The sequence below is a fragment of the Tachyglossus aculeatus genome, unplaced genomic scaffold (genome assembly GCF_015852505.1).
Source record: "Tachyglossus aculeatus isolate mTacAcu1 unplaced genomic scaffold, mTacAcu1.pri scaffold_88_arrow_ctg1, whole genome shotgun sequence".
In the NCBI taxonomy this organism is placed as follows: Eukaryota; Metazoa; Chordata; class Mammalia; order Monotremata; family Tachyglossidae; genus Tachyglossus; species Tachyglossus aculeatus.
In genome coordinates, this window is record NW_024045096.1 from 1,292,486 (window position 1) to 1,364,574 (window position 72,089).

Below are 72,089 nucleotides of genomic sequence, written 5' to 3' on the forward strand. Positions count from 1 at the left end.
CCAGCCAGCCTCAGCCCCACACCCAGACCCTTCACCTGCCCCAGGCTCAGCACCAGCTTCAGCCTTAACCCCAGGCCAGCCTCAGAACCAGCTCCAGCTCAGCTCCAGCTCCAACCTCAGTCCCAGATCCAGGCTCTGAACCACACTCAGTTGCATCCCCACCCTCAGCTAGATTCCCAGTCTTAGTATCATCCCCAGTCTCAGTAACAGCCCCAGTCTTAGCACCAGCCCCAGTCTCAGCTGCAGCTGCAAATTGTACTCCAGCCCCAGCCTCAGGTTCAGGTCTAGCCTCAGCTTCATGTCCAGCCCCAGATCCATCCCCAGCATCAGCCCCAGCCTCAGCTCCAGATCCAGCCTCAGCCCCTGTTTCAGCTCCAGTTCCAGCCCCAGCTCCAGCCCCAGCACCAGTCCTGCCTTCAGCCCCAGCCCTATACTCTGCCCCAGACCTGTTCATAGAGCCCAGTCCAGTCCAAACAGCCAATCTAATTTAAGCCCAGCCCAGCCCAACCAAAACAGCCCAGGCAGCCGGCCCAACCCAGATAGCCCAACCCAGTGTAGCCTAACCCAGTCAAGACAGCCCAGAGCAGCTGTACCCAGTCCAGCCCAGCCAGAGAAGACAGCCCAGACATCTCATTCCAGCCAGCCAGTCCAGAAAAGACCAACCCAGCTGTCCACAGCCCATCCCAGCCAGCCCAACCCATCCAAAACCCTCCCAGTCCAGCACAGGTAGTCCATCCCAACCAGCACAGCCCAACCCAGCCAACCCAGTCCGGCCTTACCCGGCCCAGCCCAGATCACCCAGCCCCACCAACCCAGCCTGCCCGTTCAGCCCAGACAGCAGAGCTCAGGTCAGCAAGCCCAACCATCCCAACCCAGCCCATTCACCTGAGTCCAGTCCTACTTTGCCATTCCAGAACATCCCAGCCAGCCCAGCCAACTGAAGCCGTCCTAGATACCTCAGCCCAGCCCAGCCACTCCATCGCAGCCCAGGCAGCCTAGCCCAACCCAGTCCAGCCTAACCCAGCCAGTAAAGCCCAGGCCAGTAAGCCCAGTCCATCCCATTCCAGACTAATGCAGCCTAGCCCAGCCAGCCCAACCCACCCAGCTCAGACCAGCCAAGCTCAGACACCCCAGCCAGTCCAGCCCAGCCCAGCCCAGCCCAGACAGCCTAGGCCAGCCCGGTACAACTCAGTCCAGACCAGTCCAGCCCACTTCAACCTAGCCCAGCCAGTCCAGTCCGGATTCATTCATTCATTCATTCATTCAATAGTGTTTATTGAGCGCTTACTGTGCGCAGAGCACTGTACTAAACGCTTGGGAAGTACAAGTCGGCAACATATAGAGACGGTCCCTACCCATCAACGTGCTCAACAGTCTAGAAGGGAAGGATCACTGCAGCCTATCCCAGCCAGTCCAGCTAATCTAGGCCAGCCCAGCCCAGACCTTGGTTCTAATCCCAGCTCCTCCATATATCTGCTGTGTGACTTTGGACAAGTCACTTACTTCTCTGTGCCTCTGTTACCTCATCTGTGAATTAGAGATTAGGACTGTGAGCCCTATGCGGAACATGGACCGTGTCCAACATGATTTTCTCATATCTACTCCAGCGCTTAGTATAGTACCTGTCACCTAACAACTACAATTTAAAAAAAAGATGTATGGATTTCTTCCAACAGCGCTCTGTAGCTTGGGCACCTGAGTGGTGGAATCGTACTGTGGAGTACCTACAGGGATGCAGGTTATTGTTACGAGACCGACGGAGGGACAGGGGAGCAAGAGGGATCTGTTCAGTGGGGAGATGGTGTTTAGTGTGTCAAATTGTGCGTCAGGAGAAGATAGTTTGGGTATAGAGACCAAATGGGGTAGAATGGTTGTTAGAATTCATTGGAGGGTCAAAAGGATGAAAGTCTCTGTAAGAGAAAAGGACAGATTTGTAGGAGGTGAGTGTATGGGACAGAGAGCATATGTGTAGGCTGCGGTCAGACAGAGAAATTTCAGAATTGATGAAGTTAGAGATTGTACAGTTACTGGAGATTATAAAATCGCGTGCGTGTGCACGTTGGTGAGCATGTGCAAGTTGGTGAGGTGTGGCGGAGCATGAGTTCACTGGAGTACAGGAGTGAGAGCAGATGGACAGTAGAAGGATCATCGGGGACATCCACATGAATATTAAACTCCCCAAGAATCAATGTAAGGATGGAGACTGAGAGAAGTATGGTGAAAAAGGGATCACAATGATTCAGAAAGTGATCAAAATGATGGTCACGACTAGTAATTGGAGTGGATGGTAAAGGAAGATGATATGGGCTTCAAGGGAAGGGAAATAGAGAGATGGGGAAGGTGGGATGGTGCAAAAACAGCACTGGGGAGAGAAAAGGAAGCCGACTCTTTCTTCCTTCCCAGTGAATCACGGGTAGTCGGAGAAGACGAGGCCCACTCTAGAGAGAACAGCAGGGGAGACTGTCATCTGGAATGGCCCAGATTTCAGTGATGGCAAAGAGGAGCAGTGACTGTATCAGGAACGGGTCAATAATGAAGAAATGCTTCCCCATGATGGAGTGAAGTTTCCATAGGCCACAGACTAACAGATCCTTGCATCTTTGGAGGGGATGTTTAAGTGTTAGTAGGGCAGAGTGTTGCATACAGCTTAGGTGTGATTGCCTCTCTTTGTCTGTACATGTCACCTCTCCTGGAATTCATTGAATTCAATGAATTCAATGAATTCATTGTGGCTATAGACAGAAAGGCCGGTAAGCTGGAGGTTGTGGGGAGAGGCTCAGCACGGCCACATGGCCGTGCAAATTCGCCCTTTCTCCGGCTGAATATCGGCTACCCGACCTTCTGCGAGCCCCCCAAAACGGCCTCTAGACAGGCCGTGGGGCACGACGGGGATGGTAGTTCGGTAGGCGGAGACGATTGCTCTCCAGAGGGAGCATCAGACTATGACTCCCAGAGGTCTTTGGGTCTCGAGCCTGCACAGGAAGAAGGAGAATATAGTGTAACCCCCCAAAAAGAAAGTTATCTGCAAACCCCTACCCTTCTCCCTCCTGCTATGAGACCACTGATTCTCCTGGAGGCAATATTGTCTAGTGATTTAGAGGTGGGCTTCAGCTACTGACAGAGCACATTATTTTACATATCAACCTCTGCCAGTCTTCACACCATCCGAGCTCCTGTTTTGTCCTAAATGCTAGCCTCTTTGCTCTCAAGGACCCAAGGACCTGCACCTCTCTCCCACATTCTGCCTCTAGACTGAAACGCCCTCCCTACTCATATTTGATAATCTCTTGAAGCTTTGTAGAAATATATTACACTGGGCATTGCTTCCTGCATTCGCCCCAACGTGCAAATGTAGGCAGAGACCATGTCTAACAAGTTTGTCATATGGTACTTTCACAAGCATACAGTACAGAGCTTTGCACGCTGTTATTGCTCAATAAATACCGCTGACTGAAAGATGAAAATCGAACTTCTCCTGCTCATGAAAAGTCAGGGCTTTTGGAAAAAACACCATTATGTTTGTGTCATTTGTAAAGCAAAGGTTATGTCATGTTCAAACTCATGAGTAACCCCATACCTAGAGTGACTGCTAATACCAGTGTGAAAATGAATCTTTAAATTTCTTATCCATGGAAAATATTTTTCCTTGCCTTTTGGTAGTCTTTAGAAACTTCCGTGACTTTGAAGTGCTTTTTTGTCTTAGCTTTACAATTTTGTTGGGCTTAGTATAGTGCTCTGCACACACTAAGCGCTCAATAAATATGATTGAATGAATGACAGTTACTCCCCCTCGCTTCAAAGACTTACTGAAGGCACGTCACCTCCAAAAGGCCTTCCCTGAGTAAGCCTTCTTTTCCCTTTCTTCAACTTCCTTCTCCATCGCCCTGACTAGTTCCTTTCATTCATCCTTCTCCCAGCCCCACCGCACATATGTGCGTATCTGTAAGTTATTTATTTGTATTAATGTCTTTTTCCACCTCTGGACTGTAAGCTCGTTTTGGGCATGAAATGCGTCTGCTTATTTTTATATTGTACTCTCCCAAGCGATTAGTACAGTGCTGTACTAATACACACAGTAAAGCACTCAATAAAAAAGATCAATTAACTGACTGACTGCACACAATTGAACAAACCCCTCAGGGAATCACCAAATCAGTTATTGCTGTTGATTATCTCACCCCACCTCTTAAATTTCCTTGACCCCACCATGTTCCCTCTACCCCAGCCCTCCAGTCGGTCCATCCCAGATCTGCTCTCCCAAAGCATTTGACCTGCCCCCTCCTCCTCCTCCATCCAACCCCTCTCTACCCCTTTTGTAATCCCCACCTCCACCCCTCTCCCCCAACCCAAATTTGTAATCCTGTCCCAGCGCCACCCTTCGTGCCCCTCCCCTTGCGCCAGCCCATCAACTCACTGACACCCAACCCCTCCCTACCCCTCGCCCCGTCCCCTCCCCAGAACATCCGCCACAGCCTCAGCCAAGTGTGGCCTGTGGAACCCCTTCTCTATCATGTGGAAACTTCCCTTTACTATTGAACTGTTCCTGACCTAAGCAGTGCTCCTCCTAGCCATCACTGAAACCTCACTCTCTCCCGATGATATGGTCTCCCCTGCAGCCCACTCTAGAGGGAACCTCATCTTCACCCACTCCCCCGATTCACTGGGACAGGGGAAGATGCTTTCTCCCCAGTGCCTCGTTTGCATCATTCCACCGCCCCCATCCCTTTCTTTCCCTTCTTTCAGAGCCCATATCATCCGCCTCTACCACCCACTCCAGATTCTAGTAATGGTCATCTACCTACCCCCAGGCCCTACCTCCAACGTTTATAAACATTTTGATCCCTTTCTCACATCCTGCCGGTCTCAGCTCCGCAACATTGCCAAGATCCGCCCTTTCCTCTCCATCCAAACCGCTACCCAGCTCCTTCAAGCTCTCATCCTATCCCGTGTGCACTACTGCATCAACCTTCTCTCTGATCTCCCATCCTCGTGTCTCTCCCCACTTCATTCCATACTTCATGTTGCTGACCGGATTGTCTTTGTCCAGAAACGCTCTGGGCATGTTACTACCTGCCTCAAAAAATTCCAGTGGCTACCAATCAATCTGCGCATCAGGCAGAAACTCCTAACCCTCGCCTTCAAGGCTCTACATCACCTCGCACCCTCCTACCTCACCTCCCTTCTCTCCTTCTACAGCCCAGCCCGCACCCTCCACTCCTCTGCCGCTAATCTCCTCACCGTGCCCCTTTCTCGCCTGTCCCGCCGTCGACCCCCGGCCCACGTCATCCCCCTGGCCTGGAATGCCCTCCCTCCCAACATCTGCCAAGATAGCTCTCTTCCTCCGTTCAAGGCCCTACTGAGAGCTCATCTCCTCCAGGAGGCCTTCCCAGACTGATCCCCCTCCTTCCTCTCCCCCTCGCCCCCCCATCCCCCGTATTACCTCCTTCCCTTCCCCACAGCACCTGTATATATGTATATATGTTTGTACATATTCATTACTCCATTTATTTATTTATTTTACTTGTACATATCTATTCTATTTATTTCATTTTGTTAATATGTTTGGTTTTGTTTTCTGTCTCCCCCTTCTAGACTGCGAGCCCACTGTTGGGTAGGGACTGTCTCTATATGTTGCCAACTTGTACTTCCCAAGCGCTTAGTACAGTGCTCTGCACACAGTAAGCACTCAATAAATACGATTGATTGATTGATTGATACCAACCCACAGCACTGGATCACCTCCACACTCTGCCTCCTTCGCTCGTGTGCACCAGCCGCAAAGCAGTGCTAGTGGAAATCTAGATATCAGGCCGACCTCGTCCACTCCAAGTTTATCCTTGCATGCTTTAACTCTGCTCTCTCCTCTGCTTCGCAAAATTATTTCCCCATCATTATCGACATCCAAGCCCATTGCCCTTGCCAGTTGTTCCGGTCGATCAACTCCCTCCTCAAGTTCCCTATCCCACTGCCTCTTCCATCCCTTACCCTAATTCTCTGGGGACCTAGTTTATTGAGAAAATTGAAACCATCAAGCATGATTGTCCTAAAATCTCTCTTCCCCCTGCGTCTTCTTCAACTCTCCCATCTTTTCCAGGTGTAGCTCAAGAGGATTAGAGGAGTTAGGTGGGTGTTTGGTACTGACCCAGCATCTACTTCTGGAAATTGGGACTGGGGCTCTGTGCATGTCACTGGTTCTGTTTGACTTGATTGTGGGTCCAAAAGGACGCAGGAATTGAACTGTATAGAGGGGTATAAACTGTATAAACCTCACCCGTGCCAGTCCAACACGTTTTAAGATTTGGTCTGCCTCTGAAGTTTATAAGAATATGTTTCTTGTTCTAGGTCACTCTTTACTATAGAGGGATTACCAGGTGTATTGTCCCCTTCCATTGGCTTTCTAACCTTAGAACCTCAGACCTTTACTGTAAATGCTTTCCCCAGACTCAACTCCCATCATCAATGGTTTTGTTTCCTTATATTGCCTCTATAACGTATCTCTTATCGTCATAAAGAAATCATGATATTTGATGATGATGATGATAATAATACTTGGTATGTGTTCATTATGTGCCAGGCATCTTTCTAAGCGCTAAGGTAGATACAAAGTAATCAGGTTGGACACAATCCCTGTCCCATATTGGGCTCTCAGTCTTAATCCCTGTTTTACAGATGACGTAACTGAGGCAGAGAGAAGTGAAGTCACACAGCAGACACGTAGCAGAGCTAAGACTAGAGCTCACTGCCTTTCACTCCCAGGAGAGTGCTCTTTCCACTAGGCAACCCTGCTTCCCAGTTTAGAGAAAAAGACAAGCATTAAAATAAATTAGATAAGAACACGAGTTCTGTAGAGTTAAGTGTGGGGTTGAATAAAGGGTACAAATCCAAGAAAGCATGCGAAAGGAGAGGTAGTAGAGGAAATAAGGGCTTAGTCGAGAAAGGCCTCAGAGAGGAACTATGATTTTAATAAGGCTATGAAAGTGGGGAGGAGCGATCGTCTGTTGGATGTGGAGGCGGGAGATGTAGGCAAGAGGATAGGAGCAAGACCAAGATACATATCTACTTTATTTAACACCAGCCTCCCTCTCTAGTTGGTAAACTCTCACAAGCCCTTAGCACAAAGTAAATGCTCGAATTCTATTTGAAGCATTGACTACGTAGAACTGACCCATACGGGAGACAATATGAAATCAACATGAAGAACAATAAACTATCAAGGAAGGGGCTTGAGTCTTGCAAATGCATTTAGGATACAGTTATGAAGCTCTTGTACAGAAATCCATGGGGAAGGATGAGAGCAAATTTCCAAGAAAAACACAACTATGTAGGGCACCTCAGGCTGCTGTTATTCATTCAACCGTATTTATTGAGCGCTTACTGTGTGCAGAGCACTGTACTAAACGCTATTAGAGGAGAGAGGTGAAAGATCTGGGTTATAGTACGAAGTCAACGAAGTAAGATGGGGCGCAATTTGATAGAATGCTTTAAAGTCTGTGGTAAAGGATTTATGTTTGATGTGGAGGTGGATGGGCAACTACTGGAGATTCTTGGAATGGTAAACATGATGTGAAGTTTTTCAGAAAAAATGATTGGGGCATTGGATGAATTGTGGATTGGAGTGGGGACTCATACTCGTCCTGGTTCCGAGTGTTGTTTTTCATGTTCTGATTTTCTGGGAGGATCTTCCTGTGTTTAAATATTAAATTCCCTCTGTGAAACCTAGCAGAATCTTCTGAGTCCCTTCCCAAGTTCCAGAACCTTCCCAGAGGATGCGTTCATTCATTTATTCAATCGTATCGATTGAGTGCTTACTATGTACAGAGATTGTACTAAGCGTTTGGGAAAGTATAATACAGAAATAGAGACAATCCCTGCCCACAACGAGCTCACAGTCTAGAGGGGGAGACAGACATCAATATAAGTAAACAGACAAGATAAATAACTAAAATTACAGATAGAGGCATAAATACTGTGGGGCCGGGAGGGGGGAAAGAGTAAAAGGAGCAAGTCAGGTTGACGTGGAAGGGAGTGGGAGTTGAGGGAAAGGGGGGCTTAGTCTGGGAAGGCCTCTTGGAGGAGATGTGCCTTCAGTAAGGCATTGAAAAGGGAAAGTAACTGTCTGGAACATTTGAGGAGGGAGGGCGTTCCAGGCCAGAAGTAGAACGTGGGCCAAGGATCGACAGCAATACAGGAGAGATCAAAGGAAACCAGAGGAGCGAAGGATTCGGGCTGGGCTGTAGGAGAGAAGGGAGTTGTTAAGAGGGGGAAAGGTGAAGGAGAGCTTTAAAGCCAATGGTGAGGAGTTTTTGTTTGATACGGAGGTGTACAGGCAACCACTGCAGCTTCTGAGGAGAGGGGTGACATGCCCTGACAGTTTCCACAGAAAGATAATCCAGGAAACGGAGTGAAGTAAAGACTGGAGTGGGGAGAGGCAGGAGGTTGGGATGTTAGAAAGGAAGCTGATATAGTAATCTAGGCGGGATAGTATGAGTGATTGAACTAACGTGGTAGAAGTTTCGATGGAGAGGAAAGGGCGTATTTTAGAAACGTTGTGAAGGGGGGATCGACAGGATTTGGTGTTCGATTTGATATGTGGGTTGCATGAGATAGCGGAGTCAAGGATGAACGCTAACGTTGCCAGTATGTGAGACGGGAAGGATGGCTGTGCCATCTACAGTGACGGGAAAGTTCGGGAGAGGACAGGTTTGGGGGGAATATAAACAGCTCTGTTTTGGACATGTTAAATTTGAGCTGATGGGAGGGCATCCAAACAGAGCTCCTGGTTCATCTGAAGCTTAGAGAATGCTGTATCCACTACAATCTCTATTGATGCTTTTCTGAGTTGCTCCAAACACCTAGTTGAATAGGAAGAAAGAAAGAAAGAAAGAAAGAATAGGAAGAATAAGAAGAAAGCCCTGTACTAACTAGTGGTATTCTTGGCATTGAGTGACCCTTATAGCTTTCCTGGGTGTACTGAGAGGGCAACATTTTGCATGGTTTAGAGAGAGGAAAGGTTTAGAGACATTTTCCTTTACTGTTAATTAACTGCCTGCCTGTCTCTTCATTGCCTCCCCTTTCTCGCCTCCTTCACTCTCCCAGCCAAAGGATACGAGTCTACAGCAACCCAGGGGGGCAGGAAAGAGAAATATTCTGGAGAGATAACTTGCCAAATTCAGAATGTGTTCACAAGTTATTCCTGGGAAACAAATGGTAAAAAGAGCATCTAAAAAGACTTTGATCTGACACCATCTTATGAGTAGTTCAGATTCAGATCACTTGGTTTTTTTAGAAAAATCTTAATTTGCTTTCCTTTCTAAAAATTATTGAAAATGAGGGAAAAAAGGGAATAAGATTAACTTCTTGCAACCTCTTGTTGAATTAAGTAAAGAATTTTCTTTTTCAGAAATCTTCCGGCTAAATCAGTATAGGAAGCTTTACATCACCAGAAAGAGTATGAGTAAAAGTAAAGAGTAAAAACCAGAACAGAAAATTGGTGTATGATTAATTTGTGAAGTCACTGAACTTGAATAAATCAAGGCCAAATCACAAACACATTCAAATGCATTAATCTTCTCTACTTCACTCCTATGTGTGAGGGAGGCAAAAGAGGGTAGAAGCAGATGTTGAGACAGCTACCTGCCCTGCACCTGCCAAAAAAACCTACCTAAGCAGCCGACACTCAATTTTGAAGTGGATATCCAGTAGTCAAGTCAGAGAAGCAGATCTCTCTCTCTACCTGGCTGCCTGTGTACCCTTTCCCATTTCTCCAATTGGTACATTAGCAGGTTCCCTGCCTAGCCTACTTTCCTTCTTCTGGAACATGTCTGGAGTTGATGGGCTGGGAGAGAGGTGAAAGAGAAGAGCTTAATTTGTCCAAAGTTAATTTCCTTCTCTACACTACAAAATCACCTTCTTCACCTACCTTTCCTATCACAGTTGATGCCACCATCTTCCTTGGCTCCCAATCCTGTAACCTTGGCCTGTATCCTCAACTCCAACCTCATATAACCCCCACAGTCATTCTGTCACCAGATCAGTTGATCATATCTATTGAGTACATATTGTGTTTAGAGCCCTGTACTAAGCACTTGGAAAAGTACAATATAATCAAGTTGGTAGACATGTTCCCACAAGGAGTTTATAGTCTACAGGGAGAGACAGACATTTAATTATGGATATTTCGTACGTACTGTGGCCTGAGGGGGTGGTGATTAATTAACTGTACAAATCCAAATCCAAGAACGACCCAGAAAGAAGAGGGAGTAGGGGAGAGCTCAGTCGTGGAAGGCCTCTCAAAAGACACGTGATGTTTTTATTTTTGATACGGCTTTGATGGTCTGTTAGATATGAAAAAGTGGAGAGTTCCAGGCCAGAAGGAGGACATGGGAAAGGGTTCGATGGTATGATAAACTAGAGTGAGGTACAGTGAGCACGCTTATATATTTTATATAAGCTGACCCACGCTTCTATATTTTAATGTTTGCCTCCCCGAATGGAATGTAAGCTCCTTGAAGGCAGGGAGACTCTGAATACAGATTGGAGGGGATAAAGGAGAGAATTGGAAGAGTGGAACTGGAGACAGCAGGTGAAGGCAACTTGAGCAAAGAAGACAACTTGCTCAAAATGTTTGGAGAGGAATGGTAGGAGAGAGATGGGGTAATAACTAGAGGGAGCCATGGAGTCAAAGGAAAGTTTTTTAGGATAACAATAATAATAATATAATGATAATGATGGTATTTGTTTAGTGCCTACTACGTGTCAAGTACTATTCTAAGTGCTTGGGTAGATACAAGGTAATCACGTTGTCCCACCTGGGCTCACAATCTTAATCTCCATTTTACATATGAGATCACTGAGGCACAGAGAAGTTATATGACTTGCCCAAAGTCACACAGCTGACAAGAGGGGGTGCTGGGAATTATACCCACGACCTAATCCCATACTCTTTCCACTAAGCCACGCTGCATGTTGGAAAGAAATGGGGCTGTGAAAGTGAATGTTTGAGGGTGGTAGTCAGGGAGGGTAGAAAGTACTTGATAAGGTTTACATAAGGAAATGTTTTGATAAGGTGCAAAGCGATGTGGTTGAAGGCACAGGTTGGGGGGTAGACTTTGAGAGGAGACGGAGTATCTCCTCTGGAGATTCTGCTGGAAACCACGGGAGAGTTGAAGAGGGGGCAGAAGAAGGGAGGGGCTAGAGGGGAATAGGATAGATTTCAGGGAGATTCCTTCATTCCTTCTTGACCCCATCCATCTTTCTGAGCACCTCACTCCCCACCTCGCCGCCCTCTCCTCTCTACCCAGTCTTGATGATCAGATTACTGCTCTCAACTCTACCCTTTCTACTCAGCTAGAATCACTCGCTCCCCTTTCTCTTCGCCGCTCTCGTACCACTAACCCACAGCCCTGGATCACTGCCACTGTCCGCCTCCTTCGCTCTTATGCTCCAGCTGCCGAACGCTGCTGGCGAAAGTCTAAACACCATGCCAACCTCGTTCACTTCAGCTTTATCCTTTCCTGCCTTAACTCAGCCCTCTCCTCTGCCAGACAAATCTATTTCTCCTCCCTTCTTGACGCCCATGCCCATCACCCCCGCCAGCTCTTCCGTACATTCATCTACCTTCTCAGGCCCCCGGTTCCTCCCCCTCCTCCTTCCCTCACTCCCAACGATGTGGCCTCCGACTTCACTAACAAAATTAAATCCATCAGGTCCGACCTCCACAAAGTCACTTCCCCCCCTTCTCCAACCCCCCGGCTCTCAACACTCTCTGCTACTCTTCCATTCTTCCCAGCTGTATCCTCAGAGGAGCTCTCCTCCCTTCTCTCAAGTGCTACTCCGGCCACCTGTGCTTCTGACCCCATTCCCTCTCATCTCATGAAATCTCTCGCTCCATCCCTTCTCCGCTCCTTAACTTCCATCTTCAACCGCTCACTCTCCACTGGTTCCTTCCCTTCTGCCTTCAAACATGCCTATGTCTCTCCCATCCTAAAAATACCCTCTCTTGACCCCACCTCACCTTCTAGTTATAGCCCCATATCCCTCCAAACATTCCTTTCCAAACTCCTTGAACGAGGTGTCTACACGCGCTGCCTAGAATTCCTCAACACCAACTCTCTCCTCGACCCCCTCCAGTCTGGCTTCCGTCCCCTACATTCCACGGAAACTGCCCTCTCAAAGGTCACCAATGACCTCCTGCTTGCCAAATCCAACGGCTCATACTCTGTCCTAATCCTCCTCGACCTCTCAGCTGCCTTCGACACTGTGGACCATCCCCTTCTCCTCAACACGCTATCTGACCTTGGCTTCACAGACCACGTCCTCTCCTGGTTCTCCTCTTATCTCTCCGGTCACTCATTCTCAGTCTCTTTAGCAGGCTCCTCCTCCCCCTCCCATCCCCTTATTGTTGGGGTTCCCTAAGGTTCAGTGCTTGGTCCCCTTCTGTTCTCGATCTACACGCACTCCCTTGATGACCTCATTCGCTCCCACGGCTTCAACTATCATCTCTACGCTGATGACACCCAGATCTACATTTCTGCCCCTGCTCTCTCCCCCTCTCTCCAGGCTCGCATCTGCTCCTGCCTTCAGAACATCTCCATCTGGATGTCTGCCCGCCACCTAAAACTCAACATGTCCAAGACTGAGCTCCTTGTCTTTCCTCCCAAACCCTGCCCTCTCCCTGACTTTCCCATCTCTGTTGACGTCACTACCATCCTTCCCGTCTCACAAGCCCGCAACATTGGTGTCATCCTCGACTCCGCTCTCTCATTCACCTCTCACATCTAAGCCGTCACCAAAACCTGTCGGTCTCAGCTCCGCAACATTGCCAAGATCCGCCCTTTCCTCTCCATCCATACCGCTACCCTGCTCGTTCAAGCTCTCATCCTATCCCGTCTGGACTACTGCATCAGCCTTCTCTCTGATCTCCCATCCTCGTGTCTCTCCCCACTTCAATCCATACTTCATGCTGCTGCTCGGATTGTCTTTGTCCAGAAACGCTCCGGGCCGTCCCGCCATCGACCCCCGGCCCACGTCATCCCCAGGGCCTGGAATGCCCTCCCTCTGCCCATCCGCCAAGCTAGCTCTCTTCCTCCCTTCAAGGCCCTGCTGAGAGCTCACCTCCTCCAGGAGGCCTTCCCAGACTGAGCCCCTTCCTTCCTCTCCCCCTCGTCCCCCTCTCTATCCCCCCATCTTACCTCCTTCCCTTCCCCACAGCACCTGTATATATGTATATATGTTTGTACATATTTATTACTCTATTTATTTATTTATTTATTTTCCTTGTACATATCTATTCCATTTATTTTATTTTGTTAGTATGTTTGGTTTTGTTCTCTGTCTCCCCCTTTTATTCTGTGAGCCCACTGTTGGGTAGGGACTGTCTGTATATGTTGCCAACTTGTACTTCCCAAGCGCTTAGTACAGTGCTCTACACACAGTAAGCGCTCAATAAATATGATTGATTGATTGATTGATTGGACCCATACACCCCTCCCACCCTTTCTATCTTCGTGTGGGTGTTCGCAGCTCGGGATACCAGTGGGAATTGTGGCAGAAGGACCCGGGGGTACCTGGGGAACGCCCGATCCAATTCGGATCATGTAGCTGGCAAGGTGCACAGTCCCGATACACTCTTTATGATGAGACTCTCTTGGCCTTTTATTTTGCCCTGCTGGATACCCCGGGCACCCGCCCAGTGACCCCAAAGATCCCTCTCCAGGTTATTAAGCCTATATGGATTGGCAATCCTCTCCCACCGAGGGCCGCCCAAAGTGCTACCGTAAAGCAATTCATTCATTCATTCGATCGTATTTATTGAGCGATTACTGTATGCAGAACACTGTACTAAGGTCCTAGGAAGTACAAGTCGGCAACATGTAGAGATGGTCCCTATCCAACAACGGGCTCACAGTCTAGAAGGGAGAGACAAACAACAAAACAAAACATGTAGACAGGTGTCAAAATCGTCAGAACAAATAGAATTATAGCTATATGCACATCATTAACAAAAGAAATAGAATAGTAAATACATACAAATAAAATAGAGTAATAAATCTGAACAAATAGATACAGGTGCTGTGCGGAGGGGAAGGAGATAAGGCTGGAGGGTGGGGATGAGGAAAGAAAAAAGGAGGTTCAGTCTGGGAAGGCCTCCTGAAGGAAGTTAGCTCTCAGTAGAGCTGTGAAGGTAGGAAGAGAGCCAACTTGGCGGATGTGTGGAGGGAGGCATTCCAGGCCAGGGGAACGACGTGGGTCGGGGATCAACAGCGGGACAGGCGAGAAGGAGGCACAGTGAGGAGGTTAGCTACAGAGGAGCGGAGGGTGCGGGTTGGGCTGTAGAAGGGGAGAAGGGAGATGAGGTAGGAGGGGGCGAGGTGATGGAGAGCTTTGAAGCCGAGAGTGAGGGGTATTTGCTTGATTCGTAGGTTGACAGGCAACCACTGGAGATTTGTGAGGAGGGGAGTGACATTCCCAGAGCGTTTCTGTTGAAAGATAATCCGGCAGCAGAGTGAAGTATAGACTGAAGCAGGGAGACACAGGAAGATGGGAGATCAGAAAGGAGGCCGATGCAGTAATCCAGTCGGTATAGGATGAGAGCTTGAACCAGCAAGGTAGCGGTTTGGATGGAGAGGAAAGGACGGATCTTGGCGATGTTGTGGAGGTGAGACCGGACGCTTTTGGTGACGGATTGGATGTGTGGGCTGAATGAAAGAGTGGAGTCGAGGATTGCGGGCTTGTGAGACAGAAAGGATGGTAGTGTCGTCTACAGTGACGGGAAAGTCAGGGAGAGGACAGGTTTTGGGAGAGAAGATAAACAATGGATTCTCTATATTCACCATCCCGTGGAGGACGCTGGGACCACGAACCCGGGGCGCTTGACCGCGTTGGTGGAGGCCATGGACCCCGTTGTGGGAGATTAGGATTGGGACCCAGCCTCTCCTATCGTTGAGGCGCCTCCAATGTCTTCTCTGGGTACTGTGATAGAGGAATGGGAGGAAGACTAATCTACCGACGGATCTGCCCGTCAAACGGGAGGGACTATGACATTGGGAACTTCTGGGCGAGCGGGAGAAGGCAGGAGCCATTGAGCCCTGAACCGGTCGAACACTCCGGAAACTGATCCAAGGTTCCACCCAGGAGGCAGAACTGGAAGAGGTCTTCTTGGCAGAAGCCCAGACCATATACACAAACTCCTATGCAGTATGGGCCGGGGCCACTCAGTGGTTAGGGCACTGGAAGGCGGAGGGGTGGCTGGTCTGCAACCGCCCGTATGGGTACAGAATATTTGGGAAAACCTGTATGCCGTCGGTTCTGAAAAGTCCCTGGCCATAAGACACGTATCTGCACACCAAAGGGATGCATCTCTTGGAGCCCACTGGAACAATGAGGCTGACCAATCTGTCTTGGCCCCGGAGGTCGACTCCATGTCCGCCCAATGGGGCAAGGATTCCCTCTTCAGGCTAGCTTAGGCCCTTCACCAATGGGTGGGACATACTGGGGCAGATGATCTATTGCATCAGTGCTGTGCCCGCTGCTGGCCCTTACTGCAACAGCAGGCTCGGAAAGTTGTCTCCAACTGCGAAAACTGGCACCGTTTCCAGGGGGGGTCAGGCCTTCCGGAACATGAGGGAAGGCAAGGTTTTATGGGGACAGTGGCATACTGTTGTTGTTGGGACCCTCCCACCCTCCCCGCAAGGCTGAAGGTTTATCCTGACTAGAGTGGAAATGCTGGGTGGCCTGGGCCTTGTGCATATATGCTCTAGGGCCCACGTCTGGCAGGTTCTAGTAGGGCCTAGCCACTGGTTCTCCCACCTCCCAGTGCCCCAGGAAAGCCAATCTGACAATGGATCCCATTTTAAGACCCGACCCCTGCAGACTTGGGCCCGGGACCAGGCAGTACAGTCGACTTTTCACATGCCATATCGTCCGCAAGCCAATGGACCCCTGAAAGGACAGCTTAGTTTACAAACACGACATACGCCAGACGCAGCCCCCCCAACCTCTCCAGTGGTGGGTCCGTCACCTCTGGGAGGCGGTCTGCACGCTAAACAATAGGCAGATACCCACCGGCAGCCCCAAGGGCTGTGCCTTTGATGGCATGGAAAGTGCATATCCTGCCACCCTCCCATGAGAGGGACACTGGAGGAGCGTGTCATTATTCGGCATCCCAGAAAGGTCGCCTATAGGTTAACCTTACGAAGCCTCTAACTGGGCAAACCTGGGATGATGCCGATCTGGAATGCCCACTAACTCTGGTGAGGCTTGGTGATCCTTCAAGACCTAGACCCTTCTCTCTTGCAGACACCACGCTTCGGAGAGGGGGAATGATGACATCGCTCTATGAAGCTGCTCGGCCTATTCATCATCTTGGTCCTGAAGCGTGGAGGAACCCGCGGCAACACCTTCTTGAAGCCCTTGGCGGGACCTGAACATTTCGAACTGTTGGGTTTATGGGCGTGACCCATTGAATGGAGAAGTGGGATATCCCCTTATATCCTATCCTTATGGGAACTCTACCTGGTCCGATGCAATGGGAGCCCCTCATCCCTGCAGCCACAGCCCTGACTCTGAACCAGCAAATGCACCACGTACCTTAAGGTGAGTGGGTGGACTGACCATGCTGTCTTCCCGTTATGCTTCCACAATATTGACACCAAATTCTGGAAGGGCAACAGTTCCCACATATGTGATGCTGCTAAACTACGGGATGGGCGTCGAGTTGCAGCCGGCCACTGCAGCTGTCACCGAGAAGTGTGTGGACGTCTGCTTTTACGGCTTGCTCACTGCCAATAGGACCTTTGGCAATCGTGGCACTGCCTGCCTATTTTGTTGTGGCACCCATGCATATCGATGGCTCCTTACTGAGTGGGGAGGAGTGTGCTTCCTAGGTTTTGTGCTCCTGGCTGTCTGCCACACTCGGAGTCGCCCAGAGGGCTGACTCAAAAACCATCAGGGGGCCCCAGTCTCAGAGTCGGAGCGTTTTTTCGGGATAATGTTTCCTGCGTATGGGTTTGCCCGGGCTGCTCGCTAAATACTTATCCTAGATAAACTAGTTGAACAGATAAACAATGACACTGCTGTCAGCCTCATGGCCCTCAGGGACGAAAGAGAGCCATATGAACGACCGTCCTGCAGAACCGGATGGCCCCTGACTTCCTCCTCGCCAGCCAAGGGGGCTCTGCAAGCATAGTGGAAAAGGAATGTTGCTCCTTTATCTCGGACACCTCTAGATACGTGGACGCAATTGTTGCTGATATGTACCATGGAGTTGACCAGTACCATGATGATGACACCATTGGAGGAGTTTGGGACCGGTTCGAAAGACGCTAAGAACTGGGGGAGCTCGCAATTCTATGAGTTGCTGCTACTTTTGCTCCTGGCAGGAGGCTTAGTGGGAGGATGTTCGTTACTAAGTTGCTGTTGGTCGGCCCTATCCACACAGGTGCAACGAACACTACAGCCACCCCCGGCTCCCGCTTCTATGCGCAATCTTAAGATCGTTGTAGTCCACCAGTCATCCTCCATACTTCCGGTCTGCACACTTTGAGGGCTCCGCCTCCCGCACTTCTGGACAGGGTATGGGCCCTGTCCTCTGCCCCAAACCATGGATCCACTTTCCCGGTTTCCATGACCAGCCAGGGAAGGACCTTGGTCAAAATGCTATCTGTGATGTAACTTCTCTAGCCGGAGGGGGCGGGGCAGAAAGATAGGTGTCACTGATGGCGGTGGTTGTTCCGGATGGCCACCATGTCGCCGGGAGACTAAGGAATTAGTCTGACAGCATGTGACTGCCGAACGTTTTAATAAAGTCTTACTGGTAAGGCCGAAGACCGAATAGGGGGTAATGCACCTGGCGGGCTCATTTCCTTAAGGAAAAAGGTCCCGAGTGTCCGATACAACGGGCTTATATACTGCTGTTGCTGATCACAGTGATAGGTAGATTTGAAAACAGTGGGGACTGGATTGGTGAAGATTTGGTACAGAGCTGGGCGGAGTCCATCTCCTTATTTGGTTTGGTTCCTGGACCCATCCAGTGGGCTGCAGGGTCTAAGACCCATACCAAATATGGGAACAGGACCGTGTACATTCAAACAATATCTGCAACCTTTCCATGGTGCATGGGGGGCCCCCATCATTACGTCCGTGCAGACCAAATAAGGTATGGGAGATGAAAGGGGCAGAGATTGAGCAAGGAGAGTATGGAAGCCGGGACGGCCCAAGTCACACGTAATAAATACCTGTCGCTTCTGACCTTCTGGCCAGAAGACCGAGACGTGCAGCAACAGCAGGAGAAGCAGCAGCAGCAGCAGCAACAGCAGCAACAGCAGCAGGAGCAGCAGCAGCAGCAGCAGCAGCAGCAGCAGCAGCAGCAGCAGCAGGAGCAGCAGCCCACGTGTCTTTCTCTGCTCAGAAGGCAAGACGCCCGTTCTGCAACTAGGACCAAGACATTGAGGAAAGGTCCATGGGTCGGGTGAGTGTCTCGCCGAACGTTCGTGGGTGGGATCCAGGTGCTCTACTACGGACGGGTAACGTAAGTGGATTAATCCTGTGTAGGGAGAGTATGTGGCAAGAGCTAGCCGCCTCACCAAGTGCGGGAAACGTAAGTGAATTCTTCCCTTGTGGGAAAGCACGAGGATTCTTCCCGTGTAGGAAAGCACGCGGCGAGAGCTAGCCGCCTCACCCAGGTGCGAGTAACGTATAAGTGTGTTCCTCCCGTTAAGAAAGCTCTAGGATTACTAATTAATCACATTCCTTCCGAAAGGGAAGTTAAATTCATTACTCCTAAACAATCAAATAATTCAATTCGCCTCGCGGATTTGATTTTATATAATACTCAGACTTTCCGACCCCGGCCTCTCTCTCTTTTCTCTCGCTGCGCCGATTCGCGAACGAACCCGTCCCCTGGCGACGGGTAACAGGCACAGAGAAGTTAAATAACTTGTCCAAGGTCACATAACAAAGAAGTGGTGGAAACGGCATTGGACCCAGGTCCTTCTGGCTCCCAGTTCCGGACTCTACTCTAACTCTGCTTTACTCTCCCGAGAGCTTGGAATCGTGCTGTGCACCAATCAATTAGTCAATTCTATGGTTTGATTGACTGACTCTTTAAGAGTAGGTTCTGAATTACTGCTATTGATTAATTAATTTACTGTTTGGCCGATGAGTGCACCGACAGAACATTCGGATCTACTACCTGCAGAACGGTAGTCTTTCTTATATCAAGTATTGTCCACACAATTTTCCCACTCTCTATGATGGCTTTCTAGGGACTTGATTCGGCATGCAGAGACAGAAGAGAATTTTGTGTTTCAGTCTAGTTTCACCTCCTGGATATAGGGAAGCAGCCTCTACCTCACCCAACTAAAATCTCAACGTGGTCGTGGGCGAGTGGGCGAGGGGGAGTGGAGCGGGGGAAATTTATCTCAGGCTCTTCCAGGGGAGAACACTCTGATGGCTACCCCAGAACTCACCCAGAGCCCTGGGAAGCTCTGCTGGCTGTTGCTTTCGGGGCCGTAACCTCTCTGTCGGGATCATGGGGGTGGACCATGGTTTGTCTGGATGAAGGAGTCCTACTCACTGAGCAGGGAGGCAAGAGATTCTGATGCCCAAAGGTCAGGCTAGTTTTATCCGCTCTGTTCACTATGGGCTCTGGGGAAATGGAGGCCAGAAGTCACAGCTGAGCTGCGGGAAGCCTTGCTCAGGAGCACTAATGAATCTACGCTGCTAATATCATTGCTACTGTTTTATTGCTCCTGTATTTCAATTGTTAACCTCCCGCTCCTCCAGCATTTACCCTCCTGACCTCACCATGAACTATCAATTCCCTTGCTCCCAACTGCCATTCCCATTCCTCACCTTCCCCTTCCCTTCTCCCACTCAGCTTATTCCCTCCTTTTCCCTCACCAACACCGCTCCCACTCACCCCCTACCCAGGATCCATCTATACCAGCACCAACTCTCAACTCCTCCGTCCCAGACCTCTCCCTCCCCTCCTCGCCGCCCCCACCCCATCCCATTTCTCCTTTACGATCGCCACTCCTCTTCCCACTCTCCCCTCCTAGGCCCCCGCCAACTCATCCCAATCCAAACACTCCCCACCCCTCGCACCCTTCCCCCTCCCTCCCCTCCCTCCACAGCTGCCACCAAGTGTGGACTCGTGAACCCCCGCACCGTTATAGGTAAGTTCCCTTTCATCCTGGACCTATTCCTTTCCAGGTCTCTACTCCTCTTCGCCCTAACTGAAACATGGCTGTCTCCGGACGACAAGGTCTCTCCTGCTGCTCTCTCCAGTGGAGGCCTCTTCCTCTCCCACTCCGCCAGACTCAACGGAAAAGGAGGAGGTGTCGGTTTCCTTCTGGTGCCCCAATGTCGCTTTCACATTATCCCTCCTCCCCATTCCCTTTCCTTCCCTTCCTTTGAGGCCCACATTATTGGCCTCTACCACCCCCTCCAGATTCTCGTGGCCGTTAACTACAGAACCCCCCTGGCCCCACCTCCAACTTCATTAACGATTTCGACCCCTTCCTCATCTTGCTTCTCTTTTTCCATGCCCACTCTGATCCTCCAAGACTTCAACATCCACATGGATATCCCTGGTGACTCCTCTGCCTCCCGCCATCTATCTCTTCTTCAGGCTGCCAACCTCTTGCTCCACCGCACCTCGACCACTCACCAACTTGTTCACACCCTCGACCTCATCATCTCCTACCGCTACAATGTCTCCACCCTCACCAACTCTGAAATCCCTCTCTCTGATCATAACCTTCTCACCTGCCTCCTCACTCACACTCCTTTCCCCTGTAAATCCATATTACTCCCTCACAGAGATCTCTGCTCTCTTGACCCCATCCAACTTTCTGAGCGCCTCACACCCCACCTCGCCCCGCTTTCATCTCTACCCAACCGTGATGATCAGATTACGGCTCTCAACTATACCCTTTCTACTCAGCTAGACTCGCACACTCCCCTTTCTCTTCACCGCTCTCGTACCACAAACCCACAGCTCTGGATCACTGCCACTGTCCACCTCCTTCGCTCTTATGCTCGAGGTGCCGAACGCTGCTGGCGAAAGTCTAAACACCATGCCAACCTCGTTCACTTCAGGTTTATCCTTTCCTGCCTAGAATTCCTCAACAACAACTCTCTCCTCGACCCCCTCCAGTCTGGCTTCCGTCCCCTACATTCCACGGAAATTGCCCTCTCAAAGGTCACCAATGACCTCCTGCTTGCCAAATCCAACGGCTCATACTCTGTCCTAATCCTCCTCGACCTCTCAACTGCCTTCGACACTGTGGACCATCCCCTTCTCCTCAACACGCTATCTGACCTTGGCTTCACAGACTCCGGCCTCTCCTGGTTCTCCTCTTATCTCTCCGATCGCTCTTTCTCAGTCTCTTTAGCAGGGTCCTCCTCCCCCTCACATCCTCTTACTGTGGGGGTTCCCCAAGGTTCAGTACTTGGTCCCCTTCTGTTCTCAACCTACACGCACTCCCTTGGTGACCTCATTCGCTCCCACGGCTTCCACTATCATCTCTACGCCGATGACACCCAGATCTACATCTCTGCCCCTGCTCCCTCCCCCTCGCTCCAGGCTCGCATCTCCTCCTGCCTTCAGGACATCTCCATCTGGATGTCTGCCCGCCACCTAAAACTCAACATGTCGAAGACTGAACTCCTTGTCTTCCCTCCCAAACCTTGCCCTCTCCCTGACTTTCCCATCTCTGTTGACGGCACTACCATCCTTCCCGTCTCACAAGCCCGCAACCTTGGTGTCATCCTCGACTCCGCTCTCTCATTCACCCCTCACATCCAAGCCGTCACCAAAACCTGCCGGTCTCAGCTCCACAACATTGCCAAGATCCGCCCTTTCCTCTCCATCCATACCGCTACCCTGCTCGGTCAAACTCTCATCCTATCCCGTCTGGACTACTGCATCAGCCTTCTCTCTGATCTCCCATCCCCGTGTCTCTCTCCACTTCAATCCATACTTCATGTTGCTGCCCGGATTATCTTTGTCCAGAAACGCTCTGGGCATATTACTCCCCTCCTCAATAATCTCCAGTGGCTACCAATCAATCTGCGCATCAGGCAGAAATTCCTCACCCTGGGATTCAAGGCTCTCCATCACCTCGCCCCCTCCTACCTCACCTCCCTTCTCTCCTTCTACAGCCCAGCCCGCACCCTCCGCTCCTCCGCCGCTAATCTCCTCACCGTACCTCTTTCTCGCCTGTCCCGCCATCGACCCCCGGCCCACGTCATCCCCAGGGCCTGGAATGCCCTCCCTCTGCCCATCCGCCAAGCTAGCTCTCTTCCTCCCTTCAAGGCCCTGCTGAGAGCTCACCTCCTCCAGGAGGCCTTCCCAGACTGAGCCCCTTCCTTCCTCTCCCCCTCGTCCCCCTCTCCATCCCCCCATCTTACCTCCTTCTCTTCCCCACAGCACCTGTACATGTATATATGTTTGTACATATTTATTACTCTATTTATTTATTTATTTATTTTACTTGTACATATCTATTCTATTTATTTTATTTTGTTAGTATGCTTGGGTTTTTTTTCTCTGTCTCCCCCTTTTAGACTGTGAACTCAATGTTGGGTAGGGACTGTCTCTATATGTTGCAATTTGTACTTCCCAAGCTCTTTTTACAGTGCTCTGCACATAATAAGTGCTCAATAAATATGATTGATTGATTAACTCAGCCCTCTCCTCTGCAAGACAAAACTATTTCTCCTCCCTTATTGACACCCATGCCCATCATCCCCGTCAGCTCTTCCGTACATTCAACTCCCTTCTCAGGCCCCCGGTTCCTCCGCCTTCTCCTTCCCTCAGCCCCAAATATCTGGCCTCCTACTTCATTAACAAAATTACCTCCATCAGGCCTGACCTCCCCAAAGTCAATCCCCCAGCTTCTCCAACCACCCGGCCCTCAACGCACTCTGCTACTCTCCCATCCTTCCCAGCAGTATCCTCAGAAGAGCTCTCCTCCTCCTCACAAGTGCTACTCCGGCCACCTGTGCTTCTGACCCCATTCCCTCTCATCTCATGAAATCCCTCACTCCGTCCCTTCTCCCCTCCTTAACTTCCATCTTCAACAGCTCATTCTCCACCGGTTCCTTCCCGTCTGCCTTCAAACATGCCCATGTCTCTCCCATCCTAAAAAACCTTCTTCTGACCCCACCTCACCTTCTAGTTATCGCCCACTCTCCCTCATACTATTCCTTAGCAAACTCTTTGAACGAATCGTTTACCCGTGCTGCCTAGAATTCCTCAACACCAACTCTCCCCTCGACCCCCTCCAATCTGGGTTCCGTCCCCTACATTCGATGGAAACCCGCCATCTCAAAGGTCACCAATGACGTCCTGCTTGCCAAATCCAACGGCCCATACTCTATCCTAATCCTCCTCGACCTCCCAGCTGCCTTCGACACTGCGGACCACCCCATTCTCCTCAATACGCTATCCAACCTTGGCTTCACAGACTCTGTCCTCTCCTGGTTCGCCTCATCTCTCTGGCCGTTCATACAAGTCTCTTTTACGGGCCCCTCCTCCCCCCATTCCCTTACTGTAGGGGTTCCTCAAGGATCCGTTCTTGGTCCCCTTCTGTTCTCGATCTGCACTTACTCCCTTGGTGAACTCATTCGCTCCCACGGCTTCAACTATCATCTCTACGCTGATGACACCCAAATTTATATCTCTGTCCCTGCTCTCTCTCCCTCCCTCCAGGCTCATGTCTCCTTCTGCCTTCAGGACATCTCCATCTGGATGTCTGCCCGCCATCTAACACAACATGTCCAAGACTGAACCCCTTATCTTCCCTCCCAAACCCTGCCCTATCCCTGACATTCCCATCACTGTTGACGGCAGTACCATCCTTCCCGTCTCACAAGCCCGCAACCTTGGTGTCATCCTCGACTCTGCTCTCTCGTTCACCCCTCACATCCAATTCGTCACCAAATCCTGCCGGTCTCACCTCCGCAACATCGCCAAAATCCGCCCTTTCCTCTCCATCCAAACTGCTACTCTGCTCATTCAATCTCTCATCCTATCCCGACTGGATTACTGCATCAGCCTCCTGTCCGATCTCCTATCCTCCTGTCTCTCCCCACTTCGATCCATACTTCACGCCGCTGCCCGGATCGTCTTGGTACGGAAACGCTCTGGGCATGTTACTCCCCTCCTCACAAATCTCCAGTGGCTACCAATCAATCTATGCATCAGGCAAAAACTCCTCACCCTCGGCTTAAAGGCTCCCCATCACCTTGCCACCTCCTAACTCACTTCCCTTCTCTCTTTCTACAGCCCAACAGCCCAGCCCGCAACCTCTGCTCCTCTGCCGCTAACATCCTCACTGTGCTTCGTTCTTGCCTGTCCCGCCGTCGACCCCGGGCCCACGTCCTCCCCCTGGCCTGGAATGCCCTCCCTCCGCACATCCGCCAAGCTAGCTCTCTTCCTTCTTTCAAAGCCCTACTGAGAGCTCACCTCCTCCAGGCGGCCTTCCCAGACTGAGCCCCCTCCTTTCTCTCCTCCTCCTCCCCATCCCCTTCCCCCCGCTTTACCTCCTTCCCCTCCCCACAGCACCTGTATATATGTATATGTTTGTACATATTTATTACTTTATTTATTTATTTTACTTGTACATATCTATTCATTTTATTTGATTGATATGTATTGTTTTGTTGTCTGTCACCCCGTTCTAGACCATGAGCCCGCTGTTGGGTAGGGACCGTCCCTATATGTTGCAAACATTTGCTTCCCAAGAGCTTAGTGCAGTGCTTTGCACACAGTAAGCCCTCAATAAATACAATTGAGTGAATCAATGAATGAATGTGGACCCGGTTCAGCTCCCTAGCTTCAAGGTGGATTTTCCTGGGACCTACTTCAGCACAGTGACTCCTGTGAAGTGAGCTCTGGGACCTGGGTTAGCAGCTTGGCATAACTGAGGACGCCTTGGTCTTTGGAACCTATGATATGGGTTATGGCTCTGCCCCATGGTACCTTGGAGTGTTCTAGGAAGTGGGTCAGAGCCTCACTGTCACCTTAGGACCACTGGGGAGGAGCTGGATACCTGGGCAAGTGGCCCAGCACCTGTACAGAAGGCCCTGGGACTTGGTTCAGAATCCCAGCAACCTTAGGGATTGTTCTGGATTTACACAGCACTGCAATTCCATAAGGGGAGGAACTTGGAACCTGAGACTACACACCTATGTGTTAACCCTTGGGATCTGGAGAGTACTCCAGGACCCATGAGTAGGGTCCTGGCCTTGTGTCAGCATCCGAGCACCTATACCAAAAGTTCTGGGCCTCGGGCCAGCAAGCCATAAGTGGTAGGCTGGGCCCAAAGACCAGGTTTAGCACCATAGTTCTAACAGGGAGGGACATGAAGCAGTATGAGTTGGTGGTTTGGGCATGGGCCTGGGAGTCAGAAGGTCATGGATTCTAATCCTAGCTTTGTCACCTGGCTGCTGTGTGAGCTTGGACAAGTCTATTAACTTCTCTGTGCCTCAGTTCCCTCATCTGTAAAATAGGGATTAAGACTGCCAACGCTATGTGGGGCAGGGACTGTGTCCAACCCCATTCTCTTGTACATACCCCAATGTTTAGAAGAGTTCCTGGCACATAGTAAGTGCTTAATAAACACCATTATCGTTATCATTATTATTATTATTATTAGACCTTGTTCAGAACTTTGACATATACGTGTTGAGCTTTCTGACTTGGTCCAACACCCCAGCACCTGTGGGGAAGGCCTGGCCCACGTATCTTGGGTTTTGGTTCTGCACCCAAGCACCTCCGGGGAGGGTCTTATGTTCTGGACCAGCATCCCAACAGCAACGGTAGTGAGGGTCCTCTGGCTGCTTGGAAGAAATCTCTGGTGTTAAGACAACTTCGGTTCCTTGTGACCCTATCAATCAGTCAATCATATTTATTGACAGTAACTGCTTAGAAATTGCTAGGGAGAATGACCACAATGAACTTACAGACTAAAGGGGAGACAGACATTAATAGAAAATTGGTTAATTAATAAGTGGTATGTACATAAGTGCTGTGGGGTTGAGTTGTGGGGTAAATAAAGGGGGTAAATCCCTTGTGGTGTCAAGCACTCTACTAAGCACTCTACTAAATACAAGGAAGAAGGAGAACAGTTATTGAATCCCCACTTTGCAGATGAGGGAACTGAGGCACTTGTCCAAATTCACACAGCAGGAAAGTCGCAGAACCAGGATTAGAATCCAAGTCCTCTGACCTCCAAAGCTATGCACTTTCCACTAGTCCACACTGCTTCTCAAAATTCAATGCAATAACCAGGTTCAGGTTCTTGTGGAAGCACCTTCAGGAGAGACAAGGCCATCTGCATTGGACATCGCGAAGAGGGCACATTCAAACGTAAGGATGTGTTATAATCCAGACCGGATAAGATTCCCGAATAGAGTATGTGGAACCTCTCAGTGCCTTGACACTTGGTTGAGTGGTAAACTCTTTCGGGAGGGAATGGGATTAAAGGAACCTGATTTGGAGCGAGGTTGGGATCTCCGTGTTCTCTACACGACACCTCACGGGGAGCGGTTACAGGTACATAACAAATACCATAATTACTACCATTAGGAGTGAGAAAACGCCCTGAACATCCGCCTCCCGCGTCCTCCGCGTTCCGCAAACTGGCCGTGGCTCCCCCACGGGGCATGTTGTGAGTGGTAGTTCGGTAGGCGGAATTGAACGCGCAATAGTACGATATTTGTTCCCAACTTGTACTTCCCAAGCGCTTAGTATAGTGCTTTGCACGCAGTAAGCTCTCAATAAATACAATTGATTGAATGAATGAATGAAGCATCGCACTACAAATCCCAAAATTATTTGTTCCCTTTAGCCGCCATGACACTCCCCCTCTCCTTCCGATAGGGCGTTACCTGGTGGCGAGCCCCGCTGCGGGCTATGATGGGAGTTGTAGTTCGGTATGCGGAGGTGAACGCTGTCTAGAACGAGCATCACCCTACCACTCACAGAAGTCTTTTGGCCCGAGCCAGAAGGCCACTCTCCCACACCTCGCGACAGGGCCTAAAATGGCCTTGATTCTCCCGAGGGCTGACGGGAGTGGAGGTTCAGTAGATGGACGTGAAAGCCGTCTAGAGCGAGCATCATACTACAGCTCCCAGAGGTCGCCGCCAGGCCATTCACCTTCTCCTCGGGAACTAATTTGGGTACGCTCCCGTGGGAACATTTTGACAAGGGCCAAGGGCAGCTGCCTGGACCAGCAGGAAGCGGGCTCAAGCCAATGAAAGGATGTATAAAAAAACCCTCCCCATTTAAGGGGCCAGACTGCAGTACATGACGCCGCTCAGGTACCTGAATTTTTTTGTGTGGTAAACACTTCCGAGAGTGAATGGTATGAAAGGAGCCCAATCTGGACCGAGTTTGGGATCTCTGTGTTATCTGCGCTACACCTCACAGGGAGTGGTAGCAAGTACTTAAAACATGCCATAACCCTATCAATACCAACGGGAAAATGTTCTAACCAGTGGCCACCCGCGCCTTCCGCTCTCGGGGCACGTTGGGACTGGTAGTTCGGGAGGCGGAGGTGAACGGCAGTCAAGAGCGACCGTCAGACTACGACTCCCCAGAGGTCTTTGTGCTCCGATCCGCCACGCCACGCTCCCTCCCACCGCGAAACGACCTCATTGTTTGGGTGGGTCCCTGGGCTGGCTTCTGTCTCTTTTGCTTTCTCACAGTGTTGTTGATTCAACGATTACTCTTGGCCAATTGCGGGTGTGGGGGCCATATGACCAGAGCAGACACAGACTTCGTCCCACATTGGGGGTTCCCTGACTGTGGAAGAGGGCTGAAACATAGTTCATCCTCAGGTTTTCAGGTGTGGCGGCTGAGTCGCACAGATTCCAGAGTGCCTTGGCTAAGGTCTCACAGCACAAAAGTGTCAAGAGCGGGACTTGGTCCCAGGTCTGCCACATCCCACTCGCGTCGCTGCTTCTCGAGAGTGGTGCTAGGTTGTCTCAATGGCGGCAGGACTCTGGGAATCTAGAGGAGCCGGCCGAGGCCAGATGAATCCGGGCAACTGCTTTCTAATGGCAACTTGGGAGGATTACATCAGAGCTCAACCTATGCTTCCATCCTTTGATTCTTTGTCTTTCTTTATGACGTCTTCTTACTGGGAAAACATAATTTTTGTCCCTCCTCCCGTCTCCATTGTCCAATTCCTTGGGCCAGGAACCATGTGTACTAGTGTACACCTCCAACTACAAATGTCCTAAACCGTCCCCCTTCCCTTCCAATTTAAATCCTGTCCCGGAACCTGCATTTTAATTGGTCTCTTTGTTTTTTCTTCTACTAGTCTTTCTTCATAAGCTCTTGCTATGTGCCAGGTGCTGTCGTCGGCGATGGGGTTGTTTCAAGCTAATCTGGTTGGACACATTCCTGTCCCACATGGGACTCAGTCTTCACCTTCCCTTTTACAGATAAGGTAACTGAGGCCCCAGGAATTCATTCACTTATTCCTTCATTCATTCATTCAATCACATTAATTGAGCGCTTACTGTATTCCAAGTACTGTCAGAGCTTGGGAGAGTACACTATAAAGATAAACTAGCAAGATCCCTGTCCACAGTGAGCTCATAGTACAGAGGGGGAGACAGATGTTAATATACCGAAATAGATAAAGAAGGAAAGAACAAAAATTGAATCAGTCAGTCATTTACAGAGAGTGGACTTGTCCACAGGGTGACATAGTCAAGAGCCAGAAGTAGAACTCTCGCCAAGAGATCCAGCTGCTTTCCTTTCGCATCACCATAAATCGTACGACTTTTCTTCCTGTCTCACAAGTGCGAAATTTGGTGTTGTGTAAACTCAGTCGATTGATTGATCGTTCGAGTAATCGTGCTGATTAAGAGCATTCTGTGCACCAAACACTGTACTCAGCTTTTGCAGGAGTACAAACCAACAATAAAAGAGAGATATTCCATACTCTCATGGAACGAGCTTTCAGCCTCCGGGTGGAGACAGACACAAATAGGAATCAATCCACTGCGGCTCTAGACGGAAGGGCTGGGGACCTAGGGTTGCGGGGAGAGGCTCAGCGCGGCCGCATAGCTGCGTAAAGCTGTTCTTTGCCTGGATGAGTGTCGGCTACTCGAGCCTTCTGCGAGCCCCCCAACAGCCTCGAGACAAGCCGTGGGGCATAAAGCTGGTGGTACTTCAGTAGGCGTAGGGGATGGCCGTCCAGAGCGAACATCGTATTACGACTCCTAGATGTCTTTGGGCTTCGTGCCTCCACAGAGCCCTCCCGGCAAGATATGATTGACAGGGTCAATCAGACCCTGAGCTCCATGGGGATCCTATGGACAGCGCAGGGTAATAATGAGGGTTCGCTCATTCATTCATTCATTCATTCATTCATTAATTCAATCGTATTTATTGTGCGCTTATTGTGTGCAGAGCACTATACTAACCAATTTGGAAGTAGAGGTTGGCAACATATACAGACGGTCCCTACCCAACAGCAGGCAAACAGTCTAGAAGGGAGAGACAGACAACAAAACAAAACATTAACAAAATCAAATAAATAGAATAGTAAATATGTACAAGTAAAATAAATAGAGTAATAAATCTGTACAAAAATATATACAGGTGCTGTGGGGAGGGGAAGGATGTAGAGCGGGGGGATGTGGGGGAGAGGAATGGGGGCGCTCAGTCTGGGAAGGCCTCCAGGAGGAGGTGAGCTCTCAGTAGAGCTTTGAAGGGAGGAAGAGAGCTATCTTGGTGGATGTGTGGAGGGAGGGCATTCCAGGCCAGGGGAAGGACGTGGGCCGGGCGTTGACGGCGGGACAGACGAGAACGAGGCACAGTGACGAGGCTAGCGGAAGAGGAGCTGAGGGTGCGGGCTGGGCTGTAGAAGGAAAAAAGGGAGATGAGGTAGGAGGGGGCGAGGTGATGGAGAGCCTTGAAGCTGAGAGTGAGAATTTTTTGCTTGATGCGTAGGTTAATTGGTAGCCACTGGAGATTTTTGAGTAGGGGAGTAACATGCCCAGAGCAGTTCTGCACAAAGATGATCCAGGCAGCAGCATGAAATATAGACTGAAGAGAGGAGAGACAGGAGGATGAGAGATCAGAGAGGAGGTTGATGCAGCAATCCAGTCAGGATAGGATGAGAGATTGAACCAGTACGGTAGCGGTTTGGATGGAGAGGAAAGTGAGCATCTTGGCGATGCTGCGGAGGTAAGACAGGCAGGCTTTGGTGACGGATTGGATGTGAGGGGTAAACGAGAGAGCAGAGTCGAGGATGACACTAAGGTTGCGGGCTAGTGAGACGGGAAGGATGGTAGTGTCGTCAACAGTGATGGGAAACTCAGGGAGAGGGCAGGGTTTGGGAGGGAAGATAAGGAGTTCAGTCTTGGACATACTGAGTTTTAGATGACGGACATACATCCAGATGGAGATGTCTTGAAGGCAGGAGGAGACACGAGCCTGAAGCGTTGGAGAGAGAGCAGGGGCAGAGATGTAGATTTGGGTGTCATCAGCATAGAGATGATAGTTGAAGCCGTGGGAGCGAATGAGGTTACCAAGGGAGTGAGTGTAGATAGAGAACAGAAGAGGACCAGGAACTGACCCTTCAGGAACCCCTACAGTAAGGGGATGGGAGGGAGTGGAGGAGCCCGCAAAAGAGACTGAGAATGAACGGCCGGAGAGATAAGAGGCGAACCAGGAGAGGACAGAGTCTGTGAAGCCAAGGTTGGATAGCGTGTTGAGGAGAATGGGGTGGTCCACAGTGTCGAAGGCAGCTGAGAGGTCAAGGAGGATTAGGATAGAGTAGGAGCCATTGTTTCTGGCAAGCAAGATGTCATTGGCGACCTTTGTGAGGGCGGTTTCGGTGCAAGGTACAGAAGCCAGATTGGAGGGGGTCGAGGAAAAAGTTGGTGTTGAGAAATCCGAGGCAGCGGGTGTAGACGACTCGTTTAAGGAGTTTGGAAAGGAATGGTAGGAAGGAGAAAGGGCGATAAACTAGAAGGGGAGGTGGGGTCAAGAGAGGTTTTTTTGTTTAGGATGGGGGAGACGTAGGCATGTTTGAAGGCAGAGGGGAAGGAACCAGTGGCGGTTGAAAATGGACGTTAAGGAGAGGAGGAGGGACGGGGCGAGAGATTTTATAATATGAGAGGGAATGGGGTCAGAAGTACAGGTGGCCGGAGTAGCACTTGAGAGGATGGAGGAGATCTCATCTGAGGATACTGCTGGGAAGGATGGGAGAGTAGTGGAGAGGGTTGAGAGCCGGGGGTTGGAAAAGTGGGAGGAGTGACTTTGGGGAGCTCAGAGCTGATGGAGCTAATTTTACTAATGAAGTAGGAGGCCAGGTCTTTGGGGGTAAGGCAAGGAGGAGGGGGAGGAACAGGGAGCCTGAGAAGGGAGTTGAATGTATGGAAGAGCTGACTGGGATAATGGGCATGGGTGTCAATACGGGAGGAGAAATACTTTGTCTGGAAGAGGAGAGGGCAGAGTTAAGGCAGGAGAGGATAAATCTGAAGTGAACGAGGTTGGCTTGGTGTTTAGACTTACGCCAGCATCGTTCAGCAGCTCGAGCATTACAGCGAATTAGGCGAACAGTGGCAGTGATCCAGGGCTGTGGGTTAGTGGTACGAGAATGGAGAAGGGAAAAGGGAGCAAGGGAGCCGAGCTGAGTAGAGAGGGTAGAGTTGAGAGCAGTAATCTGATCATCAAGATTGGGTAGAGCGGAAAGAGTGGTGAGGTGTGGTGTGAGGTGCTGAGAAAGATGGATGGGGTCGAGAGAGCGGAGGTCTCTGTGAGGTAGTAATATAGATTTACAGGGGAGAGGAGTGTGAGTGAGGAGGCAGGTGAGAAGGTTATGATCAGAGAGAGGGATTTCAGAGTTGGTGAGGGTGGAGATAGTGCAGCGTTATGAGATGATGAGGTCGAGGGTCTGACCAGGTTGGTGAGTGGGAGAGGTGGAGTGGAGTAGGAGATTGGCAGCGTCATGGGCAGATAGAAGGCGGGAAGCAGAGGAGTCACCAGTGATAGCCATGTGGATGTTGGTGTCTCCAAGGATCAGAGTGGGCATGGAAAAGGAGAGAAGGGAGATGAGGAAGGGGTCAAAATCGTTAAAGAAGTTGGAGGTGGGGCCGGGGGCTGTAGATGAAGGCTACAAGAATCTGGAGGGAGTGGCAGAGGGGAATAATATGGGCTTCAAAGGAGGGGAAGGAAAGGGAAGGGCAGGAGGGAAAGTGCGAAAGCGACGGTGGGGTCCGAGAAGGAAGCCGACACCTCCTCCTTTCCCGGTGAATCTGAGGGAGTGGGAGAAGAGGAGGCCTCGGCTGCAGAGAGCAGCAGAAGAGACCGTGTCATCTGGGTGAGCCCAGATTCGGAAAAGGCTAGAAGGAGCAAAGAGCGTGACAAGAACAGGTCAAGGATGAAAGGGAGCTTATCTATAATGGAGCGGGGGTTCCATGGACCACACTTGGCAGCAGCTACGGTGGGAGGGGAGGGAGGGTGAAGGTTGCGAGGGGTTGGGAGGGTTTGGATTGGGATGAGTTGGCGGGGGCTTGGGCAGGGAGTGGGGGAAGAGGGGTGGTGGCGAGGAGAACTGGGATGGGGTGGGGCCGGGGAGGACGGGAGGGAGGGGTCTGGGAGGGAGATGTTGCGGGTTGACGCTGGTACAGAGGGATCCTGGGAAGGGTGTAAGGGGAAGGGGTCGGGGTGGGGGAAAGGGAGGGAAAGAGCTGGGTGGGAGAGGCAAAAACTCCTCACCCTCGGCTTCAAGGCTCTCCATCACCTCTTCCCCTCCTACCTCACCTCCATTCTCTCATTCTACAGCCCAGCACGCACCCTCCGCTCCTCTGTCGCTAATCTCCTCCCCGTGCCTCGTTTTCGCCTGTCCCGCCGTCGACCCCCAGCCCACGTCATCCCCCTGGCCTGGAATGCCCTCCCTCCGCACATCCGCCCGCTTCTCTTCCTCCCTTCAAGGCCCTACTGAGAGCTCACCTTCTCCAGGAGGCCTTCCCAGACTGTGCCCCTCCTTCCTCTCCCCCTCCCTATCCCGCCCTTACCTCCTTACCCTCCCCACAGCACCTGTATATATGTATATATGTTTGTACGTACGTATTACTCTATTTATTTATTTATTTTATTTGTACATATTTATTCTATTTATTTTATTTTGTTAATATCTTTTGTTTTGTTCTCTGTCTCCCCCTTCTAGACTGTGAGCCCACGTTGGGTAGGGACCGTCTCTATATGTTGCCAACTTGTACTTCCCAAGCGCTTATTACAGTGCTCTGCACACAGTAAGCGCTCAATAAATACGATAGAATGAATGCATGAAAGAGGGGAAGGGGGAGGTGAGGAATGGGAATGGCAGTTGGGAGCAGGAGAATTGATAGTTCATGGTGAGGTCAGAAAGGTAAATAACAGCACAGCGGGAGGCTAACAGTTGAAATGCAGAAGCAATAACACAGTAGCAATGATCTAAGTAGGTGATGACAACACAGAGGGTAGTTAATAATTGTGGCCCCTTCCTCACCTTCCTTCTTTCCTTTTCCATGCCCACTCTGATTCTCGGAGACTTCAACATCCATATGGACATCCCTGGTGACTGCTCTGCCGCCCGCCTTCTATCTCTCCTTGACGCTGCCAACATCTTGCTCCACCCCACCTCGCCCACTCACCAACATGGTCATATCCTCGACCTCATCATTTCCTACCGTTGCACTGTGTCCACCCTCACCAACTCTGAAATCCCTCTCTCTGATCATAATCTTCTCACCTGCCTCCTCACTCATACTCCTTTCCCCTGTAAATCCATACTATTCCCTCACAGAGATCCCCGCTCTCTTGACCCCATCCATCTTTCTGAACGCCTCACACCCCACCTCGCCTCTCTCTCCTTTCTACCCAATCTTGATGATCAGATTACTGCTCTCAACTCTACCCTTTATTCTCAGCTAGACTCACTCGCTCCCTTTTCCCTTCGCCGCTCTCGTACCACTAACCCACAGCCCTGCATCACTGCCACGGTCTGCCTCCTTCGCTCTTATGCTCGAGCTGCCGAACGCTGCTGGAGAAAGTTTAAACACCATGCCAACCTCGTTCACTTCAAGTTTATCCTTTCCTGCCTTAACTCAGCCCTCTCCTCTGCCAGACAAAACTCTTTCTCCTCCCCTATTGACACCCATGCCCATGATCCCCGTCAGCTCTTCCATACATTCAGCTCAATAAATCAATCAATCGTATTTGTTGAGCGCTTACTGTGTGCAGAGCACGGTACTAAGCGCTTGGGAAGTACAACTTGGCAACATATAGAGACAGCCCCTACCCAACAGTGGGCTCACATTCTAGAAGGGGGAGACAAAGAACAAAACCAAACATAGTAACAAAATTAAATAAATAGAATAGATATGTACAAGTAAAATAAATAAATAAATAAATAGAGTAATAAATATGTACAAACATATATACATATATACAGGTGCTGTGGAGAAGGGAAGGAGGTAATAAGGGGGGATGGAGAGGGGGACGAGGGGGAGAGGAAGGAAGGGGCTCAGTCTGTGAAGGCCTCCTGGAGGAGGTAAGCTCTCAGTAGGGCCTTAAAGGGAGGAAGAGAGCTAGCTTGGCGGATGGGCAGAGGGAGGGCATTCCAGGCCAGGGGGATGAAGTGGGCCGGGGGTCGACGGCGGGACAGGCGAGAACGAGACACGGTGAGGAGATTAGCGGCAGAGGAGCGGAGGGTGCTGGGTGGGCTGTAGAAGGAGAGAAGGGAGGTGAGGTAGGAGGGGGCGAGGTGATGGAGAGCCTTGAAGCCGAGGGTGAGGAGTTTCTGCCTGATGCGCAGATTGATTGGTAGCCACTGGAGATTTTTGAGGAGGGGAGTAACATGCCCAGAGCGTTTCTGGACAAAGACAATCCGGGCAGCAGGATGAAGTATGGATTGAAGTGGGGAGAGACAAGAGGATGGGAGATCAGAGAGAAGTATGATGCAGTAGTCCAGACGGGATAGGATGAGAGCTTGAAGAAACAGGGTAGCGGTTTGGATGGAGATGAAATGGCGGATCTTGGCAATGTTGCGGAGCTGAGACCGGCAGGTTTTGGTGACAGCTTGGATGTGAGGGGTGAATGAGAGAGCGGAGTCGAGGATGACACCACGGTTGCGGGCTTGCGAGACGGGAAGAATTGTAGTGCCGTCAACATTGATGGAAAAGTCAGGGAGAGGGCAGGGTTTGGGAGGGAAGACAAGGAGTTCAGTCATGGACATGTTGAGTTTTAGATGGCAGGCAGACATCCAGATGGAGATGTCCTGAAGGCAGGAGGAAATGCGAGCCTGGAGGGTGGGGGGAGAGAGCAGGGGCAGAGATGTAGATTTTGGTGTCATCAGCGTAGAGATGATAGTTGAGGCCGTGGGAGCAAATGAGGTCACCAAGGGAGTGAGTGCAGATCGAGAACAGAAGGGGACCAAGAACTGAACCTTGGGCAACCCCCACAGTAAGGGGATGGGGGGGGGAGGGGGAGCCTGCAAAAGAGACTGAGAATGAACGACCGGAGAGATAAGAGGAGAAGCAGAAGAGGACGGAGTCTGTGAAGCCAAGGTTGGATAGCGTGTTGAGGAGAACGGGGTGGTCCACAGTGTCGAAGGCAACTGAGAGATCGAGGAGGATTAGGATGGTTCCTCCCCCTCCTCCTTCCCTCACCCCCAACGACCTGGCCTCCGACTTCATTAATAAAATTAAATCCATCAGGTCTGACCTCCCCAAAGTCACTCCACCCCCCCTTCTCAAACCCCCCGGCTCTCAGCATTCTCTGCTATTCTCCCATCCTTCCCAGCAGTATCCTCAGAGGAGCTCTCCTCCCTCCTCTCAAGTGCTGCTCCAGCTACCTGTGCTTCTCACCCCATTCCGTCTCATCTCATGAAATCTCTCGCTCCGTCCCTCCTATGGCAATAATAAAATAGGCAGATGATGATATCACAGAGAGCAGATAACAGCTAATAATAATGATGATGGCATTTATTAAGTGCTTATAATGTGCAAAGCACTGTTTTAAGAGCTGGGGGGATACATGGTGATTAGGTTGTCCCACGGGGGCCTCACAGTCTTCATCCCCATTTTACAGTTGAGGTAACTGAGGTACAGAGAAATTAAGTGACTTGCCCAAAGTCACACAGCTGACAATTGGCAGAGCCGGGATTTGAACCTATGACCACTGACTCCAAAGCCCGTGCTCTTTGCACTGAGCCACGCTGCTTCTCTACTATGTGATGGCAAAATATAAGCAGATGATGACATCGCAGACAGCAGTTAACAATTAATATGCGATGGCAGTTAAATGAGAAGTTGATGACTTCACCGAGCCATTAGCCATTAACATTCGATGGGAATAATAAAATAAAATAAAATAAAATAAAGTAAGCAGACGATGACATCACAGACAGTAGTTAACGATTAACAAATAACAATCTTGGGGAGGGCCAAGGGCAGCTGCCTGGACCAGCGGGGAGCGTGGTGATGCCAATGAAATGATGTTTCAAAACCCCTCCCGATTTAAGGGGGCGGCCTTCAGTAAATGGTGGGGTTGCTCAGTGCTTTGGCGTTTGCTTGTGTGGTAAGCTCTCCCGAGAGCGAATGTGATGAAAGAAGTCCGATTTGGACCGAGTTAGGGGTCTCTATATTCTCTGCACTACACCTCACAGGGAATGGTAGCAAGTTCATAAAAACTACCAAAATTACTCTCAATCTCAATCGGACAACGTTCTAAATAACCGCCGCCCGCGCCTTCCACTCTCTGGCCCTTGGCCTCAGGCCCTGCCGCTGTAGTAGTTCGAGAGGCAGAGGTGAACGCCAGTCTTTGCACCTTGTATCTACCCCCACGCTTAGAACAGTGCTTGGCATATAGTAAGCACTTAACAAATATTATTATTATCATTATTATTATTTGTTTTGCTATTCTTTTATGTACCCTCCCCAGCACTTAATACAATGCCCACCACTCATTAGGTCTGTGATAGAATGTAAAGAACAAAATTGATTGCAAGCTATCGCCTTTGGCCTGTAAACTTCTTGAGGGCGTGGGACAAGTGTCTTGTACTCTTCCAAGAATTTAGTACAGTATCTACCACTGAGTAGGTGCTCAATAACTGCCAGTGACAGACTGAAGGCATGGATCTCCATTATACTGTAAACTCCTCGAGGGAAGGAAACGTATGACTTATTATGCATTTAATCGTATTTGTTGAGCTCTTTCTCTGTGCAGAGCATTGTACTGAGAGCTATTGTCGTATGTCCTTCAAGAATTTGAAGCAGCACGGTCTAGTGGAAAGAGGACCTGGGTTCTAATTCCGGCTCCTTCCCTTGTCTGCTGCGTGACCTCGGGCTTGTCGCTTCATTTTTCTCTGCCTCAGTCTCCTCCTTGTCAAATGGGGATTCCATCCTGTTCTCGCTCTCTTCTAGACAGAGAAGTCAGTTAACTCCTCTATGCCTCAGTTAACTTGTCTGTAAAATGGGGATTAAGACTGTGAGTTCCATGTGGGGCACGGACTGTTTCCTATCCGATTGTCTTGCACCTGACCCAGAGTTTAGTACCGTGCCTGGCACGTGGTAGTTGTTTAACAAATACCATAAAATAAGTAGAAAATGAAATAGACTGTGAGGCCAGTGTGGGACAGGGAATGTGTCCGACCTGATTTAATAATAATGGCATTTATTAAACACTTACTATGTTCAAAGCACTGTTCTAAGCGCTGGGGAAGTTACAAGGTGATCAGGTTGTCCCACGGGGGGCTCACAGTCTTAATCCCCATTTTACAGATGAGGTCACTGAGGCCCAGAGAAGTTAAGTGACTTACCCAAAGTCACACAGCTGACAAGTGGCGGAGCCGCGATTTAAACCCATGACCTCTGACTCCAAAGCCCGTGCTCTTTCCACTGAGCCATACTTCTAGATTTAGTTGTATCTACCCCTCTGTTTAGTACTAATACCATAATGATAATAATAATAATAAAGTCCTTAGTTTAGGGTTAGCACTCAGTAGGTGCTCAGTAAATGTCATCAAGTGATCGATTGTGTGTTGTGGTAGCTCCAGATAGCATAAAAATGGCTAACATAGAGAGCTTATTTTCCTGGAGGATTGCGGGGAATATTTACCATACTTAGGGAAAGTTGAAATACTGATTCCATGCTTTTTTTTTCCTAAATGGCATTTGCTGAGTGCTTCCTAGGTGCCAGGCACTGTACTAAGCGCTGGGGTAGACATACGTTAATCATGTTGGAACAGTCCAAGTCCCACATAGGGTCCACAGTAAATTTAACAGTCTCGAGGGGCAGACTGATACTCCCTCAAGCCTTTAGTTACAGTGCCCTTTACAGAGAACAAACTCAATAAATGCTATCAATTGATTGATTCATTTGTATGTATATGTTTATTAATTGTTATATTTATCTTTATATGTACTTACACTTTCAATTTTGTATTAAACTATTTCATTCCCACACATTTCCTGTTAAATTCTCATTTTTTCCTTCTGCTTTCATTCTTTTAAGCACCTTTAATCTCTCCCCCCCATTAAATTGTAAGCTCCCTGAGGGCAAGGAAATGTGTCTTTTGCTTCTCTTGAACTCTTCGCAGTGCTTAGTACTTAGTGCTGTATTCTTAGTAAAGGACAGACCTGGGTAAACATTGTCAATTGATTGATTTGGACAGGGGAAAACCCACCTGGGAAACGACCTTGTCCTGTATAAAGTTTGGTGAATGGCCACCCTAGTGTACGTATATACTTGTATATATGGATATGTATGTGTGAGAGTGTAGGTCATAATGATAATAATGATGGTATATGTTAAGCACTTATCATGTGCCGAGCACTGTTCTAAACGCTGGGGGGGGGGGGCGGTGCGATGAAAATATGTAATCAGGTTGTCCCATGTGTGGCTCACAGTCTCCATCTACATTTTACAGATAAGGAAACTGCGGCATGGAGAATTGAAGTGACTTGCACAAGGTCACACAGATGGCAAGTGGCAGAGCTGGGATTAGAACCTATGACCTCCGATTCCCATGTTCGGGCTCTTGCCACTAAGCCAGGGCTGTTTTGCCCACACAGGTATGTGCTTAAAAGTATGCATATGTGTTCATGTATATGTGTGAGTGTAGTCACATGGTACATGCATATATAGGTACATATGCACATACATGCATGCCCGTATACGTGTGGGTGTATGTTTGCACACATGCACATGTATGCTTATATATCTGTGCACATGTATATACGCACAAATTCAACCAATCATATTACATTCAATTACCTTTCGATCAATCGTATTTATTGAGCACTTACTGTGTGGAGAGCACTGTACTAAGCGCTTGGGGGAGAGCAATTCGGCAACAGAGACAATCCCTACCCAACAACAGGCTCACAGTCTAGAAGGAGGGTGACAGACATCAAAACAAGTAAACAGACATCAATAGCATCAGCACAAATAAATGGAATCATAGATCTATACACATCATGTATATAATGCATATATACTGTAAATAATGTATACAAATGTGGATGTGTGTATGTCACTTCACTTCTCTGTGCCTCAAGTAAAATGGGGATGAAGACTGTGAGCCCCACGTGGGACAACCTGATTACCTGGTATCTACCCAAGTGCTTAGAACAGTTCTTGGCACATAGTAAGTGCTTAACAGGTGTTATTATTATTATTATTATTATTATTATTATTATTATTTGCACATATGTATGGCTGCATACATGCATACGCATATATGTACACCACATATGTACACGATGTATGTGTGTGAGCGTGTTTCTGTGTGTGTGTGTATAAGCATGGGACTATGCACGTATGAATATAAATGTCAGTGTATGTATACGTGTGCATATGTGTGTGTTTTCAATAACCTCATCCATCGCATTTTAACGGAGCCCCGAGGCCTAGAAGAGAATCCAACTCGTCAGCCAAGAAAAACTGACCGAAGACGCTTTATCTGGGAGCTGAAAGCCGGGAAGACATTGCTCCAAACAGGAGTGAAGCCGGCTGATTTCCACGGCCGACTCGCTCCTCGGACTCCTCTCTACTGGGACCATGCCCGGGGTCACTCCAGGACACAGCAGAGACGGTGGTGGAGGGTGTCAGCGTCTGCCGCCCCCCGCCTCGGCCTTCCCGGGGACACTTCTCCCTTCCCCCATCCCAGCAGCCTAAGAGCCACCAGAAGCATCTCTGTTGCTCTGACACTTGACTCTCCCCAGGCTAAAACGAGCTCGGTGGAAATTAGCAATCAAGCGTTGTCTATTGCAGGGAGGCTCTTGGGGACTCGTTAAAAGTGCAACACGTTTAGCGTTTCAGAAAGGTATTAATAAGACGCAAGGGAGGCGATTAGGCAGTTGGCAGTCTCATCCTTCCAGCGGGTGGACTTCCCAATGAGGTCTCAGTGGCCTACCAGCTCAGTGGAGCAATCGGCAAAGGCTGCCCGGAGCTGAGGAAAATGAAAAAAGGAGACGGCAGCTGCTGGAAAAGTTTAGTCCCTCTTCTTCTTCTTCAACGTCTTCCTGTGCGTCTACCTGGTGGCCGTGCTGGGCAACGGTCTCCTCGTGGCCACGGTCTCTCTCAGCGCGGCCCTGCACATGCCCATATACGTCCTGCTGCTGACCCTGATGGACGTCGTGTGCACCTCCTCCATCGTCCCCAAGATTCTGGAGACCTCGCCGAGGCCGCGGAAGACCATCTCCAAGATCATCTTCTTCTTCACCTGGTCCCTGGGGCCGAGATGGTCCATATGAGATGTCAAACGATGTGAAAATTTGCATATTTTACATCCTATGTGACAGCCTCATCACATTTGCACCCACGTTCTCCCATAGTCCTTTTGAACACCATTTCCTTAAGTGACTATTTTAGCCATCTCTTCCTCCCGTCTGTAAATTAATGAATTCCTGTATTCCTTCACAGTTAAGCGCTTACTTTGGGTCGAGCACCGCTTTAAGTGCTGGGGTGGATACAAGCTCATCAGGTTGGACACAGTCCCTGTCCCCCAATAATAATAATAATCGTATTTGTTAAGCAGTTACTAAGTTCCAAGAGAGCCCGTTATTGGTTAGGGACCGTCTCTTTATGTTGCAAACTTGTACTTCCCAAGCGCTTAGTACAGTGCTCTGCACACAGTAAGCCCTCGATAAATATGATTTAATGAATGAATGAATGAATTGTTCTAATCGCTGAGGTAGATATGAGGTAACTGGGACCCAAAGAAGCGAAGCGACTTGCCCAAGGTCACAAGGCAGACCAATGGCAGAGCTGGGATTAGAACCCAGATCCTCTGACTCTCAAGCCCGGGCTTTTTCCACTAGACTACACTGCTTCACACTGCTCACTGCATGTCTGCCATCCCCTTTAGAGTGGAAGCTCCTTGAAAGCAATGATCAAGTTTTCTACCTGTATTCTGCTTTCCCAAATGCTCAGTATAGTGCTCTTTACCCACTAGGTGTTCAAAACAGTGCTTGGCACATAGTAAGCACTTAACAAAAACTAAGCCATCTTCTCCTCCTCCTCCTCCTCCTCCTCTCATATGTGTGTGAGTGAGCAGATATGTGGAAGTGAGGGTGTGCAAGTGTGAACATATATGTGTGCAGGGAGTATGAGTGTGTATGTGCATGTGTGTGTCCCACACCAGCCCCCAGACCGAGATTCCCAAATCTTTCCACAATAGCGGCAAGCATTCATTCAGTCAGTCATATTTATAGAGCGCTTAATGTGTGCGGAGCACAGTACAGTTCAGCAACAAACAGAAAAAATCCCTGCCCACGACGGGCTCACAGAACCCATCAATAAGTACGATGGATTTATTGATGGCTGGATGGCCGGATGGATGGCTCTCACAGGGCTCTTTTGAAGAGCTGAAAGGTGAGTTTCCGGCCTACAATGCCAGAGTCTGGGATCCACGTTAAGTCCCCGCCCCAGCATCCTGATTCCCCCTCTCAGCAAGGTCAGACTCTGGGACCTTCCTACTCAACCCGGACTTCATACATTCATTCATTCATTCATTCAATCGTATTTATTGAGCGCTTACTGTGTGCAGAGCACTTTTTTAAGCGCTTGGGAAGTACAAGTTGGCAACATATAGAGACGGTCCCTACCCAGCAGCGGGTTCACAGTATAGAAGGGGGATACAGACAACAAAACAAAACATATTAACAAAATCAAATAAATAGAATAGTAAATATGTACAAGTAAAATAAATAGAATAATAAATCTGTACAAACATATATGCAGGTGCTGTGGAGAGGGGAAGGAGGTAGGTCGGCGGGGATGGGGAGGAGGAGAAGAAGGAGGCGGCTCAGTCTGGGAAGGCCTCCTGGAGGAGGTGAGCTCTCAGTAGGGCTTTGAAGGGAGGGAAGAGAGCTCGCTTGGTGAATGTGCGGAGGGAGGGCATTCCAGGCCAGGGGGAGGACGTGGGCCAGAGGTCGATGGCGGGACAGGCGAGAAGGAGGCACAGTGAAGAGGTTAGCGGCAGAGGAGCGGAGGGTGTGGGCTGGGCTATAGAAGGAAAGAAGGGAGGTGAGGTAGGAAGGGGCGAGGTGATCTAGATCCTTGAAACCGAGAGTGAGGAGTTTTTGCCTGATGCGTAGGTTGACTGGTAGCCACTGGAGATTTTTGAGGAGGGAAGTAACATGCCCAGAGAGTTTCTGCACAAAGATGATCCGGGCAGTAGCGTGAAATATAGACTAAAGTGGGGAGAGACAGGTGAATGGGAAATCAGAGAGGAGGCTGATCAGCCTCCTCGCTGACATCCCTGCCTCCTGTCTCTCCCCATTCCAATCCTCACTCCACTCTGCTGCCCGGATCATTTTTCTACAAAAACGTTCAGGCCAGGTTTCCCCACTCTTCAAGAACCTCCGGTGGTTGTCCACTCACCTCGACATCAAACAGAAACTCATCATCATTGGCTTTAAAGCTTGTAGTCAACTCGCCCCACCCTACCTGACCTAATGGGTCTTCTACTGCAGCCCAGCCCACACACTCAGCTCCTCTAGTGCCCGTCCACTCACTTTGCCCTGATCTCACCTATCTCGCCACCGACCCCTTTCCCACATATTCCCCCTCATCTGGAACTCTCTCCCCCTCCAGGCCCCCACTCCCCACCTTTAAAGCCTTACTGAAGGCACAACTCGTCTAAGAGCCCTTCCTTGAGTAAGCCCTCTTCTCCCCACCTCCCTCTCCCTTCTTCATTCTCTAAGCCCTCGGATCTGTGACCTCTGGGTAACACTTACCACTTACGTACACATCTATAAATTATGCATTGTAGATTATTTATTTATACTCATGTCTGTCTTGCACTCTAGACTGTAAACACGTCCTGGGCAGGGAATATGTCTACCACCTCTGTTATATTATACTCTCCCAGGAGCTTATTACAGTGATGCGCCCACAGTAAGTGTTCAATAAATACCTGTTGATGTTGATGATGTTAGAGTAATTATGGTATTTGTTAAGCTTTACTTTGTGCTAAAAACTGTACTGAGCACCTGGGAAGATAGAAGACCGGCAAAGATATGGCCCCAGATTACCTTTATAGTAAGAATAATTGTGGTACTTCTTAAACATTCACTATTTCCCAAGCAGCCTGAGAGTCAGAAAGATTAGGGTTCCAGTCCTCGTTCCGTCACTTGTCTGCTGTGTGACCTTGGGCAAATCACTTCATTTCTCTGCACCTCAGTTGCCTCATCTGGAAAAGAAGCCCAATGTGGTACATGGACATTGTCCAACCTGTTTACCTTCTATCTACCCCAGCACCTAGAACAGTGCCTGGCACATAGTAAGCACTTAACAAATAACACTTCTAGACTGTGAGCCAACTCTTCTAGACTGTGAGCCCACTGTTGGGTAGGGACTGTCTCTATATGTTGCCAACTTGTACTTCCCAAGCGCTTAGTACAGTGCTCTGCACACAGTAAGCGCTCAATAAATACGACTGATTGATTACTACAGTACTCTGCGCACAGTAAGCGCTCAATAAATACGATTGATTGATTGATTGATTGATTGATTGATTGCAATACAAGGAACTCAGGTCAGACACAGTCCCCGTCCCACACTGGGCTCAGAAGATAGAGGGAGAGCATTGGGTTTTTTCTGCTTTTTTCCCCATTTTACAGGTGACAAAACCGAGGCGCAGAGAAGATAAGTGACTTGCCCGAGGTCACATAGAGCTAGAGGAGCCGAGATTAGAGGCCAGGCTTCGTGACTTCATGCCTTGTCTTCTTTCCATTAGGAAACATTTTATTTTAAGCCCTCCAACCTCTTCGCACATGACCATGACTCCAGCTGTCAAGTTTTCTCATTTGTGAAATGGGCATTAAATATCCCTGATTAACTTGTTTCTAACCCAGGATTTAGCACAGTGCTTGGCATATAGTAATTACTTAACAAACAAATACCTTAAAAAAGCCCCCAAATATTTTCTCTCCCTTCCCTTTAGACTGGTGAGCCCCATGTAGATCAGGGGTTGTGTCTGGCCTGATTATGTTGCTTCTACCCCACTGCGTAATACAGTGCTTCGCACATAAGAAGTGCTTCAACAAATACCAAAATTTTAATAATTATACCAAAATAATAATAAAAATAACAATACTAAAAGTCGGTAATTCTAGGAACAGGATAATTCTCTAAACACCAACAAATTTCATACAGATAGAGTCATTCTTCTCATGGTATTTGTTAAGCACTTACTATGTGCTAGGTACTGAAATAAATTCTGCGGCAGAAACGAGCTAATCAGATTGGACACAGTTCCCCTTCCACATGGAGCTCACACTCTTAATCTCCCCATTTTACAGGTGGGGTAACTGAGGCCTAAGTGACCTGCCCAAAGTCAGGCAGTATACAAGTGGCAGATGTGGGATTAGAACCCAGGTCCTTCTGATTCTTGCTACACGTTCCCAAATCCTCTGATTACTCGATCAATTTACGGTGCACATTGAGAATTTACTGGGTGCAGAGCACTGTGGGAAAAGGAGCTATAGAGGTAATTATTCACTTGGCTGTAACTCTCCTAGGTGTGTGAGTGGGGTGACGAATGTGGGTGTTTGTATCTTCTAACTCTTTCGTGTTCTCCCCAAGCACACAATGCTCTGTCCGTGATAAATGCTATTAGTTGTTTACAGGGTGGCCCGGTGGAAAGAGCCTGGCCTGGGGAGTCAGAGGATTAGGGTTCTCACCCTAATCCTACCTGTGTCACTTACCTGCTGTGTCACTTTAGGCAACTTACTTCAATTCTTTGTGTCTCAGTTCCCTCATCTGCAAAATAAGGAGTAAGACTGTGAGCCCCACGTGGGACAGGGACTGTGTCCGAACTGATCAGCTTGAACCTACCCCAGCGCTTAGTACTATGCCTGGCACACAGTAAGTGTTTTGCAAGTACCACACAAACACACACACAAAAGATTAGACCACCCTCATGCCTTGTTCTAAGATTGCGTTTTACCTTGCATCTATTTCAGCACTTAACCCCTAGTAAGTGCTTCATAAATTAATTTTTCTACATAGCAGTTACTGTTCTATTGTTATATAAATTGTATAGCAGGTATTATGGGTATTATGTAGCACTTTTCTTTTCCAAAGCTTTTTCAGGTTGTTGATCCCATCTTTGACCTTACAACATCCCTGTGAGTTGGGAGAGGGAGGAATTATCATTCCTAACATAGTCTAATGGGAAAACCCCGGTCCTGGGAGTCAGAGGACTGGGTTCTAATTCCAGCTCTACCTCTTGCCTGCTCTGTGACCTTGAACAAATCAATTTACTTCTTCGAGCACTTGTTTCTTCTTCTTCCCTAAAATGGTGATTAAGTGACTGTCCCCCATCTTTGAGTTCCATGTGAGACAGGGGCTGTGCCCAATTTGATTATCTTGCATCTACCCCAGCGCTTAGTGCAGTGCCTGGTGCATAGTAAGCGCTTAAGAAATACCATTAAAAACAACAATAAAGCAGCTATTTACGTGCGTTCCTCAGGGGTGGCTATTTGGGGTAGGTGGTCCTGCCGCGAGAGAATAACAGAGAATAAATCAGAGTCTCGGTTTCCTCTGGAATCGACCACAGAGCCCACCTGTCAGGAAGATGGCTTCTCACTCATGCTTAACTAACCGACTGATGTGTTTGTTGTGGATGAGAAGTTTCCGGAGTAGAGAGGGAAGGCTTGGGGATGCTAATAATAATAATAATAATAATAATAATAATAATGACATTTTTGTTAAGCACTTACTATGTGCAAAGCACTGTTCTAAGCGCTGGTGGGATACACGGTGATCAAGTTGTCCCACGTGGGGCTCACAGTCTTCCTTCCAATTTTACAGATGAGATAACTGAGGCCCAGAGAAGTTAAGTGACTTTCCCAAAGTTACACATCTGACAATTGGCGGAGCCTGGATTTGAACCCATGACCCCTGACTCCAAAGCCCGTGTTCTTCCCACTGAGGCACGCTGCTTCTAGATGGATCTGTTGCTTTCACGTTTGGCCTCAGGGGGCAATTAGGAGGCGGGATTATCAGATTCCGCCTTGGAATTTCCTCAGTTTCTTGGTTGGCTGTTGACTTCCTCTCGTTCCCAGTTCCCTGAGCAGAGGACTCTGGGAGAGCCTGAGGGGAGACTGGACAGGAGCGGGACGATGTGGCTGTCAGAGCCATTAATAATAATAACGATGGTATTTGGTAAGCGCTTACTATGTGTCAGGCACTGTACTTAACTCTGAGGTGGACAGGAGCAAATTGAGTTGGACACAGTCCCTCTCCCATGTGGGGCTCACAGTCTCATGACAAGTGGAATAGGGTTCAACTCTCACCTGGATGTGATGAAGGTCTTGTTTCTTACTCTTACCTCTTAAAGTGGTCGGTCAGTTAGTCAGTCAATTGCATTTATTGAGCACTTGCTGTGTGCAGAGCACTGCACCAAGTGCTTGGGAGAGTACAATATAACAACAAACAGTCACATTTCCTGCCCACAACTAGTTTACAGTCAAGAAGGGAAGACAATGAAAGAAATATATAAATGACAGCTATAGACATCAGTGGTGTGGGGCCGGGAGCGGGGGATGACTAAAGGGAGCAAATCCGTGAGAAGCAGAAGAGAGTGGGAAAAGAAGAAAGGAGGGGTTAGTCAGGGAAGACCTCTTGGAGGAGATGGGCCTTCAGTAAGCCTTTTAAGGAGGAGACAGTCATTATCTGTTGGATATGAAGAGAAGCAGCATGGCCTAGTGACAAGAGCCCAGGTTTGGGAGTCAGAGGATGTGGGTTCTAATCCCGGTTCCCCCACTTGTCTGCTGTGTGACCTTGGGCAAGTCACCTAACTTCTCTGTGCCTCAGTTAACCTCATCTGTAGAATGGGGATTAAGACTGTGAGTCCCCTGTGGGACAATGTGATTACCTTGTATCCACCTCAGTGCTTAGAACAGTGCTAGGCACATAGTAAGCACTTAACAAACACCATTATCATTATTATTGAGTGCTTACTATGTGCAGAGTACTCTACTAAGCACTTAACTGTATTCATTCATTCAAGTGTATTTATTGAGCGCTTACTGTGTGCAAATCACTGTGCTAAGGGCTTGGGATAGTATGACATAAGTTAAACGGACACATTCTCTGCCAACAATGAGCTTACGGTCTAGAAGGGGTGACAGGCATCAATACGAATACATAAAGAAGTTACAGATATGGGCATAAGTGCTGTGGGACTGGGAGGGGATGTGAATAAAGTAAGACCTGGCAGCACTGTGCCAGCACAGCTATCATCACGGGGATAATAATGATAAAGATAACTGTGGTATTTGTTAAGCGGTTACTTTGCGATATGTGCAGCGCTTAGAACAGTGCTTTGCACATAGTAAGCGTTTAATAAAAACCATTATTATTATTGTTATTCTATGCACTGTTCTAAGCCTTGGGGTAAATACAAGATAATCAGGGCAGACTCAGTCTCTGTCCCAACGTGGGGCTATAGTCTTAATCCATGTTTTTGCAGATGAAATGACTAAGGCACAGAGAAGTCAAGCACCAGGATACATTGCAGACATTTGGCAGCGTCAGGATTAAAACTCGGGTCCTTCTGGATCCCAGGCCCAATCTCTATCAACTAGGCCATGCTGTTTCTCAGTATGGCCTAGTGGATAATTCTTGAGCACTTACTGTTTGCAGTGACCTATACTAAGTGGTTTGGAAAGTAGAATTGATGTGGTAGACACTATTCCTAACCTTGAGGTTCTTATAATCAGCAGTGGACTGTGTGAAGTGCGTGGAAACTTAAATCCGATCTATGGCCACACTCTACAAAACTGCGGTATTTATTAAGTACTTACTACATACCAAGCACTGTTCTTAGTGCTGGGGAAAATACAAGATAATCAGGTCAGACACGATCACTGTCCCAGGTAGAGCTCAAAATTTGAAGAAGAATAGATATTTAATCCCCATTTCATAGATGAGGGAACTGATGCACAGAGAAGTGAAGTTACTTGCCCAAAATCACCAGCAGATAAGTGGTGGAGCCGGGATCAGAACCCAAGCCTTCTGATCTGTGCTTTTTCCACTGGGCCTCGCTGTTTCAGTCTAATAGCTGCAATGGGTATAATGAGTAATAAAACTCATTACATTTGATAATTTTTTTTCACAAATAGTTCAGAGGATCGGCGAAATGACACCAAGAAGGGACAGTGACCGCTGGTCAACAGTACTGTGGGAGGGCCAGTTTCTCCATTCTGCACGTCCAAACACTGGGAAAACCCTTCTACCCACCCTCTGCTTTTAAAATTTTTTCTGCTGTTTGTTAGGTGCTGACTCTGTGTCAGGCACTGTACTAAGAGCCGGGGTACATACAAGCTACATCAGGTTGGACACAATACCTATCCAAAATGGGGATCACAGGCTTAATCCCCATTTTATAGACGAGGTAACTGAGGAAGACAGAAATTAAGTGACTTGTCCCAGGTCACAGAGCAGACAGGTGGCAGGGCTGGGATTAGAATCCAGGGCCTTCCAACTCCCAGGCCCGAGCTCTCTCCACTAGGCACCCTGCTTCTGATCGTGGAGGGGGGGAATGGAGATAGAGAAGACGGAGGAAGATGAAGAGAATCAAGGTCGGCATATGGAAAGGAAGGGGATAATGAGGTCAGAGAGAGTCGGCTAGGATGTGCTATCACCTTAACTTTATTCTTCTCCTTCTACCACTTTGCTCTCGTGCCCCTGACCCGACCAGACGGAAGTCATTTGGAGTCGTGTGGGGAGTAGGGGGAGATGGAGCCAGGAGGTCAATGATAATGATGATGATGATGATGATGATAATAATAATAATAATAATAATAATAATAATAATAATAATAATAATAATAATAATAATAACAATAATAACAATGATAAGGTATTTTTAAGCGCTTACTATGTACCAAGCATTGTTCTAAGCGCTAGGGGAGACAAAAGGTGATGAGGTTGTCCCATGTGGGGCTCACAGTCTTCATCTCCATTTTACAGATAAGATAACTGAGGCACAGAGAAGTGAAGTGACTTGCCAAAAGTCACACAGCTGATACGTGGCAGAGCCGGGATTAGAACCCACATCCTCTGACTCCCCAACCCGTGCTCTTCCCACTAAGCCTTGATGCATCTGTACCAATCTGCAAAGCACTGTGCTAAGCACTAGATGTAGATAAGAAGGCAGCACGGCCCAGTGGTGAGGGCACAGGAAAGAGAGTCAGGAAACGTGGGTTCTATTCCTGTCTCCCCCTCTAGACTTCTCGTTGATTGCAGGGAATGTGTCTGTTACGTTGTTATGCTGTCCTCTCCCAAGCACTTGATACAGTGCTCTGCACACAGTAAGCGTTCAATAAACACGATTTATTAACTAATTCCTCTGCACTGTTAGCTCACTGTGGGGAATGAATGTGTCTATTACTCTATTGCATTGTTCTCCCCCAAGTGCTCATTGCAGTGCTCTGCTTACAATAAGCACTCAATAAATACCATTGATTGATTGAGGTGGGGATGGGGTGATGGTTTTGCGGGAGCAGGTGGACAAAGGGGGATGAATAGTCTCATAAGTGCTTAGTACAGAGCTCTGCACATAGTAAGTGCTCAATAAATACGTTGGAATGAATCAAATCTCGGGGCAGATGAGATGATAAGGCCCATTGTGTCAACTGGAAGTGCCAGCTAAACGTGGCACTCTCAAACGCCAATGACCTCCCCAGTGCCCAGTTGCTTAAACAGGCCCATGCCCTCTTCAAAAGTTCAGTTATGGCGGGATCCGGTTTTATTTCCGAGAAAGACATCGTCCCCTCAGGATTCTCCCCAGGGCGGCCTTCACATCGTGGTTCCTTAGGCAATAATAATAATAATAATGATAATAATAATAATAATAATAATAACAGCATATATTATGTGCTTACTATGTGCAAAGCACTGTTCTAAGAGCTGGGGGGGTACAAGGTGATCAGGTTGTCCCACGTGGGGCTTACAGTGTTAATCCCCATTTTAAAGATGAGGTAACAGAGACTCAGAGAAGTTAAGTGACTTTCCCAAGGTCACACAGCAGACATGTGGCAGATACGGGATTAGAACCATTTGACCTCTGACTTCCAAGCCCAGTGGTTCTTTCCACTGATCCGTGCTGCTGTAGATGAGGGGATTGTAGGCGGGGGGCACCACGGCATAGAACACGGACACAAGGAGGTCTGCCGTTTAGGGGGAGAGGGATGGAGGCTTCACGTTGGAGGAGGAGGCCGTAGTGAAGGAAACAATGGTGACAGCGAGGTGGGCAGGCAAGTGGAGAAGGCTTTGGCCCGGCCCTCGGCGGCCGGCATCCTCAGCATGGCCTGGAAGATGCGCGCATACAAGACGGCGATGGAGGCCAAGCTCACCACCCCCAGGGAGATACTGGTCAAGGGCCGCGTGTTGACAGAGTAAGAGACCTTTATTAAGGAGGGGATATCACAGAAGAATTGGTGAAGAGTGGTGGATCTTCAGAAGAACAGGAAGAAGGTACCAGCTGAGAACAAGCCTCCAAACACTTCCCCGCTGAGCCACAGTCCCCTGTGGTCCTGACGACCTCGTAGCTCAGGGGGTGGCAGATGGCGGTGTAGCGGTCTTAGGACATGGCCGTGAGTACGAATAGCTCTGAGCCAACAAAGCAGACCACGGAGAAGACCTGGACGGCACAGTCTGGGAGGGAGATTTCTCTTCGGTCGGCCAGGGGGTTGTGGATGGATTTGGGGACAGTGACGATTATGAGGCAGGGGTCGAGGACAGACATGTGCCTGAGGAAGAAGTACATGGGAATGTGGAGGCGCCGGTCGAGGGCGGTGATGGCCACGATGAGGGGATTCCCTGTCAGGGCCTCCTGGTGGACCAGGAGGAACAGCACCGCGTGGACCAGCTGCAGCACCCGGATCTCCGAGAATCCCAGAAGGAGGAATTCCATCAAGTTGATGATCTCTTGGAGAAAACTTCCTTTGGGGACTACGAGAAGGAATTTGCTTCATACTAGTGGTGCCCAGTGACGGGCCCGGGAGAAGGGCGTTCATTTTATTGCTATCCTACCAATTACTTGGGGATTTATTAAACGCTGATTATGTAAGAGCACTGTGATAAATGCTGGGGTAGATTGTCTGCTAGTCCGAGAGGCAGAAGGGTGTCCTAGTGGAAAGGGTACGGACTTGTTAGTCAGTAGATTTGAGATCTGATTTCTGCCCTGCTAGTGGCCTGAGACCTTGGGCAATTCACTTATTCCCTTGGTGCCTAGGTTTTCTGGTCTGTTACATGGGGAGGTTCTATCTGCTCTCCCCACGTGTTGGCCTTAGAGAAGCAGCATGGCTCAGTGGAAAGAGCCTGGGCTTTGGAGTCAGAGGTCATGGGTTCAAATCCCAGCTCCCCCAGTTGTCAGCTGTGTGACTTTGGGCAAGTCACTTCACTTCTCTGGGCCTCAGTTACCTCATCTGCAAAATGGGGATTAAGACTGTGAGCCCCCCGTGGGACAACCTGATCACCTTGTAACTTCCCCAGCACTTAGAACAGTGCTTTGCACATAGTAAGTGCTTAACAAATGCCATCATTATTATTATTATTATTGGCCTGAAAGCCCCATGTGTGTCAAGGACTGTGTCCTATCTGCTTAATCTCAGTCAGTCAGTCAATTCATCTGGCCTGGAACGCCCTCCGTCCTCAAATCCGCCAAACTAGCACACTTCCCCCCTTCAAAGCCCTACTGAAAGCTTACCTCCTCCAGGACGTCTTCTCGGACTATACTGCCCTTTTCCTCTGCTCCTTCTACCCTCCCCATCGCCTCGACTCGCTCCCTTTGCTCTACTCCCCTCCCCGCCCCACAGAACATGTGTATATACGTACGTATTTATACTAATTCCATTTATTTTGTATTAATGCTGTGTATTTGTCTATAATTCTATTTATTTATAATGATGCTATTGATGTCCGTTTACTTGTTTTGATGTCTGTCTCACCCCTTCTAGACTATGAGCCCGTTGTGGGAAGGAATTGTCTCTATTTGTTGCTCAATTATACTTCCCAAGCGCTTAGTCCAGTGCTCTGCACACAGTAAGCGCTCAATGAATACGATTGAATAAATAAATGAATTGCATTTATTGAACTGTGTGCAGAGCACTGGACTAAGTGCTAAGGAGAGTACAATATAACAATCTAATCGACACATTCCCTGCCCATAACAAGATTACATTCTGGAGTCTACAAGCTTAGTTTCCCATATCAACTTCAGCGTTTTGAATAGTGTTTAGTCCATTGTAAGTTCTGAATAAATACTGGAAGTAAGAATCATAACAAGGGCTTGACTTCACCACCACCACACCCTCCAATCCGTTTCTATCCCAACAGGGCTCTCTGGCTCCTTGCTCTGCCATTCGTCTGCTATGTGATCTTGGGCAAGTCACTTCACTTCCCTGTGCCCCATTTTCCTCATAATAATAATAATAATAATAATAATAATAATAATAATAACAATAATAATAATTAGACCCTATGTGCCAAGCACTGTTCTAAGCACTGGGGTAGATACAAGGTAACCAGGTTGTCCCACGTGAGGCTCACAGTCAATCCCCATTGTACAGATGAGGTAACTGAGGCACAGTGAGGTTAAGTGACTTGCCCAAGGTCACACAGCAGAAGTGTCCCACATGGAGCTCACAGTCTAAGTAAGAGGGACAACAGGAGAATGGAGGCCCAGAGAAGTGAAGCAACTTGCCCAAGGTCACACACTCAGAGATTGGTATACCATACCCAGGTCCTTCTGAATCCCATATTCAGGCCATGCTGCTATTTGACCCCTAGCTCACACCATTCCTCTGGTCTGGAATGTCGCCCCAATCCAAATCCATGAAGTCAATCAATCAATCATTTATTGAGAGCTTACTATGTGCAGAGCACTGAATCAAGCCCTTGGGAAAGTACAGTGTCACAATATAATAGGCACATTCCCTGCCCACAACGAGCTCACAGTCTAGAGGAGACAGACATTGACATAAATAAATGAATTAGTGCTATACACGTAAGTGCTGTGGGACTGAGGGTGGGGTGAATAAAGGGAACTAATCAGGGTGACACAGAAGAGAGTGGAAGAATAGGAAAGGAGGGCTTATTGAGGGAAGGCCTCTTGGAGGAGACGGGCCTTCAGTAAGGCTTCTATCGGGTGGGGATGGTTGGGTAAGATCACAACTCTCTTCATCTCTTCAGTGCCCTCCTAATATTATCATTTGTTTCCCTTGAATTTCCCACAGTGAACACCTTCTCCTCCCCATAACCTCTCCTCCCTCAGTCAGTGATATTTACAGAGGGTTTACTATGCGCAGCACACTATACTAAGCACCTGGGAGAGTAAAATACAACAGAATTAGCAGACACGTTCCCTGCCCATGAGGAGCGCCCGGCTCAGATTCACCAGGTCAGGCCCGAGCTGGGATTCGCTGGTTTCCCCTGGCTTCGGGTCCTGTCATCATTCCTCCGACCCCTCAGTGTCCCCTGGATTGGCGGCGAGCCTTCTAAAAGTGGAGAGAGCACGAACCACCCAGTTCTCTCTGTCGCAAGGAGCTGAGTGGCTCTCCAGATGGTGACGTCTTCTTTTATTCCCAATGCTCCTGGGTAATCTGTGGATGGTTCTCAAGAGGTGACGAGGGCAAAGCGCTTCAGAGGAGTCTGTGTGCATCGTAGGAAGGGCTTTCCGGGGTCATTCAGGCCCTTGGTGGCTTCTATCTCACAGGAAAGCATCGAGAAGGCCAAACCAATCTGTAAACTCACCGGTCCCTCCTGATTTCCTGGGTCGGTATCTTTCACATTCGTATTGCCCTACTCCAGCCCAGCTCACACGCTTCGCTCCTCTAGTGCCAGCTTACTCACCGTGAGCCGTTCTCGTGTATCTCACTGCTGACCCCTTTCCCACATCCTGGCCCTGGCCTGGAACTCCCCCGTCATGTACACCAGAACAATACTCTCTCCATCTTTGAAGTCTTATTAAGATCACATCTCTAAGAGGCCTTTCCCGAATAACCCTTCCTTTTTCGGGCTCTCTCTCCCTTCTGCATCATCTTTGCCCTTAGATCTGGGATCTTTGGGTGTCTGATCTTTGACCCACCCTTAACCTCCCAGCATTTATATGCATATATTTAAATTAAAGACTTAATTATGTATTTATATTAATGTCTGCATCCATTTGTAGATGGTAGGCTTGTTAGAGGCGGGAAACGTGCCCGCCAACTCTGTACTGTTGGATTCTCCCAAACACTTAGTACAGTGCTCCCCCCCAACAACTCTAGACCAATGGCTTAAAAACGTCTCACCAGCTTTCCCCATCTCACCCATGATCTCTTTCCATCCCACCCACCAGCTCTCCCCATCTCACCCACCATCTCTCTCCATCTCACCCACCGCTCTCCCTATCTCACTCACCCGTTCTCCCGCCTCACACTTTTCACTCCGCTTCCCAAGATCACCCTTAAACTGTATCTATCTCTTGCCTCCCAACTCTGACCCTCAACAGTTCTCCAGATTATGCTATTGTTTCCCTAACCAGGAATTCCCTCCCTTCCAAATCCTTTACCATCAAAGCCTCCCTAAAATCCCACCTCCTCTGAGAAATTTTCCTGACTAATTCGCCTCTCCCCACAATCTAGTCAATTCAACAACTCTCTTACCCGTTATAAGCTCCATTCCTATCTGAGTACGTGTGGATCTACTTTCTATCTAGCTATGTTTACGTTTGCATATTACTCAAACTGCAATTATTTAAAGACTTCCTCCTGATCCATTTTACAACTTCCTGCTATATGCTTCTTCTTCACCCTGCTTCCTCTGTTTTTTACGGTATTTGGTTAAGGACTTACTATGTGTCGAGAACTGTTATAAGTGCTGGGGTAGATTCGAGTTCGTCAGGTCAGACACAATCTCTGTTCCACACGGGACTCAGGGTCTAAGTATTGAATCCCCATTTTACAGGTGAGGAAACTGAGGCACAGAGAAGTGAAATGACTTGACCAAAGTCCCACAGCAGGCAAGGAGCAGAGCTGGGATTAGAACCCAGGTCCTTAGACTTTCAGGTCTGTGCTCTTTGCGCTAGGCCACAGTGCTTCTCTTCCAGGAAACTATTAGCTCCTTGGAGACAGGGGTTATATGTCTCCCTTTTTTAATGGTATTCGTTAAATGCTTACTAGGTGTCAGGCACTGTTTTAAGTGCTGGGATAGATGCAAGCTAATCAGGTTGGACTCAGTCCTTGTCCCACGTGGGGCTCACAGTCTTAATCCCTATTTTACAGATGAGGTAACTGAGGCACGGAGAAGTTAAGTGACTTGCCCAAGATCACACAGCAGAGAAGTGGCAGAGCCGGGATTAGAACCCTCATCCTCTGAGTCCCACATCCTGCTGCCACTAGGCCATGCTGCTTCTTAGTATAGGATATAGTATACTATATCCTACAGGTACAGGTGGATATCTCTATCTATACCTATCTCTATATGTATTTTTATATCTATCCCTATATCTACCTACTATCTCTAGATTACCAGCTCCTTATGGATAGGGAACATATCTGCTAATGCTGTTGTATTGTGCTCTCCAAACCGCTTAATACAGTGCTCTGCATACAGCAAGTACTCAATAAATACTCACCGGGTTATGGTTTAGGGTAGATCCAGGATAATCAGATCACACACACTCCCTCTTCGAAGGGGCTCATTGTCTAGGAGTGAGGAAAAGCAGGTATTTTGTCCCCAATTTCCAGAGAGGGAAATCAAGGCTGATTCATTCATTCATTCATTCCATCGTATTTATTGAGCGCTTACTGTGTGCAGAGCACTGTACTAAGCGCTTGGGAAGTGCAATCAGTGGAAAGGCTGGAATTACAACCTCAGTCTCCTTATTAATCAATCAATAAGTGGCATACATTAAGTGCTTACTCTGCGCAGAGCACAATACCGAGGGCTTGGGGGAGTAATAATGATACTTAAGGCATTTGTTAAGTGCTTACTGTATGACAAGCACTGTACTAAGCTCCGGGATGGAGACAAGCGAATTGGGTTGGACAAAGTCCCTGACTCACATCCTCAAACCCCATTTTACAGATGAGGTAACTGAGACACAGAGTAGTCAAGTGACTTGCCCAAGGTCACACAGCAGACACGTGGCAGAGCCGGGAACTCATGACCTTCTGACTCCTAGGCCCGTGCACTATCCACGATGCCAGCTGGTATACATGTTCCCTGTTCGCAAGATGATTATGACCTCGAGGGGTGGACAGACATTAAAATAAATTACAGCCCAGCCCGCACACTCCACTCCTCTGCTGCTAGCCTCCCCACTGTGCCTCGCTCTCGCCTGTCCCGCTGTCGACCTCGACCCCTAACACACGTCCTACCTCTGGCCTGGAATGCCCGCCCTCCTCACATCCTCCAAACTAGCTCTCTTCTTCCCTTCAAAGTCCTACTGAAAGCTCACCTCTCCAGGAGGCCTTCCCAGACTGAGCCCCCCTTTTCTCTGCTCTTCCTCTCCTCCCCATCGCCCCTGCTCCCTCCCTATGCTCTACCCCCATCCCTGCCCCACAGCTATGTACATGTTTATTATTCTATTTATTTTACTAATGATATGTATATATCTATAATTCTATTTATTTCATTCGATGCTATTGATGCCTGTCTACTTGTTTTGTTTTGTTGTCTGTCTCCCCCTTCTAGACTGTGAGCCCGTTGTTGGTTAGGGATTGTGTCTATCTGTTGCCGAGTTGTACATTTCAAGCGCTTAGTCCAGTGTTCTGCACACAGTGAGTACTCAATAAATACCATTGAATGAATGAATGAATAAATTACAGAGTTGGACAGCCTGTGGGCTGAGGGTGGGGTAAAATAATCAAGTGCTTAAAGGGGGCAGATCCAAGTTCACAGATGACGGAAAGGGAGAAAGAGTAAGGGAAATAAGGACTTATTCTGGGAAGGCCTTTTGGAGGAGATGGGATTTTATACCTGGGGAATGTTGGTGAGAAGGCGAGGGGAAGGAGATGGTGTCGTAGGGGGAGAGAATCTGGGAGCTGGAGACTGGATATACCCCGGAATAGGTCATAAGGTAGGGGGGAGGAGGAAGGAGAGGAAGCAAATGGCCAAGTGCAAGAGTGAACCCAGATCAGACTAGGAAGAAGATTTGGAGACATAAAGTAGTGACCGCAGTGAGGCTGATTGGAGTTTCTCCGTGTGAGACACGTCGGTGTGAATGATCACATGGTCCCCATGAGGCTGTCCGTGGGGCAGGGCCGATACCCTGCCCTTGGGGCCAGGGCCGATACCCTGCCCTTGGGGCCAGGCCCCAGAGATGACGGCCCCTAGGGAAGCCAGCCCCGAACAGGATATAATAGGCCCCTCGGCCCAAGGTGTTGCCTGTCCCCCTGGGGGAATCCCCCGGGAGCAGCAGAGTTTTTCCAGAAAGGCCCGGCCTCGCTGAGAGCCCGTCACATTCTTAGCCGGAGGGAAGAGGAACAAGGACGCTTGACATCTTCCGGAGACCCTCCTGTGCCCAACGTCCGGGAGCTGAGGGAACAGGGGTTGTTGACGGACAGAGAAGAGCAGCGCCCGTACGCCCCAGACTGACCTGTGAGTCTGGGCCGGGGAGAACATGGATGGGAAATTGTTCAGGGGAGGGCCGGCGTTGAAAGAGAACGAACGAAAGTTCCCCCGCCTTCCCACATCTCCACGCATAACACATTTCTCTCCCCCCCCCCCCCCCGCATCTCCATCTTTCTCCGTCCTCCGCATCTCCTGGGTGGGTGGTGAGGATGGACGGGGTCGAATCAGTAGAAAAATGTTCGGAGAAGAGCAGTCTCCGACAGGACTGCATCCCCTGACAGAACTGGTTATTTCTGCTTCACAGTGGCATTTATTGAGCCACTATGTTGTGCAGAGCACTATACAAAAAGCTCTGAAAGAACTGATTGGTAAGTCCCCGTCCCAAACAGGGGCTCACAGTCTAAAAACAAGGGGTGAAGGGGGAATCCGACACGCATCTAAGTCTCCTTGTTCCTGCTTGAGTGGTGGAAGGCAGAGTGGATCTATGTGGATTTAGGGCAATTATGTCAGTTCAGACCCCATACTGGATGGTGCCTCTTAGACTATAATAATAAATATAGCAATAACAATAATAATAACAATAATAGTGGTATTTGGTAAATATCTACCAAGTGCCAGGCACTGTACTAAGCGCTGGGATGGATATGAGAAAATTGCGTTGCACACAGTCCCTGTTCCTCGTGGGGCTCACAGTCTGAATACCAATTTTGCAGATGAGGGAACTGAGGCACGGAGAAGCTAAGTGACTTGCCCAAGATCACACAGCGGACAAGTGGCAGAGCTGTGATTAGAACCCAGGTTGTTTTGATTCCCAGGTCTCTGTTCTATCCACTAGGCCACGCTGCTTGTCTAATCCAGAAATTATCTCTAACACGGGAAATTTAGACAAGAACCTGGAGGTGACTCCTCATCCGGGACCTCCCCATTTTCAGCTGGACTGTTCCCTCCTGGTCTACCCTTCGTGTAGGGTTTATGTTAATTTTTAGATTTCAGTCTTCCTCTGCCCCTGCCTCTGTCGCCAATTCTTACGGCTCTGAAGCAACTCTGGGTTCCAAGGGGCCTAGGAGAGGAACATTGGCTCTTTCATTCATTTGATCGTATTTATTGAGCCCTTATGGTGTGCAAAGCACTGTACTAAGGCTCTAGACCTCACTGGGTTTGTGAGGAGGGAGTTTTTCTTTAAAGAAAGCCGTATTTGCTAAGCATGTAATATGTGCCAGACAATGTATTAAACGCTGGCGTAGATACAAGACAATCGGGTCAGACACAATCTCTCTTCCACCTAGGGCTCACGGTCTCAAGCCCTATTTTACAGATGAGGTAACTGAGGCACAGAGAAGTGAAGTGACCTGCCTGAGGTCACACAGCAGAAAAGTAATGGAGCTGGGAATAGCACCCAGGTCCTCTGACTCCCAGGACCATGTTCTTTCCACTAGGCCATGTTGCTTTTCCATGAGAGGAGGGAATGTTGTCTTGTACTCTCCTAAGTGGTTAATGTAATGCTCTGCATACAGTAAACACTCAATAAATACCGTTGAGTGCTTGAATTCACTCATTCACTTAATCATCTTTATTTAGCGCTTACTTTGTGTAAAGCACTTTTCCCTCCTTCGCGTATGTGTTATTATTTTATTTCCTGTCACCCCAGCCAGATTCAAAACTGTTCCGTGTCCTTGTAGTTGGCCTCGGAAATCTCCAGGAAATGTTCAATATCACCAAGGAGGCGGGATTCCTGCTCCTGGGATTCTTGGAGGTCCGGGAGCTGCAGCTGGTCCATGCCTCGCTGTTTCTCCTGGTCTACCTGGCTGCCCTGACGGGGAATCTCCTCATCGACGCCGTCGCCACCCTCTACTGGCGCCTCCACACCCCCACACCGACCTCTGCCTCAACTCTGTCACCGTCCCCCAATCCATCCACAACTCCCTGATGAACCGTAAATCCAACTCTTTCCTGAGTTGTGCCGACCAGGTCTTCTCGGTGGTACCGTTTGCCGGTTCAAATATTTTCATCCTTACGGTGATGTCCTACGACCTGTTCGTATCCATCCGACGTCCCCTGCGCTATGAGGTCATCATAAACTGAGGGGCCTTTGGGAAGATGGTGACAGCTTCCTGGTTCAGTCGAGGTCGCATAGCAGTGATGCCCTCAGTTGGGACTTTCTCCATGCCCTTCTGTTGTTCCGTTGAGATCCCCCAATTCTCCTGTGACTTCTCCTCTCCATAATCAATTTCTCCTGCTCTAAAGGCCACATCGCCTTCGATGTGACCATTGCCATCGGCGCCTGTTTAGGTATCTTCCGCCTGGTTTGCATCCTCGTCTCGGACGAGTGCATCTTCCAGGCCGTGCTAAGGATGCCAGCCACCAAGGGCCGGGCCAAAGCCTTCTCCACCTGCCTGCCCCACCTCGCCGTCACTACCATGTTTTTCACCACGGCTGCCTTCGCTAATTTAAAACCACAAGCAGGCTCCTCTGCTCTGGATATGGTACTCTCTGTTCAAGTCATGGTGACCTCCGCCCTGAACCTCCTTATCTATAGCCTGAGGAATAGGGACGTGAAGGCAGCGGTATAGAGGGTACTAGGTGGGAGTCATTTCTCCCAAGATAGAAAGTTCCTAATGATGTCTTGATCCTTTGGTTTCTCTCTCCTTGGATTGACTCTGAGTAAGCCTCATCCATCTAGAGAAGTACCATTTCCTAGTGAAAAGAGTCCGGGTCTAGGAGTCAGAAGACCTGGGTTATAATCCCAGCTCTGTCAGATGTCCACTGTGTGGCTTTTGGCATCACTTAACTTCTCTGGGCTTCAGTTACTTCATTTGAAAATGGGGATTAAATCCTACTCCCTCCTATTTAGACTGTAACTGGGACAGGGATTGTGTCCAACTCCATTACCTTGTTTCTACTCCAGCACTTAGTACAATCCACGGCACATAGTAAGCTCTTAACAAATGTTCTTATTATTACCCCCATCTTTCAGGGTTCCCTTTTGAGCTTGGACATTTTTCTTTTCTCACCCCTCCAGACAGGAAGAATTGTGCTAAGCGCTTTGTGGTGCTCTGCAAACAGTAAGTGATCAATAAATATGATTGAATGAATCGATCAATCAATGGACTGTATTTATTGAACACTTCTTGTGTTCTGAGTACTGTACTAAGCACTTGGGAGAGTCCCTAGTCTTTACCCCCTCTCCCTGTCTGACTCCAGCTTTGACCTTGAAAGTCAGGTGTAAATAACCCCGAGAGAGAGCTGGAAGTCTACCTACCTGGACTTGGATGTCCTTGAACCAACCAAAATTCTCACTGCTACGAGGTAGTTGATGCTGTGTGACCTTGGACAAGTCACTTCACTTCTCTATGCCTCAGTTAACTCATCTGTAAAATGGGGATTAAGAGTGTGTGATCCTTAGTGGGATAGGGACTGTGTCCAACCAGATTCACTTGTATCTATCCCAGTGCTTAGAACAGTGCTTGGCACATAGTAAGTGATTAACAAGAACGATAATAATAACAATAACAATAATATTAAATGGATGCAGGAGGGGCAGAGGGGCTGGTGCCAGACATTGAATTGAGCTGTGGGTAGGAAGGTGGGGAGAAGTGAGGGGGGTGGCAGTTGACAGAAGGAGTATAGTCCTAGAGAGGAGAGGGAGGGTAGCGAGTGGAAGCAGAAGTGGGAGGGTTAAAGTGAGGTCTGGAGGAGAGAGGACTGGTACATCCAAACCATTTTAAAATGGCCTCCCACAGCCGTGAAGCCGATGAAGCCGGTGGGTTACTGACAAAATCAAGACGGACACCTTATTGTCATCTCCACAGTCACTCTGGAGGTTCTCCCCGTGTAACACACACTACTGTGATGGGTCACATGGTCCGCAGTGGGGTAGTCACGTGGGGCAGGACCAGTACCCCAACCAAGGTTCCCAAGGTCTCCAGGGGTGCCGTACACTCAGGGAACTAAATCCGAACAAGACATAATGAAGCCCCTCGGTCCGACGTGTGACCAGTCCCGCTGGAGTGGCATGAAGCTTTTCCGGAAAGGCCCAGCTTTACCGAAAGCCCGACATGCTCCAAGCAGGAGACAAGAAGAGCCAGGACCCATTGCACCTTCCGGAGATTCTCCTGTGACCGTCGTCTGGGAGCTCAGGGGATGGGGGACGGTTGAAGGACAACAGAGAAAAGATCACGCTCGCTCCTATGACCAGTAAGTCTGGGCTAGGGAGTACAGGGATGGGTTGGGGTCTTACAGGGAGCCGGCGGACACAGAGAACTACACTCTCCTCACATCTCCATGCGTAAAACCGATCTCTCAGCCTGGCATCTCCATGGCCCTCCATCCCCTGGATCTACTGGGTGGGTGGCAGGGATGGACGGGGATGGATCGGTGACAAATGTTCTGGTTGGCCAATCGATCACATTTCTTGAGCACTTACTTTGTGGACAACACCATACTAAGTGCTCAAGAGAATATAAAATACAAGATTGGCAGACATATTCCCGGCTTGTAAGGAGCTTACAGTCTAGGAGGGGAGACAAACTTTAATAGAAATACATAAATTATCCATCTATACATAAGCGATGTGGGATTGAGAGAGCTGTGAATAAAGGGGGCAAATTCAAGTGAAGAGCGACATGGAAGGGAGTGGGAATAGAAGAAATAGGGATTTAGTCGGGGAAGGCCTCTTAGAGGAGATGTGAATTTGATAAATCTTTGAAGGTGGGGAGAGTGATCGTCTGTCGGATATGAAGAGGTAGGACATTCCACGCAAGAGACAGGACGTGGACGAGAGGTGGTTGGTGGAAGAGACGAGATGGAGGTATGGTGAAAAGGTTGGAATTAAGAGGAGCGATGTGTGCTGGCTGGCTTGAAGTAGGAGAGTAGCGAGATGAGATAGGAGGGGACGAGGTGATTGAGAGCTTTAAAGATGATGCTAAGGAGTTTCTGTTTGACACAGAGGTGGATGGACAACCACTGGAGGTTTTTGCGAAGTGTAAAACATGGTCAGAACTGGTAATTTCTTCCACTCAGTGGTGTTTACTGAGCACCTACTATAAGAAGAGCACCGTGCTCAGTTCTGAGAAAGAGAACAATTGTGGCTACATTAGACATGGTCTTTGAGAGGGCAGTCACTGACAACTAGATGAGAGTGAAGCTCACATGAGAGATAAAAGGCTCTCCTACCCCAGATTTGCCCTGAAACAGGAGGCTCCATCTTGTGAAAGATACTATATTTGGTTGCGCTCAACACAGAGCTCTGCACATAGTAAGTGCTCAAATACTTGATTGATTGATTTTGGTTTCCTTCTGCCTGAAGGTTGAAGGTTAGCTTTCTCCTCATTGTTTTTGTAGTTGGTCTCCTGCTGGGATTCTCGGAGGTCCGGGAGCTACAGGTGGACCTCGCCGCGCTGTATCTCCTGGTCTACCTGGCGGCCCTAACGGGAAATCTCCTTATCGTCACCATCACCGCCCTCGACCGGCACCTCCACAAACCCATGTACTTCTTTCTCAGGCGCCTGTCCTTCCTTGATCTCTGCTACGTCTCCTTCTCTGTCCCCCAATCCATCCACAAATCCCTGACCGACCGTAGAGAAATCTCCTTCCTAGGCTGTGGAGCACAGGTCGGCCTGGTGATTTTCTTTGAAGGTGCAGAACATTGTGTCCTCTCGATGATGTCCTATGACCGCTATGCCGCCATCTGCCTCCATCTGCCTCCCCCTGCGCTTCGAGGTCGTTATGAACAGAGTGGCCTGTGGGAAAATGGCCGCCACCTCGTGGCTCAGTGGGAGCCCGCTTGGAATCTTGTTTTCAGCTTCGACATTCTCCCTGTCCTTCTGCGGGTCCAACATCGTCCAGGAGTTTTTCTGTGATGTCCCCTCCCTGCTAAAGATCACCTACACCTACCATGTTGCCATCGACGTGAACGTCACCACCGGGGTAGCCTCAGGCGTCGTCTGCTTCATTCTCAGCGTGGCTTAGTGGAAAGAGTCCGGGCTTGGGAGTCAGAGGTCATGGGTTCAAATCTAGGCTCCACCACCTGTCAAATGCGTTACTTTGGGCAAGTCACTTCACTTCTCTGGGACTCAGTTACCTCATCTGTAAAATGGGAATTAAGACTGTGAGCCCCCCGTGGAACAACCTGACCACCTTGTGACCTACCCAGCGCTTAGAACAGTGCATTGCACATAGTAAGTGCTTAATAAATTATTTTAGTATTATTCTCTTCGTCGTCTCGTACGTGCACATTTTCCGGGCCATTTTGAGGATGCCAGCCGCCGATAGCTGAGCCAAAGCCTTCTATTCCTGCCTGCCTCACCTTGCCGTCTTCACTCTCTTTGTCATGACTTGTTTCTCTGCTTACCTGAATGCACCTGCAGATTCCCCCTCAATACTGGACCTGCTGGTGTCCGTGTTCTACACCGTGGTGCCGTTCCCCCCCACTGAACCCTCTCATCTACAGCCTGATGAACCGGGACGTGAAGGTCGCCCTGCGGAGGGGGCTAGACAAGGAATAGCTTCCATCTTGGGGACGTGAAGTCACCATTCTTTGCCTGCTGGAGTTAACATGGCCATAGTGAATGACCCCAGCATCTTTCAGAGACCAGATCTTTATGTGTTTCACCCACAGACGACCCCAGGGGAAGGTAAAGCCATCTATAACACAAATTTAGAACACGCTCCTCGTTTCCAAAGGCATGCTGGGTCAGCCTGGATTCATCTTCTGCCTTCTGAGCTGAAGGCCACCCTTCGAAGGAAGGCACAAGTCTTAATGGAAGGTGACGCTCAGAGTCGTACCTTTGTCAGTCAGAACTGATTTTTCCCGAGAACTAATGTCATTGGTGAGGGATTAGCTCCTTAAGTGACTCATCTCCGAGCTGTGCAATCCGACCTGAAACTTCTAAACTTTACACTGCCCAATTACCAAGTTGCAGAATGTACCTTGCTCCTACTTTAGCATTTCTTCAGAGTGTTTCATTTCTAATTGCGTGTGTGTGTGTGTGTGTGTGTGTGTGTGTGTGTGTGTGTGTGTGTGTGCCTGTATGCGTGTGCACAGTATGGCTCAAACAAAAGCAACTTTCCCCAGCATGATTAATAAATTTTTGTTGTTTTGGTTTTTTTTTTTTTTTTTTTTTTTACTGGTGCTCAGAGTGATCGATCAATCAATCAGTGCTTTTTTGTGTTTTTTTTTCTAATTAGTGTTTGTTAAGCACTCACTGTGACAGGCAATGCACTAAGCACTTGGGTGGAAACAAGTTAATTAGGTTGAACATAGTCCCTGTCCCCCCTAGGTTTCATGGTCTTAGTCCCCATTTTACAGGTGAGATACCTGAGGCCCAGAGAAGTGAAGTGACTTGTGCAGTGCTGGGACCCTTGACCTTCTGACTCCCAGGCCCGTGCTCTATCCGCTAAATCATCCAGGGACCACACCTTCTGAAGCAGAGTTCCACCAGCATCACTAATTATTCAGGACTAACTCTCAAACTACAAGAAAAGATCAACAAAGCAGCATGGCCTAGTGGAAAGAGCACGGGCCCAGAAATCAGAGGACCTGGTTCTTATTCCAACTCTGCAAATTGCCTCCTGTGTGACCCTGGGCAAGACACTTCATTTCTCCATCCTTCAGTTTTCTCATCTGTAAAATGGAGATTCAATACCTTTCCCCCCTCCCCAACTTGGATTGTGAGCCCTGTGTGGAACCTGATTGTTCGTACCTTCCTCTGTGCTTAGAACAGTGCATGGCACCTAGTAAGTGCTTAAAGAATTCCATGAACAATGAAGTTCTGGTTGGTAGTCAGTCTCACAGCATGAAAGTTATACTCACTTGAACACTACTAAGTGGGGTGATGTACAGAGTTCCGCACACAGTAAACATTCAATAAATACTATCGATTGATTTACTGAGTGGGTGATTGCTGAGGAGAATGAGGAACAGCAGATTACCCAAGTAGCTACTGAATGGAAAGCAGAAACTGAGAAACTGAAAACAAGGAGGCAGATGGCAGAACAACGTCTGAGACAATATTTCATCCTATAAACCAGTTTCAAGGAGCAAGAGCCACGGGGCCAGAGGGTTCTCATGTCGCCTGGGCCCCGAGGTCCCTTGGTAGGGCCCTAGGGCAGTCCTCTGGAGATTTCTTTCAGAGCGGCGGCAGCTTTATCTTTGGGGATGGAGTCCATCTGGATAAGCATCTCAGTGTCCGGGGGAGAACGGAGAGGGACTGAGGGTTCCTCGATGTCCCTCCTTGGCTGATCAAACCCTGGAGTGCGAGGGGAGACAGGGGACCAGCGCAGCCTCGCAGAGGTCGGCGACACCCAGCCCCATGCTGCCCCGATGAGTGCACCCTGAGGTGGTGATGGGGGGGCGGGGAGAGGTGAGCAGCCCGTAGTGAGTCTGTGGAGAATCTCGCACTCGACCCCCAGGTTGGAGTTCGGACCAGAGTAGCACTGCAGGCAGGTTTGCAGGAGCAGAAATCAGGCTTCAGCAGGGTCGAGACAGTGGCAGGTACCACAGCACAAGCCACTAGTACTGGAATCACTTCCTCTGCTCAGGTTCTCAGCCGCATCGTCATTGTACCTGGACAAGCGCTCATCTGCTATTTGCTCTAGGACATCCCTTCATTGTTCCTCCATCGGCCCTCTGTCATTCCTCCATCACCGCTCCATTGTCCCTTCATCAACGCCCCATCATTCTCCATCCCCCTAGACTGTTAGCTCATTATGGTCAGGGAACGTGTCTACCAATTCTATTGGATTGTCCTCTCCTTAACGCTTTAGTCCAGTGCTAGCACACAGTAAGCGCTCAGTAAATAGCATCAATAAATCATTTATCCCAGCCCTCTGCCAAGGCAGAGGTGACGTATGTAATTGGAGTCCCATGACATACCCTTCTCTGTTTAGCCAGACCTGACACTGCAGTTCATTTTCCTCATATAGAGACAGCTGAAGTTGGATTCCCTGGGCCTGCAGCTTTGTATGCGTGTGTCTGCGTGTATGCGCTTGCTCAGGGCAGGGTAGGAGAACCAGGGAACAAATCCAAGACATTAGGAAAGGGGAACATCTGGGTAGGTAACAGTGGGGAATGTTCTCCACCTCTCCCTAGGGAACAGGTTTTGGGGTCAGGGAAGTGCCGAATAAGTGACTAGATACGTTTATGAGTGTATGCACCTACCGACTTGTTTGTATTGTATTCTCCCAAGTGAATAGCACGGTGCTCTATATACAATAAGGGCTCGATAAATACGATTGACTCTGTGCGACTGTCTGTCTTTGGGAGAACTTCGGTCAGTGAGTGGGAATACATGTGAGGGAATTGTGTTTTTGGGTACGTTTATGTTTAGCTGTAATTTTGTGTGTCAGAATGAATTTGTGTGTTTCAGGGTGCCCTCTAGGGTTGGCATACCCTTGCCTTTTCTGTCCACTGGGGGCTCGATAAATACCGTTATAACTATTATCAGTCGGTCAATCAGCTTAGTACAGTGCTCTACACACAGTAAGCACTCAATAAATACGACCGAATGAATGAATATTTATTGAGCTCAGAGCAGAGCTCTATGTGTAGAGTACTGTACTAATGCTTGGGAGAGTACAATATAAGAATACAACAGACACACTCCCTACCCCACAACGAGCTATAGTCTCTGTACATATCCGTAATTTATTTTATATTAGCATCTTTATCCCCCTTTAGACTGTAAGGTTGTTGTGGGGAGGAAACATGTCTACCAACTCTTATACTGTATTCTCCCAAGACTTTAGAACAGTACATTGCACTCAGTAAATGCTCAGAAAGATGATTTCTTAATTGCTTGATTGATACTACAACTACTACTAGAGCATTTGCTGCTTTACTGCTACTATTACTGTGACTGCTTTCCCGTCTTACATCTTTATCATTTTGTTGTCACCACTTGGAGAATTAAGGTGTCAATCATCCTTTGGAATTCCCTCCTAGTTACGTGGAAGTCTTTTTACCAAGTTTCTAAGTCATTTTGTAATTGATAACTCTCTTCCAATATACCATAAGTTGCTCCTTCCATAGACTCACCGGAAAAATTCCTGCTGATTTCTTTGCCATATCAAGATATTTGAACTGTGCAGGGAATCATCATCATCATCACCAATGACCAACACCTCCACGGTGAGGGAATTCCTCCTGCTGGGATTCTCGGAGGTACGGAAGCTGCAGCTGGTCCAGGCCGCGCTGTTTCTTCTGGTCCACCTGGACGCTCTGACGGGGAATCCCCTCATCGACGCCGTTCCCGCTCCTGACAGGTGCCTCCACACCCGCATGTACTTCTTCCTCAGGCGTCTGTCCTTGACTTCTGCCTCATTTCCGTCACCTTCCCCAAATCCATCCATAACTCCGTGACCAACAGGAAATCCATCTCCCTAGGGGGCAGTGCCATTGAATTCGCCTTTGTGGTCTGGTTTGCTGTCTAGGAGTTGTTCGTCCTCACGAAGATGTCCTACGACCGCTATGCCGGCATCTGCCTCCCCATGAACTACGAGGTCGTCACGGCTCGAGGTGCCTGTGCGAAGATGGCCTCCATCTCTTGGCTCAGTGCGGTCCTCTTTGGAGGCTTGCTTTCAGCTTCGACCTGAAAAGGACCCTGTCATTTTGCAGGTCAAACACTGTCCTGCAGTTTTTCTATGACGTCCCCTCCCTGCTGATGATCACCTGCTCCGAGAACCACGTCGCCATCGACGTAAGCGTCACTTCCGTTGTAGCCTTAGGCAGCGTTTGCTTCATTCTCATCATTGTCTCGTACGTGTGCATTTTCCGGGCCGTCTGAAGATGCCGGCTGCCGAGGTCCGAGCCAAAGCCTACCCCACCTCGTCGTCGTCACCGTTTGCTTTTTCTTCACGGCCGCCTTCGCCCACTTAAAACCGATTTCCAGCCCCTCCTTCCTGCCGGACCTGCTGGTGTCCGTGTTCTGCACGGTAGTGCCTCCCGCTCTGAACCCTCTCATCTTCAGCCTGAGGAACAGGGACTTGAAGGTGGCGATGGGGAGGGTTCTGGTTGGGAATCTTTTCTCCAGAGATAGAAAATTTCATTTCACACTCTGACACTGTTATTTCTCCCCCAAGAATTGACTCTAGACATATTTGAGCGGCCTGCAATGATCTGAGATATTTACGTTTAGAGACTTTTCCTGGCTGCACGCTGCCTATTATCAATGGCTTTGACTAGTTTGGTAGAAGAGCTATTTCTGACCGGTATTTCAATTTAGTTCCCATGCGTGGGGATGGATCGCTGCACTTAGATTCACCCCCTTTATCACCACCAGCAGAGGGTAGAGCATAGGCCCGGGAGTCAGAAAGACCTGGGTTAATCCTGGTTCTGCCGCTTGTCTGCTGTGTGACCTTGGGCAAATCACTTCATTTCTCTGGGCCTCAGTTTCCTCATCTGTAAAATGGGGGTGAATACTGTGAGCCCTATGTGGACTGTGTCCAACCTGATTACCTTGTATCTACCCCAGTGGTTAATACAGTGCCTGGTAAAAAATACCATTAAAGAAAATTGAAGAGATAGTTACAGAAGGTTGTTTTAGACTTATTTTTGATCCTTAAATATGACCCAAGCCAAGAGCAGGGGTACAGGTCTAATTTTTCCAACCACTTAATGCTCTTAGTTTTCACTTAATAAACACCGTTGAGATTTCTCCTCCTAATCCTACTGATGATACTATTATTATTCGTGGGGGTCCTCTTCTTTTTTTTTGCCAAGTCAATTTGAATGTTCGATTCAACCATGAGTAACCAAATGGGCTAGGGTGCCTATGCTCCCTACCATGATATATCTCCATTATATCTTTGTGAGTGAGGGGAACTCAGCCACCAATCAGTTGTCAGTGGAAAGAGTCACCCTCTGGAACTCAGAAGGCCCCCATCTCTGCCGCTGACCTGCTGTGTGACCTCGGGAAAGCCGCTTAATATCTTCGTGCTACAGTTACCTTATCTGCAGGGGTAAAGTTTTAATTTTTCCAACCACTTAATGCTTTTTTAATTGTCAGTTAATGAACACCATTAGGATTTCTCCTCTTACTCTTACTGTTGCTACTATTATTATTTATTGTATAATATACTTCAATATTTAAGCATTAATTCAATCAATCAATCAAATTGTAATACAACAGAAGGCCAAGGTACATTCCTTGCACACAGAAGCTTACGCTTTTCAAAAATATTGCATGTGCCTGCGACACACGGCCATTCATTGTCAAAACAGGACTGAGACCTTGGGGCCTTTTCTTTTTTCTTTTTGCCAAGTCAATCTGAATATTGGATTCAACCATGACTAATCAAATGGGATAGGGTGCCTATTCCCCCTACCACGATATATCTCCAATCCCCAGAGCTGAAACAGAAAGCTATTATTAATCATGGAAAAAGGATGATGAGTCCATTGAGGTTGTTCTAGGAAGGAATCCAAGAGTGGGAACCACGTGGGACGGGGCAGTTATTTAGGTTGTGGGGGCTGGGACCACAGAGATCCCATGATCCCAGCCTTCCGAGAGTCCCGGATGGGCTGCCGTTTCAGCGGAGCTCCGTGCCCGTCCTCCCATGGGGAATCCCCCAGAAAACAACCCGGCTATCATCTGAAGAGACAGCTCAACCATCCGGAGACCCGAGAGGGGGAAGTAGGATCCTGACAGCTCCCACCCCCTACCCAGACCTTCCTGTCACCGCCACCAATGTCCAGGACCGACAAGATGAAGTGAACCTTTCTTTCAGCAGAGGTCGATGCACCCCAGCCCAGGACAGGCCCGTGGACTCTGGAGAGGAGCAGGGGAAAGGTGAGGGTCAGGAAAGGGAAACTTCAATGTAAGCCCAGAATAAGAGGGTTTAAGTTAGAATTTCTTCTGTTCTTTCACATTACCCCCCTGAGGAGAGTTGAACCATTCCAGCTAGTAGCCCCACAAGAGTCAGTTGAGGGGGCATGGATCTTTGTGAGTGAGGGGAACTCAGCCACCAATCAGTTGTCAGTGGAAAGAGTCAGGTTCTGGGACTCAGAAGACCCCCATCTCTGTTGCTGACCTGCTGTGTGACCTCGGGAAAGCTGTTTAATATCTTTGTGGTACAGTTTCTTTAACGGCTAAATGTTTAGTACAGTGTCTAGCACCCGGTAAGTGCTCACCAGGTATCGTTGATTGATTAATCAATCTGTAGCTTTCCTTCAAGCATCAAAGGTTTTGGCAAGCATCGTGGCCTAGTGGATACAGTACAGAATTGGGAGTCAGAAGGACCAGGCATCTGATCAATCAATCAATCGTATTTATTGAGCGCTTACTGTGTGCAGAGCACTGTACTAAGCTCTTGGGAAGTACAAGTTGGCAACATATAGAGACAGTCCGTACCCAACATTGGGCTCACAGTCTAAAATGGGGAGACAGAGAACAAAACAAAACATATTAACAAAAGAAAATAAATAGAATATATATTTACAAGTAAAACAAATAAATAGAGTAATAAATACGCGCAAACATATATACATATATACAGGTGCTGTGGGGAAGGGAAGGAGGTAAGGCGGGGGGGATGGAGAGGGGAAGGAGGGGAAGAGGAAATAGGGGGCTCAGTCTGGGAAGGCCTCCTGAAGGAGGTGAGCTCTCAGTAGGGCCTTGAAGGGAGGAAGAGAGCTAGCTTGGCGGATGTGGGGAGGGAGGGCATTCCAGGCCCGGGGGATGACATGGGCCGGGGGTCGACGACGGGACAGGCGAGAACGAGGCACGGTGAGGAGATTGGCGGCAGAGGAGCGGAAGGTGTGGGCTGGGCTGTAGAAGGAGAGAAGGGAGGAGAGGTAGTAGGGGGTGATGTGATGTCTTGGCTTTGTCACGTATCTGCTATGTGAACTTGGGTAAGTCACTTCACTTCTTGGCGCCTCAGTTACCTCTTGTAAAATGGGGATTAATAGTATGACCTCCATGTGGGACAGTGACTGTGTCCAACCTGATTAATGTGCATATACCCCAAAGCTTACATCTGTGCTTGGCTAATAGTAGGCGCT

General features: G+C 48.8%; 1 pseudogene; it reads left to right on the plus strand.

Annotated features, from left to right (window-relative positions):
• The first annotated feature begins 2,129 nt into the window (after positions 1–2,129).
• On the plus strand, positions 2,130–27,050 carry LOC119924222 (annotated as a pseudogene).
• The last annotated feature ends 45,039 nt before the right edge of the window (positions 27,051–72,089 follow it).